Source organism: Lissotriton helveticus, chromosome 2_1, assembly GCF_964261635.1.
Source record: "Lissotriton helveticus chromosome 2_1, aLisHel1.1, whole genome shotgun sequence".
In the NCBI taxonomy this organism is placed as follows: Eukaryota; Metazoa; Chordata; class Amphibia; order Caudata; family Salamandridae; genus Lissotriton; species Lissotriton helveticus.
The window spans coordinates 1,230,762,974-1,230,835,062 of record NC_136059.1 but is presented as its reverse complement, the minus strand read 5'-3'; positions in this window follow the sequence as shown (position 1 = coordinate 1,230,835,062).

Here is a 72,089-nt window from a genome sequence, read left to right as displayed (position 1 = left end):
TGTTCCCATAATGCACTGGGCCAGGGACAGACTAATTTGCATATAGCCAGGTTCCGAGCTGGGATGGGGCAGTGAACTAAATAACGGTGATGGATCAAGCCCTGATCTTTGGACTGGGTAAGAGTGGTCTGCTTAATTCAGACACTCTGTTCATCACCACCCCCTTTTCTGAATCGTTTTTGTCCACAATAGGTGTGGCAGGGTATACTCAGACATGAGTCCCTTGCTCACTGCTCCATCAGGATTCAAGCAAGCCGGGCCGACGACGGCTGAAATGCCAGAAACTGGTCCCCGGAAGCTTGTCTCCTTTCTGGTGAAGAATTGGCTTGGTAGTTTGGTCTGCCCTGTTCCCATGATGCACTGGGCCAGGGACAGACTAATTTGCATATAGCCAGGTTCTGAGCTGGGATGGGGCAGTGAGCTAAATAACGGTGATGGATCAAGCCCTGATCTTTTAACTGGGTAAGAGTGGTCTGCTTAATTCAGACACTCTGTTCATCACCACCCCCTTTTCTGAAACATCACCTAGGAAATCATCTAATTCCACTTCACCTGTTCTCTGTGTAGTGTACAAAGCAGTGTAGTGTGCCTTAAATGTGTCCAGGATGCCATCCGTCTCTTGTCGGAGCGTTCCTTGCTGTGTTTCTATCTCCGAAACAGTGTTAGTGAGTCTCGGGCATCGGGTGATCTCTGCCAACGCTCTCCCTGGACGCTCCCCTTCTCCATACCTACTCGCCACCCAGTGTCGCCCTCTAAATTTGCCTTCCCTTGCAGCTTCTTCCTCATATGCTGATAATTTAAGCCTAAACTCCTTCTGCGCCACCCCAATCTCTCCCTCTACCATTCTGTCTTCTAGATGCTTCATATCCTGTTCCAGACTTTTTAGTGTATTTTGAATATCTCTCAGAACCCCGAAGCTCTTGGATATGCAGTATCCACGTATTGTGACCTTGAAGGCCTCCCAGATATTCTCTACACTATTCACTGATCCCTTATTCCTTATGAAGAAATCTTTTATTTCCTCCTCCAATTCCGTCCTAAACACTAGGTCAAGCAAGGTGTTCGGCTGCAGCCTCCACGGCGGTCTCGGCTTATCATACCCAGGCATGGTGATCGTAATACTCACTGGGCAATGATCGGAATATGTTCTCGGGAGATGCGCAGCATGCCAAAGACCCGTGCCTAATCCTCTAGACAATAAACAATAGTCTAATCTGGCCGTCGTCCCCATGTGTGAGATATAGTGCGTCCCTTCCTTCTTCCCCGGGTGTAGTCCCCGCCATCCATCCACCAGGTTCCCATCTTCCATTATACCAGTTATCATCTCCCGTGACTTGTTGTGATATAGCATTGTACCATTCGTCCTATCTAGTGCAGGGACCAGTGCCACGTTAAAGTCACCCCCCCCCCCCATATGACATGCATAGAGCCAATATTTACTATTTGTCCCCATAGGTTGGCAAAAAAAATCAGGGGTATCCGTATTTGGAGCGTAACAATTTGCGAATGTTACCATGTCCCTGCCCATCCTTCCCCATAATATAACATAGCGCCCCTGAGGGTCCAATATGGTGCCCAGCAGCGCAAATGGGATCTGTTTTTTGATTAAGATGGCAGTCCCCCTTGCATATGAGGAGTAAGAAGAGAATATTCGGACAGACGCCGATTTAGCGGCAAATGTGTTATGGGACTGTGGCTGTATATGTGTCTCCTGCAGCATTTTCACCTGAGCCTGCTGTCAGTTCAAATACACCAATACCTGCCTACATTTGCGGGCATCATTTAAACCCCTGATGTTCCAGGACAAAATCCTCAGATCTGAATAGTCACCCTCCCCCGTCATACTGTCTGCAGCCTCCATATCGATATTCCAGCCTCTTAGTAGGATACATCTCACATTGAATCCGCACATACAATATCTTCACTACATAAGAACCTATATTGGCATCAACATTACAACCCCCTATCCCCCATCCTTCCCCCACCCACTGAAGCATCCCAAACATGCCAGCAACCCTCTTCCCACCCCCCAACAGTAATGAAACACAACTAAGTGGGGGCACACCCATGTGGGGAAACCCTTCAGGTGGCTCACGTGTTCCTCGCCCCTTTACAGGAGACTGATGGCATCTCTGCCGGCACCTTGTATGTAGCGAGGGTGTCCGGCTTGTCTCTGCCATAGTGTCCTGCTCCGCAACAGTTCAATTAGTTATCCACAACAGGCACGGAGCAATACAAAAATAGATTTCATCAGTTTCCTCGGTTCCATAGCCTTTCTCTCGTAGTACAGCAATCCAGCATTTTGAGACACCAGGGTCATGTCATTCTACATCCGAGAGATGTGCTTCACAATTATCATCTTGCTCCGTAGCTGCCTCCTTCCGCCTTTTCAGTTGCCTGAGGAAATCTTCCACTTGCTGCGGCTTCGTGTAGATCGTTTGCTTTCCTTGATATGTAATCCACAAGCGCGCTGGGTACAATAGGGCATAGTCCACTTGCGCTTGTCTCAATTTTTGTTTCACCGCATTAAACTTACGTCTTTCTTCCTGCACAAGCGGTGTGAATTCTGGATAAATAGTAAAGGCCACACCATCATAATGTAGTTGACGTTTCTCCCTGGCCACTCGCAATACCACATCCCTATCCCTATAGTTAAGGAGACGTGGTATGATGGGCCTAGGTGTGCTACCAGGCGGAGACCTCAGGCCAAGGGATCGGTGCGCCCTTTCAACAACAAATTGTGGGGATAATACATCCTTGCCAAGCACCGCTTCCAACATCTTCTCTAAATACCCCTCCAACCTGCCAGTATTTTTACTCTCTGGCACACCCAAAATACGTATGTTATTTCTTCGGCTGCGGGCTTCTATGTCCTCATTTTTTGCATTAATTATTTTCATCAATTTGTCCACTTGAGACATTGCGGTTTTTAACTGTGTAGTGACATCCTCCGTATCCGAAATCATTTGCTCCGCTTCTTTCAGACGCACATCATGTCATTCCAGCTTGTGAGCAATGGCGTCCATGCCTGTCGTGATGGTATCCATTTTGTCCGCCATTCTCGCAAACCCCTGGCGCATCTCAGAGAGGAGTGTGCGCATGTCACCGGACATGTCAGCATCTATCTCGGTGGAAGTTTCCCCTGCAGTATGCTCCGATTCCGCAGGGGGCGTGCGCCCAGTCTTCTTGGTTTCAAATGTGAGGTGCGGCTGACGCGCATCAGTCCGTCCCATCTTGCACAAGTCAGCCGCACTACCCTTTCGTATAGTCTTTGTATGCCAAACCACTCGACACAGTACGCCCAGCAGCCACCTTCCTTTACAGTATGCCTTAAGCCGGACACAGCATACAACTACCAGTGCTATTATTCACTGCACCAGGTTAGGCACCTCGTGAGCACAGGGTTGAAGTGCCTCTTATAAATCCCACAGACAGTTATTAACTATCGCCCTCAGTGTCCCGACATCTTTCCTTGGATGCAGTGGTGTTACAGACAGGGCGCTCCCTTCAGTATCTCAGAATCACCAGCCAACAGTTAATCATATAGAGATATCCGGCCTCAGGTCCTCACCTGGGATGTACCAGCTCCTGGTGCTATAGCCCTGTACAGTTGTCCCCCAACCGTGCTCCTAGAAGTACGACACCGTAGGCTATGCACACTACATACAGGCCGTCTCTAGTAACTCAAACAGTAGTGCAGTGAGTGCCGCGCTTCAAGGTCAAAGCTCCGTCCAACACCACCTTGCACTGCGCTCTCCCAGATCTAATTTTCCACCATCATGTATTGTGGCCCTCTATTAGGTCTCCATCTCTCCGCCGCTACTCCGAATGTCTTCCTACTACAGCCAGCTATCCATTGACAGTGCACTACAGGCCTCTCCTGCCAGCCTTCAGCAAACTGCCATTTTGTGCCCAGCCACGCTATGCAGGAACAAGTTCCTCTTCATCTGCTCAGAGGATGCCACAATGGACAGGGCCTCCTTCCGATCCACCGCCCACACCTCCGCCAGCCAGCCCGCAAGCAAAGCACTCACTGTGTCCGTCCTGACAGCTCCGATCAGCCGCCTGATCCGCGGTGCGGCCTAATCACCTCGTGGCCGCCGCGGCACTCACGTTGGTGCCCAGCCCCAGACGCCACTCCAGGATACTCCCTGGGTCACACCGCTCTACCTATGGCAGTGGCCGGAAATCGAAAGCCGCCGCACTGCAGCCCGCACTAGCCACACCTTCAGCACCTCCGCCTCTTCTGGAATCCGCCGCGGTTATTTTAAAAGCACTGCCATGCAGGAACACAGGATCAATGTAGGATAAAGGTGCCGGACGACGGGAGCCTCACAGAAGTGCGGCCATTCCGTGCGTGCGTCACCTAGCGCCCCCGTCTCTCAGTTTACCTTTTAAATATTTTTACTCTGAGATACATTTTATTCTTTGCTGACTTGCTTGTTCTTTTTTTATTCTGTGGCCTTTAGGGTCACTGGCTTCCTTGCTGGGCCTCCTTCGGGTGTCCTCTTAGCAGCATCCTCTAGTAGTTATTGGCATCTTCAGGTGCCTTGTTTGTCATTAGTTCTGGCTACTGTGGGGTTTTTGAGCGGGCCCAACCTCTGGCCCTCTCTGTTCTGAGTTACCAGGCTCGCTCTTCCTTGGCAGGGCTACTTGGCCTTGTTCCTCTCCTGCTTTCCTGTATGACCCTTCTTTGGATGAGTCTGCTGTCTGTCCCTTCCTTGGTTGGTCTGGGTAATGATACTTCTACTCTTATGTGATGAGGTGGGTTCGGGAGTGTCCTACCAGATCTTCAGCAGTTGTTTCCTTGCACCAAGCCTTATCTGTTTGTTCCAGCTGCTTGTTTTGGTGGTACACTTCTCCGGACTTTCCGGGTGCTGCCTGTGTCCTTTGATCCTCTTTCTCCCTCTGGAGATATCTCCTTTGATGACAGGGTGAGTGACTCCTGAGAATGAGATGCTCTTTGGTGCATATTTTGCCATATTGTCTTCTGGTTCCTTGGGCTGGTCTATTGGGTTCTGAACTGGGTCTAAATAGTCACCTCTCGGTCTACGGCTGTGATTTACCTGTGGTGCTGCTGTCCCTGGCTGCTGCTACCTTGCCTCCTCTATGAATTTGCTGCTCGACCCTTGTTGATTTCCAGCATTGGAGAGATGTTCTGGTCCCAGATCTTGCTTGGTTCTAGCTCACTCTACATCCCACTTCATGTTGGTTGGGGAGAAGTTGTATTCAGCCCTGACCTAGTAGTCCTCTAGATTCCCCTCACGGGATTACGACTGTGATAAAAAAAAGACCACACAAGGGGTTAATTCTAGCTAGTTATGGACACACTGAAGTGAATCCAGAAGGAAAAAAGCATTTGAAATGTTTTGTAGGTTTTAGAAGATGTGTTCATTAGCTGCTTGTAGCATTTTATTATGCAACTTGTTAAAAACGTTTTAAACATTTTGGGGAACATGGACCACAGTAAAGTGATATGTTTCTTCAACTTTGAGCATAAGTGAATTTGTTGATAATCTATTGTCTTTTTGTTTACAGTATGGAAAGAAATGTTAAAATGATTTAATACTACTGATTGCCAACGAATAACTTTCATTTTTTGATTATATATTTATAGGTCTCAATTCGTTTTGTTTTCGATATTTTTCATATACGTTAAAAAAGTGTATTTGTGTACAATAGTTGTTGAACCATAAAATTAAAAATATTTTTGGGATTTAATTGAAAAATCACTAAAAAATCTCTCAATAGTATGCATCAGGTATTTTTCATGGTCTTTTTCAATACTTCCTCATTGAAATTAAATGCCCCATTTTGGTGCTGCGTGTTCTTTTCTTCATCAGCAGTAATGAATATAGATGAGGAATATCTCGACAGAACATGCACAAACAACAACAATGAAAAGAATAAATCTTCAGCTTTACAACTGAACCCAGCTCACTATTCAAACAGCTCGCCCACGTCTGCTCCCTTTTCCCGTTAACAGAAATATAACAGCTTTTCAAGGTCCTCTGCAGACAGACAGTAGTTTCTTCCTTCGCTGCTGCGCGCGTGAACTTTCTTAGGATTTCAGGTAGCTTAATGAATGCTCGGAGGAGACTGTCGCCGGCCATCAAAAGAGTCCCTGCGCCTCACTGAACATTCCTCTTCGACAAGAAGAGAGATCAAGCCGCGTGACTTGATTCAACATTGTAAGGCTGACGTTTTACCGCGTGTCGACGGCTTATATGAACTCAGAAATTATGCAGATTCTTAACATAAGAATAAAACAAAACGAGAGAAAAACGTTTTCCACCATTATACTTTTTAAAATGCAGACATCGTTAATCGTGCGTTTATATGACAGAGGATTTTATCACTGAATAAATTCACATTTCGCTTAAATTATGTTTATTTTTTACCGTTTGAAGAAATCATTAAAGTCAATGCAGGAAGACAGGGGAATAAGACCATTTAATGTAAATCGGTTCCCACTGCATTTCTTTTCAGCATTTTAATGACGTATGGAACAGAGGGAAGGAAATACATATCCTTGGTCGTCGAAAAAAGACACAACCGCAAAACAACCATAGCAGATGCTTCTGAAAAACTTTCTCTTGGAATTATGGCAACACAGAATCCCTAGACGTGCAGTTCCACTGTGCACATGCCAATTTTCACGTTCCAAATGTTACAAAAACACGCACCAATGGCGAAATTCATTTCAATGCAATTCTGAGAATGAATGCGCTTCTACAGGGGAGCCATCTTTGACATTTTCCATGGATACGGAGCTATAGAGCAAAACATTTGGCCTCTATGACATCATCAGAATTGATGTCAAAGGATGTGATGCCATCAGCAATCGCGCAAGAATTCACTGTCCACAACTTCTTAGTAAGCAAGAAAGGCCACTTTATTAAGACAGGTGTTAAACCAAAACATCTTTCAACATATTTCATTTATTTATTTATTTATTAAACCCAAATCTTTCAGCTCAGTGAGCAACCTTAATAAGAAGTAAACCCCCACCAAGTAAAACCTCACAATCCAAAGGCAACTAACTCCTGTACTACCCCCTCCTGTCCTTTACCTGCCCTTTGAGAATGGACCAACCCGCTCCAGGCTGCCCACCCCCTACTAAAAACCCGCCTACAAAAAGGAAAAAATTACGACCTGTCTTAGCGTGGCAAACCTACAAAAACAAAATCAGTACCTAAAGCACTGATAAGGAAAAAGGCCTAAAGTGAAAAAGAGGGAAGGGTGGGTGGGTCAAAACAAACGCTGCCGCCCGCCTTCCGCCGGTACGCCCTTCCGAATCCCTGCGCTAGCCCTATAGGTAGCGTCTGTCCCTCACTAATCATTCCACCTGTGGCCACCTCGTCTGCGCGAACCTGCCCAGGGAGAGACCGGCTCGCGCACGGCTCTCCCTGGGTCCCCCTTCGCGCAATAATTCACTGTCCACAACTTCTTAGTAAGCAAGAAAGGCCACTTTATTAAGGTGTTAAACCAAAACATCTTTCAACATATTTCGTTTATTTATTTATTTATTAAACCCAAATCTTTCAGCTCAGTGAGCAACCTTAATAAGAAGTAAACCCCCACCAAGTAAAACCTCACAATCCAAAGGCAACTAACTCCTGTACTACCCCCTCCTGTCCTTTACCTGCCCTTTGAGGATGGACCAACCCGCTCCAGGCTGCCCACCCCCCACTAAAAACCCGCCATCCAGGAAAACCTTTAGAGTTTTCCTGCCCCACCTTGAAAGCAAATTAAACATAACTCTGAGAACACCGCAACTGAACATCCAAAAAATGTTGGCAAGCAAAGCACGTAATTCTAATAAATAAAAGGACTGATCCAACTGGGAAAGGTGAAACCCCATCCTCACAAAACAAAAGACGCTCAGAAACTTGTAAATGAGGATGCGCCAAACTGAAAATAACATGCCCTTACAAAACAGTTGCATAGATTGGTTCAGTTTCCTCCACGCTCTGTCCATAGCTGTGCGATTCAGAGCTTCATTCCAGCGTAGACGTGGCACAAATTCCGTCCAGATCACCATGGTGCTCGCCCAGGCGTCCTTGATGACTTCCAGATCCATCTTCATCATTCTTATCAAAGTCAGACCAGATAGAGAAACCAGATCATTTTCACCCAGGTGAAGCACTAGCAAGACTGTTGGACCCCCCCTCCCTCAGAGAGTGAAGACAAAAATGAAACAATCCCCCCAACACATTCCCCCTTTACCACGCCAATACACTTCAGGCGGTAACTGCTGAGACCAAGAGAACTCCCACAAATTATGGCATTCTACAGAGACTGCAGCCCATTTCAAGAAGGAGTGACCAACAATCCAAACCCTCCCGTAACCCTGACCATCCAATGCAAAGGACCTAGGGGAAAGAACACATTAACAAAAAGAAGATGCACTACTTTCCAACATAGCGTGGCATCTCGACCTCCATCACCCAAGTCTGCATATCTGAGACCAATCCCACCCCAATCTGGCAGCCTCAGTCGCCGCCCCAATCCCAAAAGAATAGGTGCCAAAGTGTAAAGGATCCTGCCCCAACCTCAAAAGTACCCACTTTAAAATGACTAATAACTGGGCAACAGAAATTGGGTGCCATCCGCATGGCAAAAATGACTACCGGCCTAAAAGCAGAAGAATCCATGAAAACCTCCTATTCCTTAAGCGGGCAACAAGAACTAAACCACTCCTCCCCAGGAAAACCCACGTACTCCTACCCAACTGAATCCGTGTTAGAGACTCGTGGCCAAAGGTGCAATCTATCCCCTTCCACAAAAACCTCAGTACCAGACATGCCAGACCTGTGTTGCAGACCCAAGGGTTCCGAAGCCCAAATGACCCCAAAAATAACCATACAAAACACAACCTAAAGTTGATGCACTCAAAATCATCTTAACAGCAAGAAGGCAACTGTGACAACAGTTGCAGAAGTAAATCAAAAGTGACAGGCTGTCGCAGCCTCTTTGAACCAGCCTGAAGCCCACCAAAACCTATCAAAACCTTTTTGACCAAAACACCCCACACTGGATCCCTTCCCACCTGAGCTGCCCAGAAAAAGAGATCCCGGCCAGTGTAGTGTAAAACAAAAACTCAACAAAAACTGCTCCTCAGCCAAACCCCCCCCCCCCCTTGGAAAAAGGAACTCGTCACCAATTTCAAAAATTCCTGCCATGCTTGGAAGTAACTCCACCGAGTAAAAGTAGCCACTGAATTCTCGACCAACTTGGTGACCCTCAAACCCCCCATGCCCATACGTACTGTGGGATCTGTGTCTGCTCGAGATCTGTCCAAGGAGCCAGTCTGCGGAATTCCGTCCACAGAAATTGAGATAAAGCGTCTGCTATACAATTAGAGGTCCCCGGAATATGTCTTGCTTTGAAAACAATAGTCAGCTGCAGGCACCTCACCGGAAAGCACACAACAGCTTCAGCACCCGCAAATCCCTTGCTCTTTGCCTGTTAACCAATTCCACAACTGCCAAATTATCAACCTGGAATAACAGTCCTGTTCTTGAATTCCTTGGCCCCAGAGGTACAGGGCCACCAGCAAATGGAACAACTCCAAAAATGCAATATTGCGACCCTGACGCTGCAGTGAACAGGCCAGCTTGCAGCACACCAGCGCCCCACCCACAAGATGCCAAATCCCAGAGCACCAGACGCATCCGTGTAGATTCGTACCTGCCAAATGGCGTCCTCATCCGCAATAAGTCGGAAATCACCAACTGCCTTTGAGGGACCACGCCCAGAGGTGAAGCAATCAAACCAAGCAACGATCAGGGCACAAGAGGACCAACAAAATCCTACCTGCAGCAAGTTTGGCTTCCAATTTATTCCCACAACCTGGGAGCTCTCTTTCGTGGACTGTAAGTTATCTGACCACCTACCCTGCCGGGTCCCCTGTAACCAATCGAGAAACCCACCTTGCAACCCCATAACAAGTGCTTTGCTGCATCAGAGTCCGGATAATCCTGCAACCACTATTCCAAGGCCGTCACCTTAAAAGGAGTAGGAGCCCCTTGGGACAAACCGAAAGGACTGGCCTCTGCCCCCTTGTCCCCTCCCTTGACCTCCAAAACGCTGTCCCAGGAAGCAGTGTGAGAGAGGGTACCTGCCCCCACATTGTGAACACTCAATGTTTATACTTACTTAGCACTGTCGGGTGACACAACAACAACTTCATGATTCCAAATCCTGGATTTTGTTTTTACTGACAATTGAGAACCCAGAGGCATACCAATACCTGAATAAGGCAATTTCTTATTTATGCTTGTGTCCTCTTCCTCCTGGGCCTTGTGTTGATCAGAGTCCCCTGTCCGCCCATTTGAAACGGCGGCATCGTCCCCTCGAGACTTATCATTCACCTCCGCTTGCCGCACAGGCAGCGGTGTAATAGCAACTTGCTCCCCAACATTCCCATCCCCAATACCAATAGATCTAGTACACTGAACTGGGAGACTCTCCCCTTGTCGAAACACCGCAGGGTCCCCTTGTTGCGGCTTGCTCGTCGAAGAGAAAAATGAAACACGATCTTTTGCTTGGTCCGCACTTGACTCCTGCAAAAGACTAAGCGAACCAGAGTGCTCCAAAACTCCCCTCCGAGTCATGACTGTCACAAGTGGAACTTCCACTTCTCGTAATGCACCCTCCTCCAGAAACATCCAGAAGCAGTTCAACTGCATGCCCAGCATAAACCCCACTGCCACTGGGCCATTTTCCATCAATTCCACCATCTTAAAAGTGCCATAAAATATCGTCATTGCGCACAGCGCCTCACACCCCAGAAGAGAAATCCGCTCCAGATCCCCCTCCTGTGCCCCCCCCCCCCACCCCCAGACTGAACCGATTCCTGTATAGGGCAATTTATTTATTTATTTATTTTTTTTGCATGTTCTCGTCCCCTTCGTCTTAAACCATAGGTGTAGTAGCGTCCCCTGTCCGCCCATTCTGAACGGCGGTGGCGTCCCCTCAAGACTTAGCATTCACATCAGCTTGCCGCACTGGCAGCGTTTTAAGAGCAACTTGCTTACCAACATCCCCATCCCCAATATCAATAGATCGAGTACGCTTAACGGGGAGACTCTCCCCCTGTTACCACACAGACCACCAAACCGCCTTACCTGTAGGCAACCGCGCCAATTGCCGTTGAAACACCGCAGGGTCCCCTTGACGCGGCTTGGTCGATGATGGAACTCGTACGTTTGCTTGGTCCGCACATGACTCCTGCAAAATACGAACAACATGGGATTGCCCCAACCCCCCCCTTTTGAACCTGTGTGGCAACATCTCCAACAACCCCATCTTGTAAGTCTCCCTCCTCCAGGTCATCATCATCAATATCCATTTGTAAACTATCACCATGACCAATGTACTCTCCACTGCCACCAGGCATCACACAGTCCCCAACTCCCCCATCAGAAAATTCTCATTGGAGGTCATCACTGCGCACTGCGCCCCGCACCTTAGAAGAGGAATCCGCTACAGATCCCCCTCCCGCACCCCCCCACTCAGAACCACCGTCGGGGCAGTCCTTAAACCCCTCTTGATAGTTGCAGTCCGCCTCGCCAGAGCTGGTGTCTTACGCCTAGGGCCGCTCAAACCGTACCGCGCCGCCCCAGAAGCGCCGAACTCCCCAGCTGCGCCCTGAGGAGCCACAGCCGATTCCCCACCATCACCCAACCAAACCCAGTGCCCTTCACCCAGCTACCGGAACCGTCGACCAGGTACCGCAAGGGGCGCCCCCATGGCTCAGGCAAAGACACAGAGTGGTGCGCAACGGGGAAAACTATGACGACTATATTATCCCCTTCACCACCTAAGAACTGTGGTAGCCCAGGCGAAAGCAGGGAGAAAACAGCAACCTCATCCTGCAGTGCAAAATCAACCACCCCCATATTCAAATCATGGGGGGGGGGGCGGGGGGGCACCTATTTGACATCATGACCCCCCATTGAAAGGGGCAATGGAATTTGGGCAAAACCTCATCGTGCCCCACCACATCCTCACTGGGTACTCCCACAGCAGGGGGAAACCTCATGAACAGCCTGCGGGGCAGGAGAAAGCAAGAAACGCTGCCCATTCAATACTATAAAATGCTGCAAGTCAGGCCCGGGGGCACCCAGCAGCGCAGCAGGGGTAGAAACAGAGGCAAACCTGACACTGGGCTCCGGGGGGGGGGGGGGGGGCCTAAAGTAATTCACGCCCTCTCTAATATCTGAAGGAAGTCCTCCCATCACTGAAAACTATTCTCCATGACTATGGAAGTGCCTGCCCAGAGTGTTCTTGTGGACGAAGTGTATGCCATTTATGTAGTATTACCCTTCCACCTGTGTTTGGTTCTCTTTTGTAACATGCACACGCCACTTTTCTCTTGTAACACCTTGTGCTACCTCTCACATTTCGGTAACTTTTGATACTTGCGCAAGTGCCACCATTGCCTACGTAACGTTTGTTCTCGTGCCTCTGTGTCTAGCATATTACTTCTAAATGTATTTTGTTTTCTCCTGTAACCTGCACACATGTCACTCTTTCCTACTGTATTGCACAGTTTGCTACCTCATGTATATTGTTTGCTCGCAAGAGTCACTTTTACTTTATGTAACCTATCGTCTGCTTTTGTAATTTGTTCATTTGTAATTGTCTGTTCCTATTGGGAAGCGCTCAGACGCCTTCGGGTAAAGTCTGCGTTATATAAACGCATAGATAAAAAATATGAATAAAGGCTCCGCCTCCCGTCTGCCTCTAACCCCCACAGAATGCCTTACCGAAGAAGCAGGGAATGGCACCACCCCTCCTCCTGCTGGCCCTCCAACCGGAATGCCCAGGCCTCTCACCGGGCACCCCAGGGAAGCACAAAGCCCCCCGGGGAGCAAGACATACCTGCGGGAGGACGCCCGGCAAGGCGGCAGGAGCCAACAGCTGCTCCGTGGGTCCCGAGTCACCGGCCGTCACCGCCTCAGGCATGGCCGCCGCACCGTCTCCTTCACTGTCTGCCTGCAGGGAAAGGCAGGCAGACACGGCCTTGGTACTCCTCTGGCCGCCTTACGAACGGGCCGTGCCGGCTCCACTCAGGCCGCACCAGAGACACCGGGCAACAACAGGGCCTCTCGCCCAGCCTGACAGAGGACCCAGACAGCCCGCCGCACCTCCTCCGATTCCTCCATAACAACGAGCCAGGAATTAAATAAACGTGCAACTACACAGCGTGAAATGCCCCACCGCAAAACAAACGCTGCCGCCCGCCTCCCGCCGGTACGCCCTTCCAAATCCCTGCGCTAGCCCTATATGTTTTCTCTGTCCCTCACTAATCATTCCACCTGTGGCCACCTCGTCTGCGCGAACCTGCCCAGGGAGAGACCGGCTCGCGCACGGCTCTCCCTGGGTCCCCCCTTAGACGGTATTGAGTAAGCCACTGGACAGATAGAGAAGAAGCTTTAAAGTCTTAAGGCTTTAAACAAAGGGGCATATGTTCAAGAAAATACCGGAGAGCGGCGTTACTCTGGGATGCGCCGTATTTATAAAAATATGGCCTACCCCTGTGTTTCCCCCAGCGCTGGCACAAAAAAATCTACATTGCGCCACTTCAAGGGATTTACTAATCAATATATTTGCATTAATTGGTATATTCAATTTTGGCAAGCTGTATCACATAGCTCGTAATTCAATTTCTTTAAGAACAATTCAAATTGTTTACATATGAACAGATCTTTCAAACAAGATTTAAGACATGGGTATATGTATTCAAAACACGATTTTATGTTGATCAAAAATTCTAAATTGTAGAGGGTACAGAATCATAAAACGCACAATGCAACCGGAAGTTACAGTCATATGAGATTAAATATCCTTCTTAGTTGCAATTATAAACACCTTTTCACAAATGATTTTCAGGCAATCTGAACAATTTAAACAGAAATCATTGCCCTAAATACAATAAAACAAGGAATAAGTACAGCTGTCGACGTTTCAGTCTAATGATGTCTATGTCTTCTAGACCATCTTCAGGACTTTGGACATATAGATGAATAACCCCTATATAAACACAGAAAGAACCAGCAATTACAGTGTAATCTTTATCATTTTATGAATTCTTAAGTAAGAATAACACCTGTGTAGCAAAGTTAGGAAAAAATGTGTCTGTCTTAGAAGATATAAAATTGAATAAAACAGTTATAAGGATAGACCCATATCATCAAAGGATCAAAACACCTCACCCAAAGCAAAAGGGAGCAGAAGTAAAAAAGTGAATTATTTGTACTTACTTCAGAATTAATAAAGGTAATGAGGTAATGATTGGTGTTTGTAATCACGGAGTGCATGCTCTCATAGCAAAATGCTAAGGTGCACTTCATCCCTGCACCCCGAGCCAGGCACCTCAAGGTGTCTGGCACCAGGTGCAGGGATCTACATGGCAACCTTGCACCCATGGGGGCCCTGCGGGGGGGCCCAAAGCTGTTTCCCACTGCCTTTTTGTGCTGAAAATGTACTGCACAAAAAGGCAGTGGGAAACTGCCATCGTAATCCCTCGACTGGAAAGAGCCGGCCGGGAGATTACTGTGGGCCTTCCGAATGGCAGATTGGCTCCCCGAGCCCGTCGTAAGCCATTCGGAAGATTGATTTGGATTCCCTTCCGACCGAGCCCATCGAAATGGCTCAGTCGGAAGGGAATCCGAATCGGTGATTACGATGCGGGCAGGAGAGCTCCAACCGTTCTGCCCGCATCGTAATCTGGCCATAAGTGATGGGTCAAAAGGGTCCATATTTACAAGGTGGCATGAAGCCACAAAACGTAGCTTAATGCCACTTTGTAAATATGGAGAAGGGCATATCGTCATCAGAACTTGCTAAAAGTGACGTTCTGGTAGCGATATGCCCTTGTACAAATGCCCCAAAGATTCCTCAACAGTAGTATATAAAAACATGACATGGTGAAGGTGTATGTTTCTATCATTAACTCTTTATGTTACAGAAATACCCTTGTGTTAGAAATGGGATTTCTGGTTGGCTCTGGCATGCCCCTAAGCCATGCAGAAACCACCCCTCTAGTCAGGGCAAGGGAGTTACACACTGAAGATAACCCCTGCTCACCCCCTTGGTAGCATGGCAGAGCAGTCAGGGTTATCCCAGAGGCAATGAGTAAAGCAAAAGGTGCACACAGCTGCCAGCAGCGAGAGGCAGGGAGATTGTCCCTTCGGGCCCGCAGCCTGCCCTAGGCGATGATCCACTTTACCTGGGGGTGTGCGACCCCACTCTCTTCTCCTGCCGCAACGGATTGGCCTCCCTCCAGAACCTTGTCACAACGGGGAAGGCGCGCTCGGGACAGTAGCTCAGCTCCTGCGGGGCTTCCGGCCCGGGCCACCAACATTCAGAACAAACTCCTTCCACGAAGCTTTCCACACTACGCTGGTGCTACCTCACGTTGCCTTCGAGGGTCCGATCACTTGGCCCTCCTCTCCAGCGATGTTAGGACTACTTCGCTCCCTGATGCTCACCGCTCCCTGGTACTCCTCACCAGCACCTCTGGTGGCACCTTTGACACGCACCTCCAGCGCATCTGAGACTCACTCCATCTTCCGGTGCACTCAGTCTTCAGGCACTCTGCACTAATGCCCGGATCGTACCACTACACGCACACTGCACGTCCGATTCTCACCTCTCCTCCTGGTGCACACGAGGTACCAGGCGCTCTCCATTAACGCTCTGACTGACTTACCACATGCTGACCCGCGTGTCGGAGACGCACTCCTTCTTAGTGCCCACAATGTCCCGGCACTCTTCACTAGTGCCTGGACTGCACTGCGACACGCACCCCCCTGCGCGTCCTGAGTCTCGGCTCTCTTGCCATTACACAGTCCCACCACCGCGCCATTTTAGACTTCCTTGAAACTTTTATATTCCTGTGTTTCCGAACAGGGAGCCAGCTCACCTCGGGCCCTTGGGGTACAGGACGCAGCACACAGCAAAGTCTTGCTCAGGAAGAAGAGGAGACACGACCCGCTGCAGCCACCCTTCAGTCTCTCCTCTGTCAAGAGCTACAAACCGCCCACAAGCCCCAGATCACAAAGCAAGAGTCAAGTGTCTCCTGCAGCCTATTCAGCAACTCTTCCAGAGGCAGAGGTTTTCTTCCCGATTCCGGACAGGTCAAAGCCGCCAGAGACTCGACCAGTCCACATTGTCTTCAAAGCGCACCCAGCACTTCTCTGAAAGATACCGAGGCCGTTCTCGACGACATCATCAACATAACCAAAGTCTTGGGGTCAAGGTTCTTCCAGTTATACCCCTCATTATCTTTGAAGTTTCCTTGTGCTCAGGGGTCACCGACCCCTCCTTAAATCAGTCTTGCGTATCTCCCCTCCAGTGTCACCGTCCTCTCTTTGATACTGGGGGCCTGGATCTTTAATCACTCAAAGGGAGGTGGGTCTATTGTTTTATGGCTCTGAATCCGGCCTCTTCACCTCGCAAAGCCTCTCCTTCTCCCCGCTTCAGGCTCAGGGCAGCCTGGCGCCGTCTCCACCCCTCCCCTGGGGCATGATCTCTCTCAGCCTTTCTCACCTCACCCAGGTCCAGGCAGGCAATTCACATTCCACTGAGACACACAAAAAGGTCTAAAGCACAAACTCAGCCATTTTCTCAAACAGCAGTTTCTTGACACACAGCGACAAAACCATCTACCCAAAAAGATGCGTTATGATGCTCTGAGTTCAGACATACCAAACTTCACTGTTCCATTTCCAATTCTTGGGAAACTAGGCTAACAATACTACACCCAGCCTCCTCCATTCTGTCCTAGGGGCAGGATGGCCTTTCACCAGGGAAAATTAAATGGAGTATGTTCCACTGTTAGGGCCTAGCACCCACACTGGCTCAGGTCCTGCCTTTTATCTACACTGCACCCTGCCTAGGGGTTACCCAAGAAGTCCTAGAGGGGTGCCCCTTGTTTATGCAAAAGGGAAAGTACGGCCTGACTAGTGGTAGCACTTGTCAGGACAACATACCAATTTAGCATAATGCACACAGGCCCTACACTAAAGACCTGTGTTCCCTCTCTGCTCATTTCTTCAGTACTAGCTCTGGCATACACAGTGCACATCACTTAAGGATCTTGCTAGTAAGGCAAACATACCAATCTGAGACAACCAAACACCACTGCAATTTATGCGGGTAACATCTGTACTTGCACACTGATTAAAAGTGGCAAGCACCTACAGCATCTTCACAGCTCTCTTTCAGGAAAACGGTCTAGGGGAAAAGCTAAATGTGAACTTTATCCAACAAGGCCAAATCCAACAGTATCTAATAATGTATTCATATTGCATTGATCCCGGTACACGCCCAAAACTGGATGTCAATCCTTTCTTCTCCTTGCTTTCTTTTTTTCATATTGTGTTTTTTCGAATTTTTTGTTTCCTACCCCATTCACACTTCTTCATTGCTGGCATCTCCTTACTCACCTCCATGAAGACTAAAACAGGTCAGTACCCCTGGGGCTACGGATGTGGATTTTAACACTTGACTAACGTTATTGAGATCTGTTTCTTTCCTTCACATATGTTAATGTTGATGCCATGCATGCCCCTAGGGCTTGAAATACATTGTGAAACATGCAAGATCATCCAACGTGCACTTATATTAGGAGCTATATGATATGAATCTTTTGGAACATGTTCACTATTATAACCAATGGAGTGATAGATGAATATCATAGCTCCAGTAAACACAATTGTGTCACACAATATTAACTGAATGTGTACTTGAAGTCAGATGGGGTGAAAAAATGAAGCAATTTGTTATTGTTTTTTCTTTGGCAAAGTCCTTGAGAATTGTTCATATTAATAGTTATCCAAATGAATTTTAGGATTGCAAAAAAATGAATGTGTGAATTCAACTGAGCAATTTGATTGTGTGAGAACAGCTAATAGTTGTATATATATATATACCACCCTAGAAGCAACCAGTTGCCACCAAAAAACATTGCTGAACAGTATACCTTATGGTGAATTTCAAAGGATCCGCCGAATATGCAGTGAACAAGAACAATGGCAAAGGAACAGCAAACATACAATGGAAAGATTTGGGAAGAGAAAATATCCCATAAAAGCAGTAAGAAAAAGTTTGGAAAGAGCAAACAAAAAAACACGTGAAGAATGCTTAAAACGGAAAAATACAAATGAAGAATCAGAACATGGTAAAATCAGAATGATTATGGACTTCTCCCAAGAAAGCATCCAAATTAGGAAGATCTTAAGAAAAAATTGGAAATTACTGCAATTGGATTGCACTGTCAAAGAGATCATGGGCAACCACCCAATTATAACATACAGACGTGCAAAAAACTTGAAAGACCACATGATACACAGTCATTTTCAAAAAAAGAGACAGGATGACTGGTTAAAAACCAAGGGATTTGTAAAATGCCATGGATGCAAAATGTGTCAAATTGCTAAACCAATGAAAGAAATAACGTTAGCAAATAAAAAGAAATGGCAAATCAGACAATGTATCACTTGCAAGACACCCTTTACAGTCTATATAGTGGAATGTCCATGCCCCTTGTTGTATGTGGGAAGTACCACAGTGGAACTAAAAAACAGAATCCTGCAACACATGAGGGCAACGATACACAAAGACCGGTCGAATGCCATATCCAAACAAATGGAACAATTCCATCAGGGTGATTGGCAAAAGATGAAATTTTATGGCATCCAAACAATCCCAAAAGGAGATCGTGGGGGCGATCGTGAAAGAAAATTGAGGCAAACAGAATAAAGATTCATACTTAACCTGAGAACGCTTCATCCTTATGCTATGAACCAGTCGGAAGAATTATATGTCCTCTTGCAAAGATTATCAGAGACATTGGAGAACTGAAATATTCACATCAGTGGAACTGATGTTCGGCAAATAAAGACACAAGCAAGTACAAGGAAACAATTTATTAAATACAATTGATATAGCCTATTGGAAGGCAGTAAACAATTATCAAACATAATGCTGATCGAATCAGTAACATTGAAAGATATAAATTTGCAGAAATTAAGAAAAACAAACCACACTTTTGTCTCAAGAAACTACAAGGACCAGAATCCTTTGAATAGATACATGTGACAGGAAATGATGACGAAGAAGAAAACATTTAAAATTATGATGGGTGGAGCAACCCGTTGATCGTGAGCAAGGTGGAGAGACACCGGAACGCGTAGATCAAATGCACTGTTAGCCCCTGTAATTTTAAATAAAAGCAGATTTGTGATCTGAAATTGGGTGTGCGACCCATTTGTTCCCCTTGGTGGGGGATAGTTGGCGAATGTAAAGCGGCGTTGGTTCTGCCGCAGAATAACGCATCTACACGAGCGCTGCACATCCCGGAAAGTTTGAACCGATTTGGAGGATATATATATATATATATTCACTGAAAAAAACATAGGTTTCAGGCCTTATATAGTTAGGAATTAGCATTAAAAAAAACTTGCAAATTCACTGAAAAAACCATAGGTTTTAGGCCTTATATAGTTAGGAACTAGCATATAAAAAACCTTTGAAATTCACTGAAAAAACCATAGGTTTCAGGCCTTATATAGTTAGGAATTAGCATTTAAAAAACCTTTGAAATTCACTCAAAAAACTATACGTTTTAGGGGTGTTATAGTTAGCTGGACATTTCACTCATACAAAACCATTGTAATTGCTCCTATATAGTTAGTTGTACTAACTATATTTCGCGCACCCGCAATCCACTGCTGATGATGTCACATATTACATCATTCATGACATGGTCAGTGACATCACTGATATATATTTATAATATATATATATATATTCAACCATTACACATTTTTTGCATGCATTGTATTGACAGCCATACAGCACTTCAAGTTGATTATAAAAGTTGGGAGAAGAAAGGGTGGGGAGTCTGTCTTCAATGACAATGATTGGTTGATATATTGTTTTGAGGACTATTTGGGCATGCTGGTTTGACAAAGACATTGCTGCTCGCCGAAGCACGTTACTTTAAAAAAACACAGGTGTTTACTGTGTCCCTGGAGTTGTGGCACATCTTTTTCATAATAGAGAAAGGAACCCTTGTTTTTTAATACATTAAAGGGTCCCAAGAAGCATTGCTAGCACCGTTGTCGCTGGAGGCAAGCGGCTGTGTTGGAAGATCTAGAAAGTTTTATATAGATATATATACGTTTTAAATCTCTCTCTCTCTCTGTCTCACTCTCTGTATATAAGGTTCGCGTAACTGGGGGCGAAGCAGGTGCCCATCGCGGTTCCACAGATTTGATGGTCAATGCTGGTATACAAGCTTGAGATGTCAAGCGTTATCATCATCATGTCCGACTCCCACTTCAATGTCTCAAATTTCAGTGAAAAATCCTTAGTGTCTTTAATGTATGATTTCAGTTAATATACAAAGTTAGAAAGAAAGAAGTCCACGAATCTGGACATGTTTTCTGTCAGGCTTCCTATTGATGAAACGATAGGACGGCCTGGTGGACAGGTCGCATGTTTGTGCAGTTTAGGCAAGTGGTAAAACGTCGATACTCTGGGGTATTTACATTCCAAATATGCATATTCCTCTTTGTTCAGCATCCCCCTGCAATACCACTTGACAATGATTGGTTGATATGTTGTTTTGAGGACTATTTGGGCACGTTGGTTTGACAAAGACATTGCTGCTCGCCGAAGCACATTACTTTAAAAAAAACACAGGTGTTTACTGTGTCCCTGGAGTGGTGGCACATCTTTTTCATAATAGAGAAAGGAACCCTTGTTTTTTAATACATTAACGGGTCCCAAGAAGCATTGCTGGCACCGTTGTCGCTGGAGGCAAGCAGCTGTGTTGGAAGATCTCGAAAGTTTTATATAGATATATATACGTTTTAAATCTCTCTCTCTGTCTCACTCTATATATATATATATATATATATATATATTCATGCTCCAGGTGTCCCTTTCTTGGAAATGCACTCGCAGAGGTTGGTGTCACAATCCTTTATTAGGAACAAACATCTCCCAACGCTGTAGGGATTACAGCATGTCGAAAAGCCTTACGCGTTTCAAAGCAGATTGCTTCTTCCTCAGAGGCTCGACTGATGTAAAGGGACACACCCACATTTTTAACACATCCCACGCCCATCTCGGGGCAAAGCATTCTGGGTCCTGTAGTGTGTCCTGAAAAATAACACCCACAATTAGGCACATCAATGTTCACTTGCTGCCCTTTACAGTCCTTTATAAGAGCCCGCAGATGGGCCCCAGCGTGGCGATGCTCATGCGATACCAACCAAGTCCCACATCACAGGTCATATTAAGTCAGCCCGTGGCCCACAGTTCTTATGGTGGTGCATTCCCCGCAGCAAGGACTGCCGCGTATTAAATTCATGCTCCAGGTGTCCCTTTCTTGGAAATGCACTCGCAGAGGTTGGTGTCACAATCCTTTATTAGGAACAAACATCTCCCAACGCTGTAGGGATTACAGCATGTCGAAAAGCCTTACGCGTTTCAAAGCAGATTGCTTCTTCCTCAGAGGCTCGACTGATGTAAAGGGACACACCCACATTTTTAACACATCCCACGCCCATCTCGGGGCAAAGCATTCTGGGTCCTGTAGTGTGTCCTGAAAAATAACACCCACAATTAGGCACATCAATGTTCACTTGCTGCCCTTTACAGTCCTTTATAAGAGCCCGCAGATGGGCCCCAGCGTGGCGATGCTCATGCGATACCAACCAAGTCCCACATCACAGGTCATATTAAGTCAGCCCGTGGCCCACAGTTCTTATGGTGGTGCATTCCCCGCAGCAAGGACTGCCGCGTATTAAATTCATGCTCCAGGTGTCCCTTTCTTGGAAATGCACTCGCAGAGGTTGGTGTAACAAACCTTTATTAGGAACAAACATCTCCCAACGCTGTAGGGATTACAGCATGTCGAAAAGCCTTACGCGTTTCAAAGCAGATTGCTTCTTCCTCAGAGGCTCGACTGATGTAAAGGGACACACCCACATTTTTAACACATCCCACGCCCATCTCGGGGCAAAGCATTCTGGGTCCTGTAGTGTGTCCTGAAAAATAACACCCACAATTAGGCACATCAATGTTCACTTGCTGCCCTTTACAGTCCTTTATAAGAGCCCGCAGATGGGCCCCAGCGTGGCGATGCTCATGCGATACCAACCAAGTCCCACATCACAGGTCATATTAAGTCAGCCCGTGGCCCACAGTTCTTATGGTGGTGCATTCCCCGCAGCAAGGACTGCCGCGTATTAAATTCATGCTCCAGGTGTCCCTTTCTTGGAAATGCACTCGCAGAGGTTGGTGTCACAATCCTTTATTAGGAACAAACATCTCCCAACGCTGTAGGGATTACAGCATGTCGAAAAGCCTTACGCATTTCAAAGCAGATTGCTTCTTCCTCAGAGGCTCGACTGATGTAAAGGGACACACCCACATTTTTAACACATCCCACGCCCATCTCGGGGCAAAGCATTCTGGGTCCTGTAGTGTGTCCTGAAAAATGACACCCACAATTAGGCACATCAATGTTCACTTGCTGCCCTTTACAGTCCTTTATAAGAGCCCGCAGATGGGCCCCAGCGTGGCGATGCTCATGCGATACCAACCAAGTCCCACATCACAGGTCATATTAAGTCAGCCCGTGGCCCACAGTTCTTATGGTGGTGCATTCCCCGCAGCAAGGACTGCCGCGTATTAAATTCATGCTCCAGGTGTCCCTTTCTTGGAAATGCACTCGCAGAGGTTGGTGTCACAATCCTTTATTAGGAACAAACATCTCCCAACGCTGTAGGGATTACAGCATGTCGAAAAGCCTTACGCGTTTCAAAGCAGATTGCTTCTTCCTCAGAGGCTCGACTGATGTAAAGGGACACACCCACATTTTTAACACATCCCACGCCCATCTCGGGGCAAAGCATTCTGGGTCCTGTAGTGTGTCCTGAAAAATAACACCCACAATTAGGCACATCAATGTTCACTTGCTGCCCTTTACAGTCCTTTATAAGAGCCCGCAGATGGGACCCAGCGTGGCGATGCTCATGCGATACCAACCAAGTCCCACATCACAGGTCATATTAAGTCAGCCCGTGGCCCACAGTTCTTATGGTGGTGCATTCCCCGCAGCAAGGACTGCCGCGTATTAAATTCATGCTCGCATGAGCTCGCATGAGCATCGCCACGCTGGGGCCCATCTGCCGGCTCTTATAAAGGACTGTAAAGGGCAGCAAGTGAACATTGATGTGCCTAATTGTGGGTGTTATTTTTCAGGACACACTACAGGACCCAGAATGCTTTGCCCCGAGATGGGCGTGGGATGTGTTAAAAATGTGGGTGTGTCCCTTTACATCAGTCGAGCCTCTGAGGAAGAAGCAATCTGCTTTGAAACGCGTAAGGCTTTTCGACATGCTGTAATCCCTACAGCGTTGGGAGATGTTTGTTCCTAATAAAGGATTGTGACACCAACCTCTGCGAGTGCATTTCCAAGAAAGGGACACCTGGAGCATGAATTTAATACGCGGCAGTCCTTGCTGCGGGGAATGCACCACCATAAGAACTGTGGGCCACGGGCTGACTTAATATGACCTGTGATGTGGGACTTGGTTGGTATCGCATGAGCATCGCCACGCTGGGGCCCATCTGCGGGCTCTTATAAAGGACTGTAAAGGGCAGCAAGTGAACATTGATGTGCCTAATTGTGGGTGTTATTTTTCAGGACACACTACAGGACCCAGAATGCTTTGCCCCGAGATGGGCGTGGGATGTGTTAAAAATGTGGGTGTGTCCCTTTACATCAGTCGAGCCTCTGAGGAAGAAGCAATCTGCTTTGAAACGCGTAAGGCTTTTCGACATGCTGTAATCCCTACAGCGTTGGGAGATGTTTGTTCCTAATAAAGGATTGTGACACCAACCTCTGCGAGTGCATTTCCAAGAAAGGGACACCTGGAGCATGAATTTAATACGCGGCAGTCCTTGCTGCGGGGAATGCACCACCATAAGAACTGTGGGCCACGGGCTGACTTAATATGACCTGTGATGTGGGACTTGGTTGGTATCGCATGAGCATCGCCACGCTGGGGCCCATCTGCGGGCTCTTATAAAGGACTGTAAAGGGCAGCAAGTGAACATTGATGTGCCTAATTGTGGGTGTTATTTTTCAGGACACACTACAGGACCCAGAATGCTTTGCCCCGAGATGGGCGTGGGATGTGTTAAAAATGTGGGTGTGTCCCTTTACATCAGTCGAGCCTCTGAGGAAGAAGCAATCTGCTTTGAAACGCGTAAGGCTTTTCGACATGCTGTAATCCCTACAGCGTTGGGAGATGTTTGTTCCTAATAAAGGATTGTGACACCAACCTCTGCGAGTGCATTTCCAAGAAAGGGACACCTGGAGCATGAATTTAATACGCGGCAGTCCTTGCTGCGGGGAATGCACCACCATAAGAACTGTGGGCCACGGGCTGACTTAATATGACCTGTGATGTGGGACTTGGTTGGTATCGCATGAGCATCGCCACGCTGGGGCCCATCTGCGGGCTCTTATAAAGGACTGTAAAGGGCAGCAAGTGAACATTGATGTGCCTAATTGTGGGTGTTATTTTTAAGGACACACTACAGGACCCAGAATGCTTTTCCCCGAGATGGGCGTGGGATGTGTTAAAAATGTGGGTGTGTCCCTTTACATCAGTCGAGCCTCTGAGGAAGAAGCAATCTGCTTTGAAACGCGTAAGGCTTTTCGACATGCTGTAATCCCTACAGCGTTGGGAGATGTTTGTTCCTAATAAAGGATTGTGACACCAACCTCTGCGAGTGCATTTCCAAGAAAGGGACACCTGGAGCATGAATTTAATACGCGGCAGTCCTTGCTGCGGGGAATGCACCACCATAAGAACTGTGGGCCACGGGCTGACTTAATATGACCTGTGATGTGGGACTTGGTTGGTATCGCATGAGCATCGCCACGCTGGGGCCCATCTGCGGGCTCTTATAAAGGACTGTAAAGGGCAGCAAGTGAACATTGATGTGCCTAATTGTGGGTGTTATTTTTCAGGACACACTACAGGACCCAGAATGCTTTGCCCCGAGATGGGCGTGGGATGTGTTAAAAATGTGGGTGTGTCCCTTTACATCAGTCGAGCCTCTGAGGAAGAAGCAATCTGCTTTGAAACACGTAAGGCTTTTCGACATGCTGTAATCCCTACAGCGTTGGGAGATGTTTGTTCCTAATAAAGGATTGTGACACCAACCTCTGCGAGTGCATTTCCAAGAAAGGGACACCTGGAGCATGAATTTAATACGCGGCAGTCCTTGCTGCGGGGAATGCCACACCATAAGAACTGTGGGCCACGGGCTGACTTAATATGACCTGTGATGTGGGACTTGGTTGGTATCGCATGAGCATCGCCACGCTGGGGCCCATCTGCGGGCTCTTATAAAGGACTGTAAAGGGCAGCAAGTGAACATTGATGTGCCTAATTGTGGGTGTTATTTTTCAGGACACACTACAGGACCCAGAATGCTTTGCCCCGAGATGGGCGTGGGATGTGTTAAAAATGTGGGTGTGTCCCTTTACATCAGTCGAGCCTCTGAGGAAGAAGCAATCTGCTTTGAAACGCGTAAGGCTTTTCGACATGCTGTAATCCCTACAGCGTTGGGAGATGTTTGTTCCTAATAAAGGATTGTGACACCAACCTCTGCGAGTGCATTTCCAAGAAAGGGACACCTGGAGCATGAATTTAATACGCGGCAGTCCTTGCTGCGGGGAATGCACCACCATAAGAACTGTGGGCCACGGGCTGACTTAATATGACCTGTGATGTGGGACTTGGTTGGTATCGCATGAGCATCGCCACGCTGGGGCCCATCTGCGGGCTCTTTAAAGGCCTGTAAAGGGCAGCAAGTGAACATTGATGTGCCTAATTGTGGGTGTTATTTTTCAGGACACACTACAGGACCCAGAATGCTTTGCCCCGAGATGGGCGTGGGATGTGTTAAAAATGTGGGTGTGTCCCTTTACATCAGTCGAGCCTCTGAGGAAGAAGCAATCTGCTTTGAAACGCGTAAGGCTTTTCGACATGCTGTAATCCCTACAGCGTTGGGAGATGTTTGTTCCTAATAAAGGATTGTGACACCAACCTCTGCGAGTGCATTTCCAAGAAAGGGACACCTGGAGCATGAATTTAATACGCGGCAGTCCTTGCTGCGGGGAATGCACCACCATAAGAACTGTGGGCCACGGGCTGACTTAATATGACCTGTGATGTGGGACTTGGTTGGTATCGCATGAGCATCGCCACGCTGGGGCCCATCTGCGGGCTCTTATAAAGGACTGTAAAGGGCAGCAAGTGAACATTGATGTGCCTAATTGTGGGTGTTATTTTTCAGGACACACTACAGGACCCAGAATGCTTTGCCCCGAGATGGGCGTGGGATGTGTTAAAAATGTGGGTGTGTCCCTTTACATCAGTCGAGCCTCTGAGGAAGAAGCAATCTGCTTTGAAACGCGTAAGGCTTTTCGACATGCTGTAATCCCTACAGCGTTGGGAGATGTTTGTACCTAATAAAGGATTGTGACACCAACCTCTGCAAGTGCATTTCCAAGAAAGGGACACCTGGAGCATGAATATATATATATATATTGAGCTCCGATGTCCGCCATTACTCTCTTCACTCTCGACTGGGTGCTGTATGCACGGTGACAGACTCCGCGCGGAATCAACCTCCCAAAGCTCACTCGCATCCAAACAATGCAAAAAGCACTCGCATGAACGTGGCAACCCTTTGATTTTATTTGGGTTACAAACTACATCACAAAGAAGTGTTTCGACTTGCCGCCTTTCTCAATAGTGGTCGGCGCCGGATTGAGGCAGGTATTTAAAGTGTACATCACACACCTTGACCAAAAACATAAAAAAAAGACACCCAGCTTGCCTTCGCAAAGGTGTCGGCCATTATTAATCAGGCAAAATATTCAGCAGTAAAGTAAAAAGTCAATCCACAGCATACATCTACTGTTGTAAATATTGACATGAATATGCAATGTGCAAATAGATTAAAACATAACGCCCGGGATGGGCTTTAGTAACTCCTAAGTTACAAATACACATTAATGATAGCTCGCCCTGGATGGGCTATTAGCAAGAGCAGTATCTCTGCACGTGTGTGTTAATCCTCTCAGATACCAATAACTGTGCACAATCGACTAAGAGAGCAGATACAGACATTAATATAGTAACTTTAATATATTATTCATTATTCAAATGGGGGCATTACAGATGTACGGCCATTTCCTCACCACTGTTCAGGCCACCTGGCCTTTTAGTCTGATTTTCAATGATGTGCTGTGACTCTAATCTGCGTAACCGTAAGAGTCTATTCCCTCCTCTGACATCAGGGGGCACTTGATCCATTCAGAAAAAACGTAAAAGATCTCTGTTACTATCATGGAATTTCTCAAAATGCCTGGCCACTGGATATGTGGAATCTCTGTTCTGTATGGCCCTGAAATGTTCCAAAATTCTTATTTTGGTGGGGTGGATTGTGCTTCCTATGTAACGCATGCCACACGGACATACCAAACAATATACCATGTGGCTTGTGTTACAATTCATCAGGCTTTTGATCTTCATCGGTTTTTTAATGCCTGGTATCTGATATTGTAACACTTTGTGACTATACTTGCAGGCCCTACACTTAAGACATGGGTAGAACCCTGCTAACCTACCAAATGGGGACAGTCTGCTCTCCTTCTCACAATGGCTCTGTACCAGACTACTGCGTAGGGATCTAGCTCTTCTGAAAGTGATAAGTGGCGCCATGGTAAATCCTTACCTATTATCGTATCTGATTTCAAAATATGCCAATTACTGGTAAAGATCCGCCTGACATTCATAGCATCACTTGAGTAGTTGGTTATCATCCTCAAGATGTCACCCTTACACTTTTTGTCTTTATTTTTCTTCATGTTTTTCTTGTTGTTCGGTTCACCTAACACTATCAAATCTTCCCTTTGAATCCTATCTACTTTGGATTTTGCCTCTTCAAGGATGACCCTACTATATCCTCTCGCCTCAAACCTTCTCATGCATTCTTTCGCGGCAACCTGAAAATCACACGCCCTTGTGCAGTTTCTCTTAATCCTCAAAAGTTCACCATATGGTATGCTACCAGCGGTTGTTGCTGGATGGCAGCTTTTCACGTGTAAAATGGGATTCCCTGCGGTTGGTTTTCTGTGCAATGAAGTGCACAGTCTACCCTCCGCAGGGAAAACCTTCAGGTCCAGGAAATTCACCAATCTCGAGCTAATTTCCCCTGAGAATTTGAGGTTCAAATTGTTATTATTGAAGATCTGTATGTATGCCCTGGCTGATTCTTCCGTGCCTCTATAGACAATAAATAAATCGTCTATGTACCTTGTCCAACTAACGACCTTATCGGTCCAATCCGTGTTCACATCCGCCCAGGCCACCTGCTCCTCCCACCAGCCAATGAAAAGGTTCGCGTAACTGGAGGCGAAGCAGGTGCCCATCGCGGTTCCACGGATTTGCCTGAAGAATTGTTCCTGAAAAAGGAAAATGTTATTGCTCAGACAGAATTGGACAAACTCCAGTAGCACTACATTGTGTTCGGCCTGATTAATAGGGTTAGTGTCAAGAAACCATTTCACTGCTTCCATCCCCTGTATATGGTCAATGCTGGTATACAAGCTTGAGATGTCAAGCGTTATCATCATCATGTCCGACTCCCACTTCAATGTCTCAATTTTCAGCAAAAAATCCTTAGTGTCTTTAATGTATGATTTCAGTTAATATACAAAGTTAGAAAGAAAGAAGTCCACAAACCTGGACATGTTTTCTGTCAGGCTTCCTACTGATGAAACAATAGGACGGCCTGGTGGACAGGTCGCATGTTTGTGCAGTTTAGGCAAGTGGTAAAACGTCGATACTCTGGGGTATTAACATTCCAAATATGCATATTCCTCTTTGTTCAGCACCCCCCTGTAATACCACTTGACAATGATTGGTTGATATGTTGTTTTGAGGACCATTTGGGCACGTTGGTTTGACAAAGACATTGCTGCTCGCCGAAGCACGTTACTTTAAAAAAAAAAAAACACAGGTGTTTACTGTGTCCCTGGAGTGGTGGCACATCTTTTTCATAATAGAGAAAGGAACCCTTGTTTTTTAATACATTAATGGGTCCCAAGAAGCATTGCTGGCACCGTTGTCGCTGGAGGCAAGCGGCTGTGTTCGAAATTCTAAAAAGTTTTATATAGATATATATACGTTTTAAATCTCTCTCTCTCTCTCTGTCTCACTCTCTGTATATATATCTATATATATATCTATATATATCTATATATATCTATATCTATATATATATATATATATATATATATATATATATATATATATATATATATATATATATATATATATATAGATATATATATATATACTAGCTTACCCTTCGCGCTTTGCTGCGATCTCCGAAGAAAGGAAATTCAAGGAAACTCGTTAAGATAACATTCAATTTACATTGTGTCATTTTTATTAAAACTTATTCATTTTAATATGGAAAACATTTCAAAGTGTCGTTATAATTCTATTTATTTATTCGAGTGCTTGTGGATACACGATTTTTTGTTTTTCCGTCTGGTGCGTACATCAGTATTTTGAAAGATTATAAGGGCACTGGGGGGCCGATCTTTAAAAAAAAATTATGCTAGAAACCTTTGCGGGAGTGTACTCAACAACGTCCCAAAGTTTCCTGGCGATCGGATGAATGCTGTTTTAATTCTATTTATTTATTTGAGTGCTTGTGGATACACGATTTTTTGTTTTTCCGTCTTGTGCGTACATCAGTATTTGAAAGATTATGAGGGCCCTGGGGGTCCGATATTTAAAAAAATTTTATGCCAGAAACCTTCGCGGGAGTGTACTCAACAACTTCCCAAAGTTTTCTGGCGATCGGATGAATGCTGTTTTAATTCTATTTATTTATTTCAGTGCTTGTGGATACACTATTTTTTGTTTTTCTGTCTTGTGCTTACATCAGTATTCGAAAGATTATGAGGGCCCTGGGGGGGCCGATATTTAAAAAACAATTTATGCCAGAAACCTTTGCGGGAGTGTACTCAACAACTTCCCAAAGTTTCATGGCGATCGCATCAATGGTGTTTTAATTCTAATTATTTATTCGAGTGCTTGTGGATACATGATTTGTTGTTTTTCCGTCTGGTGCGTACATCAGTATTAGAAAGATTATGAGGGCCCTGGGGGGTGATATTTAAAAAAGATTTCTGTTAGAAACCTTTGCGGGAGTGTACTCAGCAACTTCCCACGGTTTCATGGCGATCGGATGAATGGTGTGGTAATGCATAAAGGACAAACAGACAGACAGACATACATACATTCGTTTTTATATATATATAGATATATGTACTCACACACACACACATATATATACGGTCTGCTTTATCTGCTCTGCCATACGGGGTGTGGTGTGGTGCTGAGATATATTCCAATAAATAAAGATTTTTCACAGTCCTGAGTGTGCAAGATCGTGATGCTGAAAGATATATATGCAAATATAGTGGCTGTCAACACTGTGCTTTTATTGTTAGGACCTAGTTACCATAGGAAGAGTGATTTTGATTTGCTAATAACTTTGGACATGTTTGATAAATCTTCACAAAACTTTCCAAAAAAAAGTTCATCCACCTCAGCTCCTTACTGGAAAGTTTCGGGAAGAGCCGTCAAACGGGGGCTGAGAAAAAAAAGGGCAACAAAATGCAATATCCCCAAAATTGGCAGAAAGCTAGATCGTGGTCCAGAAAGAGTGTTTTTTGTGATTTGGTGTAAATCCGATCAGTAGTTTTTGAGAAATTAAGGTTAAAAACATTGTACATCTGGACAGTTGGTTTCGCTGAAAGCTCGCAAGAGTCCTGTGATCACACAACTTTAAATAATAGAGCAGTCGGATTGGCCATGGGGTCTTTTGTCACTTCAGCAACCTCGCTTCTAGTGCCGCTGCCATTTCAGGACATGGGGACTAAATCCCTGTGTCCCAAAATGTTTTTAAAGGAAGGGTATAAATGTACAGGGTAGGAGTACCCTGACACCCTGGACCTTGTGGGGGCGGAGTTGGCTGACTGCAGGGGTTTGATGTAGCGCCTGATCGCAGCCCACACCCAGCTACCAACCCCTGCTGTGCACAATCAAAGGCCATGCACGGCGAGGGGCTGGCATCACTTATAGTAATGAAATATTGATTTAGGGTAAAAAAAACTCTGAAAATTCACTGACTGAAAACAAAGTGTAAAGTGACATAATAGCTATGGTATTAAAAAGCCTTCATAACTTCACTAAAGGAAAAACAATGGTAAAAGTCACGCTATAGTTAGATGAAAATTTCAGTCTAAATGTAATGTTTTAAAAAAAAAAAAATTGTGAAATTCAACAGTTATAGTTATTTCAAGTAACTATAACTCATGCCTCGGCATGCACTACATATGACCTCACATATTTCAACTCATGACATTTTCTGTCACATCATTGATAAAATGACAGATAATAACTGAACTGAAATCAATGCAACAACAGTGTGCATGGTGGGGACCAGTGGTGGCCCTCGCCTATCTTAAGAGGTATGGCGGCCGAGGGAGGACGGCAAGAGTTTGGGAGTTAAAATAATATAAAAGAAAACAAATAAAAGACTTACCTGCCACTCCGCTCCAGTCCTGCTGACGCCTGCCTCGCTGCTCCTCTTGTTGCTGTCGGGCCAGAACAGGATGGGCCCACATGGCACAGGCTCCACACCAAATCCAGACGCTGCTCTCACATGAAAGCAGCACCAGGATTGGTCTGAGCGGCCTCTTTTGCTGCTCAGAATGTGCATTGGAGCTGTGTAACACAGCCGAGTGGGAGAAACATAAGTGGGCATGTGTGTATGGCCAGCCTAGGATGGCCGGCTTAGCACACATAAGCACTTATGAGTGCCCTCTACTCCTCCTCCCTGACATGCCCGGCCCTATAGTTATTGCGGGGCTCAGATAGACAGCATAAATAAATTGACAATAACTGAGTTATTGTCATTTGATTTATCATCTACTGGCACGGGCTGCGGGGCGATGCTCCTCTCCCATTATGGAGGAGCTGCCCCTGGGCGGGGACAAGAATTATAGTTACTTGAACTATATATATATGTGTGTGTGTGTGTGTGTGCATATATATATATCAAACTTGATAGTGATGCACTTGTTCATTTCCTTGTAGTGAAAACAAGAAAGCACAAACTCCTCTTCAATTGTGCGATTTTCTTTATTGTTAACAGTCATGCCGCGTTTCGGCCATTGCCGGCCTTGATCATGACATATATATATATATATATATATATATATATATATATATATATATATTTCACCAAAGTTATCCTATACGTAGGGCGCTCTTTTCACAACTGGTGCGCGTGACAGGGCTGGACAGGCCTTGTACAAATTATTTCACCACTTTTGAAATTAACACACAGCACTTTCCAAGTTTGGCAGAATAACGATTTATTCAACCTTTAGCTGAGCCATGTTCCCTTCACCAACGCGTTTCACCCTTCTGGGTTTGATCACGGTACACGGACATTAGTCCCTTGACTGTTTCTACATTTTATACCTGATCACCAATGTGCACATTATGGTGCATTATGGGTCAGGCAGTACTTTGACAAATAAACCCAATCGTGAATCAACAAAAAAAAGGATTTTTTTTGTCTTTTTAACCAAAGTGATACATAAAATATAAAATTGTTTCTCCATTTGTCATTTTTGTGCCATAAGCTGTTACAAATGGCGTATTAGGGTGTCATATTGCAATTATCCTTGGCTCACTGTGATTTCAATTGTCTACTTTTCGCAGTTTTTATAAAAAATGTCATGAATTGTCCCTCGCTGTGCTTTGTAGTAGTCTCAGTGACTATACATATTTTCTGCTTCCCATGTCATTGCATTAATTTAGTACTTGTTTTGGTTAGTTGTTGTAACTGATGCGTTTCATATGGGACCCTTTTTATATATATAAACTGCTCTTAATTTTCATAAATTCTTAGGCTAAGTGCCTAGTAGAGCCATCTCATTGCAGAGTCATTGCTGTCTTTCATTCCCAATCGCCTCCTCTTCCCTTGTTATTTGGTTGTGTTCAGTCTTTAGTTATGGTAGTAGATAGATTTACGATTTCTTTCCTTGTTATCCTTCCTTCAGAGATATACATACATCTCTTCATCCCCGTTCAATCCTGTTGGGAATTTGGTTCTGAATCTAATGATAAGCTTTGATTCCAATCTTCGCAATTTTGAGGTTCGGTTTCCTCCTCTCTCGCTGACAGGTATCATTGCCAGTCCAAAGTAACTCATATCCAACCAAGTTCTTCCTGTGTGAGTTAACATGTGTTTCGTCATAGCATATGTCAGGTCTTTGTTTTGTATCGCTCTTGTATGTTCAAGGATTCTCTTTTTCAATAGACAGATTGTACTGCCAATGTAGCGCTTTCCACAATGGCATTCCAAACAATACACCACATGTTTGGTGTTGCATGTGATGGTGTCTTCTATGTTAAATACTTTTCCTTGAGGGTCTTGAATGGTCCTTGTGTTCCTGCCAATTTTACAAGCCTTACAATGGCTACATTTTGTTAATCCTTTATGAAGTTCTTGGAACCAAGTCACAGGGCGTTTATTTACAAAATGAATGTTAACCAATTTGTCTGATAATGAAGGTGCTTTCCTATATGAAATTTGCGGCCAGTTCCCCAGTTCTTTCCCTATGTCCGGGTCTTTTGTAAGGATATTCCAATATTTTTTCAGAGATTTTTGAATTTTGGGGCTTTCTTTACTGAAAGTCATCACCATTCTTATCGGTTCCTTGGTTTGGCTTTCCTTTCTTTTGTCTTTCTTCCTTATCAGGGTATCAGATCTCATCATAGATCTTGCTTTCATTTCACCTCTTTTGACGTCATTGTATTGGTACCCAATTTTGAGAAATCGTTTTTTGGTTTCATTGAACTTGAGGTTCATTTCTTTCACATTGGAACAATTCCTTTTCATTCTGATAAATTCTACGTAGGGAATGTTTTTCTTGGCACTTTCTGGATGGAAACTCTTACCATGCAACACACTGTTAGTGGCTGTACTCTTTCTATACACAGTGATTTCAATTTTGTTGGATTCCACATACACTTTGGTGTCTAAGAATACAATTTATTTTGCACTTATGCTACGTGTGAATTTCAATACAATGTTGTTGTCATTCAGTATGTTCAGATAGATGAAGAATTCTTCCTCAGTTCCATTCCATAGGAGGATAGATCGAAAGTAAAGCGTAGCCAAAGAGCTACTTTGGCTACGTGATGTTCGTTTTCTTCTCGCCAAGCTATGGTCTTCTCCCACCACCCCATCACTAGATTCGCATAGCTTGGAGAGAAGGAAACTCCCATGGCAGTCCCACATCGCTGGGAGAAAATCTCCTAATTGAACAGAAAGATGTTGTTTCTCAAGCACATTTCAATCATGTCTAGGACCATTACACAATGTTTTAGTTGTTCCACTAGCTTCTGTTTGAGGAAATATGTTATTGCCTGAAGTCCTATGTCATGATTAATCAAAGTATACAACGATACCTCATCGATCGTTACTAGCATGTAGTCTTTCTGCCATTGAGTATCCATTAGAATTCTCAAAAATTCCCCAGTGTCTTTTATGTAGGACGTTAGGGTGGGTACCATGGATGCCAAGATGTTATCAACGTAGATGGAAAAATTTTGATACAGAGATTCACAGCTGGAAATGATGGGTCTTCCAGGGGGTTTGTTTAGAGTTCTGTGCACCTTCGGAAGAAAGCATATCGTTGGCATCACAGGTGCATCATTCTTCAAAAATTGAACTTCTTGTTCCGTCAATAGGCCTTCATCCTTCCATATTTTCAGTTTGTCATTGAGATCTTGAATTAAGCTGTTTATTGGGTTGTTCTTCAATCTCTCATAGTTATTCTCATCATTGAGTTGCCGTATGGCTTTGGCAATATATGCTGTTTTCTCCTGAATAATAATGTTTCCCCCTTTGTCAGCGAGTTTGATCTCTATTCTTGTATTTTTCATAAGAGAATCCAACGCCCGCCTTTCTTGTTTACTAAGATTCTCTTTCATATGGCCTTGTTTGACATTATTGATTTTCTCCAAGTCAGCTGAGACCAAATCATAGAAAGTATCCAGTCGATTGTCAGGATATAATATAGGGCAACATTTGAATTTGTCCTTAAACTTGGTAGCCGGATGTAAGTTTGTTCTAATTCCCATTTCTCGTAAAATTCGGGAATCTGATATATTCTCCTCCTCTGTTTTGTTTGCCAAACCATAAGCTGTTCTTAAGCTATCAATCTCATTGATTGTGATTACTGGTGAGATGTCATTCTGGGTGTTACTTTCCTCATTTTGTGTAGTATTTCTTTCATGTTTGCTGAAAAATGTTGCTAGTTTTAATTTGCGAACATACTTGTATAAGTCAATTTTAGTCTCCACCAGATCAAAATGTCTCTCCGGACAAAATGTAAGTCCTTTATTCAGCAGACTTTCTTCTGCTCTCGTTAAGACATGGTTTGACACATTTATAATCAAGTATGGTTCATTTTCATCATCTTTTCCTAGTTCTTCATTATTTGATTGCGCAATGGGTAACTTCTTTTTTCTGCGGTCGCTTCGTCTGGTTTTTCTTCCCTTCTTTTTGGTTGTCTTTGTTCTCTGCCCCTCCCTCAGTTCGTGCCCCTTCCTTTTCCCCTTCCTCTTGGTATCTGTTGGTCCAAATATACCAATTGCATCTCTTCTAAAAAAGAGGGACGCTGGCCAGTGATTTGTTGTCCTTCACCCTCACTAAAGTCAGTATCAGATTCACTCGCAGTGACATTTGGCGACACCACTGATTGTTTTTACCTGTTTTCGTTTGTAGCTTCAGGTTCTCGAAGCGTTTCGCAAAGGTGAGTATAATGCCACTCTCATAATCGTATTCATCTCTACGAAATTTCCGTATCACGAGTGATGTCACTGACCATGTCATGAGTGATGTAATATGTGACGTCATCAGCAGTGCATTGCGAGCTGAACTAACTATAACGGGGGAATTTCAATGGTTTTGTACCAGGGAAATGTCCAACTAACTATAACGCCCCTGAAACCTATGTTTTTCTGTGTAAATTTCTATGGTTTTTTAAATGTTATTTCCTAACTATAACGTGCCTGAAACCTATGTTTTTTTAGTGAAGTTCAATGGTTTTTTAAATGCTAATTTGTGTGCCTGAAACCTATGTTTTTTTCAGTTAATTTCTATGGTGTTTTAAATGCTAATTTCTAACTATGCTTACAGAGGTAGGAAATGTGAAGAAAAAAGAAAAAGAAATGCAGAAAGAAGCAACAGTAGTCCTCAAAGACGAAGAAAAGGGCAGGAAGAAGGAAGACATGCAGAAAGAACAAACAGAGGAGCAGAAAGAGGCCTTGTTGCAAAATCATCCTGTACCCTCAACTTTTTCAGATAGGTACTGGTGGTGACTGACTCTGACTAACCAGTCCTAGAGCCAGTGCCAAGCTAAAATACACTTAGAATATAGTTATAACACCTACATACACTGAGAGGAACACTGCGTTGGGGTACCCCTGTTATTAGCATGACCTCCTCTGTAAGCTCCTAGTATATAACAGGGCAGGGGGATTAAAACTACCTCTTAAAACGGGCCACAGGGCGCGTTCACACACTGGTGAAGGGAGGGGGGCTGACCTGACATGTGCCAACATGCCCTGTGGCCGTTTTAATTTGGTGGATAAAGTCCCCTTGAATCCTGAGTGTCCCTTGGGTACAACTAGCCCACCAGGTATATCCAGTTAGCGCCACTGAGCTGTGTTGCAGAGAGGTGTAAAAATGGGCACGGCCTGGCCCACCTCTCTGCAATAAAGCACAGTGGGGCTTACTGGAAGCACCTGGTGGACTAGTTGGCCCCCATGGGCCCTCAGTATTGAAGGGGAATTATTACCCCAACTTAAAATGCGTCACAGTGTTTGCACACATCACATCAGGCCCCGTCCCCTTCCTTGACCACTGTGTAAACACGCCCTGTGGTCATTTTAAGTTGGGAGATTAAGTCCCCTTGAATCCTGAGGGTCCCTAGGGGCAAATTAGCCCACTAGGTACCTCCAGTGTGCTCCAGAGAGCTGCGTTGCAGAGAGATGTTCAGAGGCCACACCCCTTTTTACAACACTCTGCAACGCAGCTCCATGGCGCTTACTGGAGGTACCTGGTGGGCTAGTTGGCCCCCAGGGACCCTCAGGATTGAAGAGGTATTAATTCCTCAACTTAAAACATGCCACAGGGCGTGTTTGCACACATGTCACCTCAGGCCCCGCCCCCTCCCTTCACCACTGTGCAAACGCGGCCGTGGCACGTTTTAAGTTGGGGGATTAACTCCCCTTGGATCCTGAGGTTCCCTGGGGTGCAACTAGCCACCAGCTACCTCCATTAAGCTCCACAGAGCTGCGTTGCAGAGAGGTGTAAAAAGGGCAGTGACCTCAGAACACCTCTCTGCAATGCAGTCCCCGGGCTAGTTGGCCCCAAGGGACCCCCAGTATTCAAGGGGAATTTGTTTCCCATCTGCAAGGAGGGGGGGTGGCCTCCGGCGTGATGCCGGTCTTTTATTTATTTATTTTTTTAAGAAGGGGGCTGTGTGGCCCACCTCTTTTTCTAATTTATTGGCCCTGGGGACCCCATCCCCCAGGGCCTGCTCCCTATTTTTTTTCTTAATTAAAATTTTTGAAGGGGGCCGTGCGGCCCCCCTCCCGAGGCCTTAATTGGCCCCAGGAACCCTATCCTCCAGGGCATGGCCTTTTTTTTATTTGATTTTTTTGGGGAGGCTGCGTTGCCCCCTCCTCAGGCCACTTATGGCCCCGGGGACTGCAATCCCCAGGGCCGGCCTTTGTTTTTTATTTATATTTTTATTAAAGAAAATTTGGGGGGGGGGGCATGTGGCCCCCTTCCCGAGCCTCTAGTAGCCCCGGGGCTGGCCCTCTGCGTTGGGGACCATGGGAGGGTCCCCCCACGGTCCTGACGGCTCCCTGTGTCCCTCTGGAGCCAGCATTGCTTTTCCACATGGGGAGCTGCTAAGATGCAGCTCCCCGTGTGGAAAAGCAATTTGGTTTGCATTTTGAAAGAGAGAGTAGGTTTTCCTGCTCTCGCTTTCAAAATCCAAAACAAGTTTCCTATGGCAGGGCGGGAGCCATGAGGCTCCCGCCCTGCCATAGCAAACTACAGTGTCCCGGGTGTGGGCACCCTGGGACACTGCAGGAGCGGGCCCTGGGGGGTGGCGGTCCCCAGGGCCATCAAGGGCTACAGGAGGGGGCAGCACGGCCCCCCTCCCAATATTTCAAAAGCCCCGAGAAGGTGGTGGGCCCAGGGGGTGGGGGGTCCATCACGGAATGTTAATAATATTCATAATATTCAGAGCCCCGGGGAGGTGGCGGTCCCCGGGGCATGTGGGGGAGCTCGAGGATACCCACACAGGTTTTTTTTAATTTTAATTTGCAAAAAACACAAGCCCCGGGGGGGTGGCGGTTCCTGGGGCTGGGGGGGGCTGTGAGCTCCCCCACATCATTTTATAAATCCCGGGGGTGGTGGGCCCCGGGGCTGGGGGGGCCCTCTGGGCCCCCCATTACATAACAATATTGCCCCCGGGACTTGGCCCCTCAGGGGCTAAATAGCAATGAAGCTCAGGATCCCACGCATCGGATTTTTTTCTTGGCAGGATCCGCGCACCCTGTGCGGATTTTGCCGATTTAAAAAAAAAAAGAAATTGGTTCACAATTGTGGATCACTGGTATAAAGACACTTCACAAAAAAGGTACTTGCAACTCTCAAGAGGCTGAAGGCAGAAGCTAGATCAATGCTGCAGAAGCTAGTCTGGAATAGCCAACGCACACATTTGAATATTAGTGGGAAAGTCTTTCATTTTCACCCTTTTAAGGATGTTGAAAGGAGTATCATGTAGAGGTGAATGTCTTTTAATATCCTCAATTAAAGCCATAAACTGTTCTATCAAAAGCTGGTTTCTGTGGCATTTACTTGCAAACAACTGTGACCGCCAGGATTGAGCACAGAACTCTAGCAATGGGGTATGGTGCAATATTTTCAAGTCACCTTTCAATGAACAAGGAAACAGAAAAAGTAGCAAATAATATTGAATATTTATTGCAAAATATACAAAGCATTCACAGTTCTATCCAGCTTTAAACGTTTACAGCGCACTTGAAGATGGGCCATGGATTCAAATTTTAATAAATAATAGCTTCAAGGACTTAATTTAGAAAAGTACAAAAGCGAAGTAAGAAAAATATATGTACAGGGTGTTGCAAGGAGCACAAACAAATATAAAAAATAGGCATGGGGTCCCAGGCCCCGATTAAAATATACAAGTCACAAATTCAAGTCTTTGGCGTGCTTTGATTTCGACAAAATAAATAAGCAGGAATTGTTTGATCGGGCAGCAGTTTTTGTTTTCCTATGCACTTCATATGGATCCCCGTCGTCCCACTTGTAAACAGGTCCAAAGTGTGCAGCTGGGATACTTGTACCCAGGCCTGAAATGAACGCAGCGCTCGTTCCTGTCAGAGTCTGAGCGAGTGTCTTGGCCGTTGTGCTTCTTACAACGCATTGGGGTCTATGTCTTTTAAAAGAGAGTGCCATATAACTATTGCATGTATTATAGCACATTGAAGTTCTTCGCGAGCACAGATGGGACCCGGGGCGGTCTTCTGGCAGATGAAGACACGGGATAAGCTGTTTTAGCCTTGAGTGCAGCGCGTGTGCTTTGGGGGTGTGGTCTGTGGTGTTAGGTGAGAGGTGTGGATGGTTTGTTCCTGCCCTAGGTCCAGTCTAAAGCTGGAGTAGAAGTGGTTGTGGCATGAAAGGATGCAGACCGTTGAGCTGTCATTTCCCTTCGGCCCGCATCTGCCCCATCCCAAGGTGGGCAAAAGTCTGTTTTTTCTCGCTCTTGATCCAGCGCTCCTATTGAAAAACTGTCTCAATAACGCTACCTATCACCACAATACTCACCATTAATCATGAAACACAAATAAGGCCCATAACACCAATGAGACAATTTTTGAGCGTCTGAATCATGTGGCCTGATTAATAAAACTACTCTTATACTATTTACACTATTATATACATCTGCAGTTTAACTATCCTCACCATGGTTTTTCAAAACATTTATCATTTATAATCAACCCACTAATGGCGATTGAATCAACTGATGGTAACTAGATCATGAATAAACAAGACCAGCTTGTCATTTCAAATCTATTTTTATTAACTTTATTCATAAAGTAGATTAGCAAAAAGGTTTAAAGTCTTTATTACATAAGCAACTTGAAAGCAGCATTTTTATTATGGAGTTAAATCAATGAACTGCCATTAAGAAGCAAGTTCAGCATTATGAGTTATTAGCAAATAACAGTTTCCATTCCCTGAAACCCTATTTCCCTGTCTAATTCTCACTTCACCTAGAAAGGAAAAATCATTTAAAGTCTGCTATTCCTACGTGCACCAAAGTCCAACAGCACGACACATCAATCTGGATTCAGAAGGCAAGAGCGAGCAGCAGCAGCAGCCCCCTCCTGTCCATGAGGTCAGGTTTTATACCTTTCTAACTAGCTAAATTGACTACATTTTGCATACTTCTCAAAATCCTGCTTCGCCATTGGCTGAGCCTTGTCAGTCCACCATTAGATCATCCGTTTCTGACCAAGTCCAGGCTTCATCATAAGCCCTATTGTTCATAAATTTCTCCATCCTTCTAGCTTCCTCGAGATTGTAACTTTTCTTCGAGTTCACAACATTACTTCCTAATCTTGGCAATGTCGCTTGACTTCCTGTCCTTGGGCCTGTCTCTCCAAGAGCACATTCAGGACAGTTAATAGACTGCATTCTTTGTTTATAAAATCAACGTGGCAAAGGTTTCCACTACTGCTCAAATGTAAGGCTCCACTCTGGACAAGTTTTCACGACCACAGCCATTTCTCTGCATGCCTTAGGCCTCTCTCGGAAACTATTATTTAAACAAACACAAGACATCAATTAATTAAAGAACTGAAACCCATTCTGTTACCCACCCCCTTTGCTAAATAAAACCCGTTAATTTATGTTACCTAGCTGAAGCACACAAAGCAGCATTTATATCATTGATCACAGAAAAGACATTACATAAGCACACAAATAAGCACATGCCATTAGTTAAACAGCCGCATTTAATACTGACAAAGACAATGGACAAGATTAGTTTATTATTTTCTCTTCGCATTTGCAACATAGAGCACATTGATTAGTCCCGCGTGTTTTCTGAAAGATGCATTTTAAAACTAAGTTGATTAATAATTCACCACATGTTTTTAGTACAATTACATTGGTTATTGGAAGTTTAACTTTGCAAGACTGAACAAAATATTGCTCAACACCTTGCTCCATCAACTCCCTCATCTGGTGATTTCAAAATCACCAAACTATACCCAAAATTTTAAGAGAACATTTTCAACCCTTGAACATGTTTTGGACTTTCTTAGTATTAGTATTTCTAAAGACTTGATTCAGCTGTTTGTCTGCTACTCTCATATTGGGTTCTATGAAACTCTTCTAATTTTATTTCTTTTTCTATTTCTTTTCTGAGTTTGTAAATTCTCTTCTTTTCCCTTATATGTTTCTTTCTCCTGTGTAACATGCAACTAATTTTTAAAAAGAGTATCACTATGATTATGAATATTAAAGGATAAAGTATTTTGCCTAGAATTGAACTACTAATCTCTTGAAACCATTTCCCAATTGCTGCAAATCTTTTGCCCAAATGTTCTGAAAAACTTTCATCTTCTAAAGGTTCTATCTCAGTATGTAATTCTGTTATATTCTTGATCTACATCTCTATATTCTGACTCTTATCTGGAATGTATGTGCAGCAATGCTGGACATGTAAAATTCCACAGACTCCTCCCTCTCTTGTAAACAGTATGTCTAGTGCAAGACGGTTCTGCATTACCATAGATCTCATGGCAATGAGCTCTGTATTCACTAATTGAAATCCACTAGCAGTATCAGTAGACAATCTATCAACAATTGTAGACATTTTTCTAATATTGTTTGCATTCAGGGTTATTCCTACCATAGGAATTAGTGCACCAAATATGTCACCCATGATTTCTGAAAAGCTTTCTCTTCTGAATCTACTCAGATGATTACTAATTTCAAAAGAGCCTTTTACACTTCTATCTACATGAAAATTTTTAGGAAAGACTAAACCAACATAGCAGGTCCCATACCAGTGGTCTGGGAGACTAAAATAAGCTTTGTTCCAACAAACAAAATAAACTCCAGGGAAAATTGGATCTTTACCTCATTTAAATCTCCATCACCCTAAGATACGATAAGTATCTTCACATTGACTAGCACCTACAAAATAATTGTCAAACTGAGTAGTATCTCTTCTTATACAGAGTTTCCCACTAACAGGTTTATATATATGAATAGCAACATTCTCATTTCTACCATTAAGCTTTTCATCTTCAATTTGCCAAAACTTAGATTTTGTTTGTTTCAGCATTTCATTTCCTTTATAAATTGACCTTCTCTCCTCGACCATATTCAGAAATAATTTCTACTCAGTTCTCAATTTACATGTTAAATTATTTCTAAAAGCATACTCATAAGTAAGTTCATTAGTTACTATGAAAAATTCCCTCATCTGTTTAGCATGTTTCAATTTATTCAGACTGTTATCAACTTTTAAATTTGCAAAAATGTCATCGAAATTTGAGTAATAGTACTCTAAACGACCCGTTTGATAAAACAAACTAGTTATTACACTACAAGTAATGCCATAAGTAAGTGGAAGCATATTATAGGTAATTCCTTCAGACACAGAAGTAGGTAATTTTACACAAATGTTGCAATATTTTACATCCATTACCTTAACATATTCAGATAAAAGTCTTGAGAAGGTATTTCTAGAAAAGTCTCCTACAGATCTATCTTGGTGTATTTCTGGTTTATGCTCAATCATTTTATTAGTCTTGCCATGATTATCATGATTAACCACAGCTTTACTGGTCATATTAGTTTTATACACTTCTTTATCTATTCCAAAAGGAAAAATGACAGCTAAAACTAACCAAACCAGGATTAACAAAATCACACATATTGAAGACATTTTGCAACATCTTCTAAGTATAGAACATTTTGAATTACTATTAGTAGAAGAAGGCATCTTTACTTATAAACAAGAGCCTTTAAAAATTTTTTTTAAAAATTACAAAAATACACCCCTCTCTCTTTTTTTTAATTTTTTTAAACAAATTATCTTAATCTCTAACAGCTTTTCTTCGACCTTATGTCTTACATCAATACATTTTTCCAGCTAACACAATTTCTTCGACCTTGTGTCACCTAACACATTTTCTTCAACCTTGTGTCTGAACAAAATCAATCATTGTCATCATCACTGGTATCACCTAAAACTATTCTACTGCTATCCACCTCAACTACTGGTGGGATGATTATGTAAGTCCACTCAGGGGACTTATATCTCTGATTTGGTTTTACTACCCTTTTTGCTCTACTGTTTATCACTTCAATTTTCTTTCCTGCTTGATTTTTCTTATCTCCCTTTTGACTTGAGACCTCATTGACTTGCTCTTTTGCTATTTTGAATTTTAGGCCTCCGTTTTCATTTGGCCAATTATCTCCTTTTCTTGATAGTTTCTGTTTCGGTTCAGTTTGATTACACTCTGCTCTCCAAGCTCTTTTCCTTGACCTTTTCACTCTGGATTCATCATCACTTTCATCTGTCTCACTTTCTGTGATATCAACTCTAGATTCAGGTACTTCTTTACTCGGCAGTTTCACTCTGTTAGGAACATCATCCTTATAGCTGGTACTTGGAATTTCGTCTTCTTCTTCTTCTTCAATTACCTCCAATCCACCAGTTTCAGAATCTTCGTTCCTTCTTCCAGAGCTTCCAATCTGCTTTTCAATACTCTCATGATCTTGAGTTACTTCTTGCTCAGACTCTTTTTCTGCTTCTTGCTCTAGCAGATCTTCATCATTTTCAGAGTCTTGTATCACAATTTCTTCATTTTCTCCATTCAATGCCTCATTCGCAATTGAATTTTCCAGATATCGACCTTCCTGTCGACCTTCAAGATCTGGATTTTCTTCAGCTTCTTCTTCAGAATCTGAATCATCTGTTGTATCACCTTTTTCAGGATTTTCAGGAGTTGGGACTCGTATGGTATGACTAGCATGAATCTATCTCTTCAATCCTCTACACTTTACTGCATTTTTTGTAACAAGTATCACATGTCTTGCCTTTTGCCATCTGGGTACTAGGCAGTTTCTTCTTCTGTGAACTTTTGTCCTCACCCAGTCTCCAGGTAACAGATCATGAGCTTGTTCCTTTTCCTTTGTGATTACCTCAGTTCCCACCTAATGGAACACAGAAGTCACCACATCAGGTAGATTTTTACAGTAATCCATTATGATGCTATCATTAATGGCCAACAGTTTATCAGCTGGAACAAATGCTTGCCTTATGACTCTGCCCATTAATATTTCATGAGGGCTCAACCCTGTTTTTCTATCTGGAATACTTCTCAAAGACATCAAAACAAGTGGAAGTGCGTCTGTCCACTTCATTCCTGTTGCTAAACACATCTTAGCTATTCAGTTTTTTATTGTCCCATTCACTTGCTCAACAACACCTGATGCTTCTGGCCTGTAAGCACAGTGTAACTTTTGCTTTATATCTAAACCTTCACAAACCAATTGTAGCAATCTGTTTTCAAAATGTGTACCACGATCAGTCTCGACCGTCACAGGAAATCCATACCTAGGTATGATTTCTCTCAAAAGCAATTTTGCCACAGTAATTAAGTCATTGCGGCGTGTTGGAAAAGCTTCCACCCATCTTGAAAACAAACAAACTATCACCAAGACATATCTTAACTTGTTATGGGGTGGAATGTCAATGAAATCCATCTGTAATCTGGTAAAAGGACCACCCTCCCGTCCTATGGTTCCCATGCTCACAAAAGTTTTTCTGTTTGGATTGATCTGTTGGCATGTTAAACACCTCTGACAAAGGGATTCTGAAATTACTCTGAATTTTGGATTGTACCATGTTTGTCTGAATAATCTGATCATAGAGTCTCTGCCAATATGTCCTGAACCATGATACATGCGTGCCATGTCAGAAATCATGCTGTCTGGCATTACTACTCTGTCATCTTTGTAAACCCAACCCTCATCTTCATCTCTATGTCTGCAACCTGCTTTTAACCATATGTTTTTCTCTTCATCATCTGCCTCATCTTGCATCTGTTTTACTCCTTGCCAAGTCTCAACTACAGATGTTAGCATAAATGAGTTCAAAACATGTTCATTATCTTTTTCCCGATTGATTGACACATTATTTTTCGCACAGAATTTAGCAACCTCACCAGCATAGGAATTTTCTTTTGTTATGAAATCCTCCCCCTTTTTATGTGCTGTGCATTTTACACTGGCAATCTTTTCTGGTAGCTGAATTCCATCAATCAGCCTTTTGATCAATTGTGCGGTTCTGATTGGTGATCCCGCAGAAGTCAAATAACCCCTTTGAGACCAGAGCTGGACATAGTCATGGACTACACCATAACCATACTGACTATCAGTCACTACAGTTATTTTTTTCTGTTTTCCCAATTCACATGCACGAATCAAAGCAACTAATTCTGCTACTTGAGCTGAACTTCATTTGAGACAAGGGCTTCAATCACCTCTGCAACTGTGCACACAGAATATGCTGCACCTAGAACACCTTCATCTGTTCTTAAGCATGAACCATCAACAAATAAAAAAAAATCTGATTCTTCTAATGGGACATCTTTTATGTCCCGTCTGGGTTTTGTGCAATATTCTAATACATCCAGACATTCATGATCAACCTCATTTCTGATTTCTGTTTCTGCACCATCCGGTAATAATGTAGAAGTATTTAAATTTACACATCTCGCAATCGAGACGTTGTCTGAACCAAGAATAATCTTTTCATATTTTGTTATATACTGTTTGTCAAATGTTGTGTTCTGCTTCTTGTAAGAAGAATATCATCTGAGTGTGGTACGTATACTTTTACAGGAAATCCCATTATTATTACTTCACTTTGCTCCACACTTACACTGATTGCAGCTACTGCTTTCAAGCAACCTGGTAATGCTTTTGCAACAGGGTCAAGAACTGCTGAGAAATATGCTATCGGCTTTCTCAGTATTCCATGTCTCTGAATCAAAACTGATAATGCACATCCTTCTCTTTCACTGCAATACAGCTCAAACTCTTTTTCATAGTCTGGCATTCCCAATGCTGGTGCTTCACACAAACCTTTTTTTAACTGTTCAAAAGCCTCTAATTCAGGTTCTGTTAAGGTAATCGGGTCTTTTATGTCTGCTTTTGTCAGTCTCTGCAATGGCTTTGCAATTACTGAAAATCCGCTTATCCATTGACGACAATAACCTACCATTCCTAGAAACATTCTGACCTGTCTCTGTGTATTTGGAGGTTGCATTGCCTGAATAATTTTTATTCTCTCAGTTGTCACACTTCTGACTCCTTTTGCAATTCTGTGACCAAGATATTTCACTTCTTGTTTGCAAAACTGTAATTTTGCAGGAGACACTTTATGCCCCTCATCTGCCAAATGATTCAAAAGAGTAATGGTATCTGTTACACAATTATCTCTTGTTTTTGTAGCTACAAGGAGATCATCAATATACTTCACTAACATAGATTTTCCAGGCAAATTTAGATCTTCCAAAGACTTCTTTAGCAACTGATTAAAAATAGATGGACTCTCTGCATACCCTTGAGGGATACGTCACCATGCTAATATGCGCTCTTTGAACCGGAACGCAAAAATTTGTTGGCTTTCTGGATGCAATGGAACAGTAAAGAACGCGTTACATAAATCAATAACTGTATACCATTCTGCATCATGCGGAATCTGATATAAAATTACCGCTGGGTTTGGTACAACTGGGCAACATGGAACAACTATTTGATTAACCTTTCTCAGGTCTTGAACAATCCTGAAAGTTCCGTTTGGCTTTTTGATTCCCATAATCGGTGAATTACATGGACTGCTCTCAATTTCTTTTAGAACACCCTGTTTTATGAATTTGTCAATTACAGGTGTGACACCTTCAATCACTTCTGCTTTCATTTTATACTAAGGAATGTTTGGAAAATCTGTTCCTTGTTTTACTGTTATTTTTACTGGATCTACATTGTTCATCAAGCCCATTTCATCACCAGTAAGATCCCAAATTTTAGCATTGACTGTCTCTTTTAATTCATCAGGTAGATTATTTTTATCAAATGCAGGAAAAAATGTACTCCCTTCTGCTTCAACCAATAACATTGTTAACTTGTAAAGCCCATCTTCCTCTTGAGTTTGGAGCTCAATACCATCCGATGAGCAATATATTTTACAGTTCATCTTGCAAAGGATGTCTCTCCCTAACAAGTTTACAGGACTGCTGTCACAAACTACAAATCTATGCTTGTCCTTACATTTTCCAATTTCAACTTTAACTGGTTCTGTTAAGTCTGTTTTAATTTGTTGATTAGCTACACCTATTACTTGGATTGTGTCCCCAGAGAGAGGCAGGTTTTCTATTTCCACTGATCTAACAGTAGAACAGGGTAGCACCTGTGTCCACTAGAAAAGTGATTTCTACATCATTCACTTTACCATTTACAAATGGATCGGACTGATCTACCTCAAGAGTGGCTCCAAGCACGCACTCTTCCTCCTCTCTCAGGCACCGTCAGAAGTAATACTCAGATTCACTCCCTCCATCTTCTTTCAACTAAAACTGTTGAGAAACATTCAATACATTCACTCTTGGCGGTCTGTTTACCTGTTCACCTCCGCTGAATCCTGTTTCTGTACTGTACCTCTGCACATTTATACAATTTGGAAGTGGCGGTTGTGGAATCTGACTTTGGTGATTCACTACCTGTCGCTGTAGCTGTTGCTGCTGATTTATCTCATTCTGCATCTGTGGATTTAATGATGCATTTTTAAAATTTCTGGGCGGATTTTTACATTCGCGCTTCCAGTGTCCAATTTCGCCACAATTAAAACATGGGAGTTTCTGCTTTAACTCTTCAATATTTCCCATTAATCTTGGTTTATTATAATAACCTTTAAATTACCTTTAAATTTACCTTGATTCTGAATAATGTTTCCTATTGTTGCTATTTGTTGTTCAGCTACTTTCACTTGTGCCCACATAGCTTTTTCTTTTAGCTTCTTTTGTTTAGCATCTAATTCATCACTACAGTATTTTGCTTTCCTCAAAATATCATCAACTGTAAGCGATTGCCAACCAACTATTCCATTTCTTATCATTTCACCAATTTCAGGTCTTAAGCCATAAACAAACCTGTATATGAAGTGGCTCATATCCTTCTCACTCAATTTTTCATAAACACTGTATTGTTTAAATACCAGCAGTAATCTTTCATAAAATGAATGTACTGATTCTTTTGGTTCTTGGTTTGTTCTATCTATTTTAACCCAATCTACCTCTTTTGGTGGAATCTTATTTTTCAACCACACAATTACCTTATCGTACAGATTCATACATCTGACGAAGGAGCACCTGTTACTCTATCTCGAGCAGGTTCTTCTTTAGGCCAATCTATAGAAATTTTACATTCTGTCCATAAATCTGATGGGACAACAATGTCAAAGAATCCATCTAGATCAACCCACAGAACTTTAGAGACTTTCACAAACCTGTCTACCTGTCGATACCATTCCACAGGTTTTTCTCTCAGCCGAGGAAAATCATTTGAACAGTAAAATGTCTTGTCTTGACCATGGGACATGCACATACCCTCCTCCCGGTATTTCTCTCATTGGAAATTCATTTGCTATTTCACCTCTTTCTCTTCTGTCTTCCTCTCTTTTCTTTGTCCACTTTACTCTCCATTTACTTAATTCACCCAGTTTTTTAATAAACACAATTAATTCTTTTATATGGATGATTCTTCCTGTGGTATTCATATTTTCAATGTCTTTTTCAGAGAAATCCACTCTATAAGGTTTCTGCAAATTTTTCTGTCTACTTAAATCTACTTCTAATTCAGTAGCCATATCCTCTAACTGATCATATTTAGTTTTCGTTTTCCATGTTATGCTTTTACAAATAAATAATAATTCATCATCCTGATATGCCTTCAAACTGTCAGTTCCAATTGTACCAATAATTAATTCCTCCAAATCTGCTTTCAACTTTGCAACATCAAGTAATTTAATTTCTGGAGTTCGTGGAGTCTGTGTTAAATCTATTTTATTTATGCTCTTTTCTGGAGTTCCAGAATCAGATTTTGCACCTGACGGAGTTTTACATGGCGAACCTTGATTAAAAGTTAAATCAGGCATCATTGTTGTCTCTTGGTGAATCTCAGATAAATCTGAATACAATTTTTCAGCCACTTTCTGAATTTCTGCATTTAATGGAATAGTCAAAGCTGAATGTCTAATTTCACTTTGGTCAAATACTGGAACAACAGGTCCAATCGTTACTGGAACTGTTACTGCTTCCATGCTTTTAGTTAACTGTTGTATTAATTCTTCTTTTGAACGGAAATATTCTGAAGTATTTGGTAAATCCTCACATCTTTCTGTTCTCATTACATTTCTTGGAATTTCATTTCTCTGAACTGAGGTTTCAAAATTATTTCTAGGAGTTTCAATAAAATTTCTATTTTCTCCTGATATACTAGAATTAGATCTTATCTCTACCCTTTCAGGTGTTTTCCATAATTTTGATTTGATATAGGAGATGTCTCATCAATAATTTCTCTTGGAGGAGGAGGAGCACTTGGGGAAACTCTTGGTGTGACTGGGATTCTTGGGGAAGACCATGAACAAACTGGTTGGTAAGGTGGCGATTTGGTTTTGTACTAAAAATCTCTTCTAAAACTGCATCCTCTTGATCACTTTCCTTCACCAATATTATTTAACTTTTGAGCACACTTTTGACCAGTTGCCTCGCCAAGTAATCTTGCTGGGTACAAACCATCACACATGTCTGCACGTCTCCATCGACGCATTCTATCCTCATGTGTTTGCCTGTTAATATCTAATCTAGTACCTCTTGGTACGCCTCTATTTTCTCGTTCTAATTCAAACATCTCATCCTCCCATTCAGCTAAAGCCTCAAATTGTGTAGGTCTTGGCCTTGGTACAAGACTTGTCATCCTTTCTCTTAGGTTTTTCAAAACCTTAATATTAAATGATCCATCTTCCGGCCATGCTAATACACCATCATTTTTAGTATATTCCATCCAATTTTCAATCCAAAGACAAGTATGGTAACCATATTCACCAGACATATAAGCTGCAGGTGTTTTGAACTTATGAAGTGATCGTCCACCTCGCGTTTTATTTTCTTGTCAGGTTTAATTTTCTTTTTCAATTTTTGAAACCATGAAAGCTTCTTTTTCTCCTTTTTGTAATAATAATCCATGTTTATCAACAATTCCGCTTACTTTGGAATAGATCGCAACTACTTCCTTACTGTTACGGAAAACCAACCAATCCGTGCGCGAAACTCACCAACAAGCCAATCAGGTTAAGCTACGTCACTATTCTGGTCAACCAATAGAATTACTGCTTTCAGGAAGAGCCAATCAGCTGTGAGTCTGTCTAGTCACATGAGCCAATCAGTGCGCGAATACTGTGACGTATGTCAGCCAATCACAGCTCGTGCCTAGTGACGTACACTACCGCTGCAGCTTCACCGTCTCTTACTCCGTAAACTAACCCCTCCTTTACAAAATATTTTCACAGCGCCATATTTTACAAATCTTTTCAATTGAATTCAGTTAGTAACTCCACAAAAACAAACCATTTGCCTGTTTCGCTAAAATAAAGTGATAGTTTTCCCAGTCATTCAGGTATCCTTTTGCGTGAAATAGACGACGCTATTTTCACAGAATATTTAGATTCGTCGATAAAGTAAGGCTACTCTACCCTTCTATCAGGTAATAACAAACTCGTTTCTCTCTGAATGCACATATAGTGACAATTCAAAGTTTGACTCGCTCATATATTACAAATTCATTTACGCACATTCAAACGGAAAAATCCCTAACCATTCATACATGAATCTTTTAGTAGGACTTTAACCCACTAGGAGAAACCTACACTCGCCAGTAAGATAGACAACGCTTCCTTACCCTTCACTCAAGCTTGGATAAATTCTACTACTCTTTTCACAGTGAGTTTTAAAACAGGACAAGTGTCCCTATACCCGAAAGCTACAATTTCATAGACAATCCTCACTATACATTTTACCTTACACACCTATGGTCCCTAAACTTGTGCTGTACGTCCACAACACTAGTGATATATGACAATACCACTACTTTGAAACAGAACAAATGCACTGTGCAACTTCACCTGTCACACTACTCATGCCGGCACAACTAGGAAATTTCACACTGCTGGAAAAAACCTTTCGACTACGTGTAACAACTTTAACAAACTTAACATGTATTAGACATGAATCCTATGTAACTACCATGTAGCATGTCAGTTACCATAGTAACGGTAACTCTGCTACCAAGTAATTGATCCAGCGCTCCTATTGAAAAACTGTCTCAATAACACTACCTATCACCACAATACTCACCATTAATCATGAAACACAAATAAGGTCCATAACACCAATGAGACAATTTTTGAGCGTCTGAATCATGTGGCCTGATTAATAAAACTACTCTTATACTATTTACACTATTATATACATCTGCAGTTTAACTATTCTCACCATGGTTTTTCAAAACATTTATCATTCATAATCAAGCCACTAATGGTGATTGAATCAACTGATGGTAAGTAGATCATGAATAAACAAGACCAGCTTGTCATTTCAAATCTATTTTTATTAACTTTATTCATAAAGTAGATTAGCAAAAAGGTTTAAAGTCTTTATTGCAATAAGCAACTTGAAAGCAGCATTTTTATTATGGAGTTAAATCAATGAACTGACATTAAGAAGTAAGTTCAGCATTATGTGTTATTAGCAAATAACAGTTTCCATTCCCTAAACCCTATTTCCCTGTCTAATTCCCACTTCACCTAGAAAGGAAAAATCATTTAAAGTCCGCTATCCTTATGTGCTCCAAAGTCCAACAGCACGACACATCAATCTGGATTCAGAAGGCAAGAGCGAGCAGCAGCAGCAGCCCCCTCCTGTCCATGAGGTCAGGTTTTATACCTTTCTAACTAGCTAAATTGACTACATTTTGCATACTTTCTCAAAATCCTGCTTCGCCATTAGCTGAGCCTTGTCAGTCCACCATTAGATCATCCGTTTCTGACCAAGTCCAGACTTCATCATAAGCCCTATTGTTCATAAATTTCTCCATCCTTCTAACTTCCTCGAGATTGTAACTTTTCTTCGAGTTCAGAACATTACTTCCTAATCTTGGCAATGTCGCTTGACTTCCTGTCCTTGGGCCTGTCTCTCCAAGAGCACGTTCAGTACAGTTAATAGACTGCATTCTTTGTTCATAATATCAACGTGGCAAAGGTTTCCACTTCTGCTCAAATGTAAGGCTCCACTCTGGACAAGTTTTCACGACCACAGCCATTTCTCTGCAGGCCTTTGGCCTCTCTCGGAAACTATTATTTAAACAAACACAAGACATCAATTAATTAAAGAACTGAAACCCATTCTGTTACCCACCCCCTTTGCTAAATAAAACCCGTTAATTTATGTTACCTAGCTGAAGCACACAAACCAGCATTTATATCGTAAATCACAGAAAAGACATAACATAAGCACACAAATAAGCACATGCCATTAGTTAAACAGCCGCATTTATTACTGACAAAGACAATAGACAAGATTAGTTTATTATTTTCTCTTCGCATTTGCAATATAGAGCACATTGATTAGTCCCGCGTGTTTTCTGAAAGATGCATTTTAAAACTAAGTTGATTAATAATTCACCACATGCTTTTAGTACAATTACATTGGTTATTGGAAGTTTAACTTTGCAAGTCTGAACAAAATATTGCTCAACACCTTGCTCCATCACTCTCTTTGTGAACCATCTAGATACGTCTGGTGGGCAGCCCGCCCTCCAGGAGGGCGGCTGCCCCCCTCTTTCCTTCAGGCAATCTAAGCGCCTGTCCTACCCATAGAGTGAAATGTCGAGGCCGCAAATGAAGTGGACACTCCTTTAGCTGCAACCCCACGCCCCCCCCCCCCTTGTCTTGGGGTGGACTGGCCTCTCCTGTACATGACCCTTCGCTCATACCCTCTCCCCTTGTGTACTCTTTCCCTCAGTAAGTGCCGTTCATCGTGAGTTCTCTCAGTTCCCTTTTGAGATAGACGACAATGTAAACAGAACTGTTACTCTTCCTGGCTAAAGCGCCAGAGACACTAGTCCCACCAGCGTGCACAACAAGGTGACAGTGAGGCCGATGAAGTGTATGGCTGCCCCTACCCTGTCATTCTGGGTTGGGGTGATATTTTAGCCCCGTCCTACAGTCTGGGTTTCAGTAGCCCCCCCAGCCCTCGCTCAGTAGCCATCAAGTTATCCTCCCGTTGCGTCCTTGACCTCTCTCATGGGCTGGTATCCCAAGTGTGCGGTGTCTTCCTTCCTGCCCCCCTTCATGAACCACAGTCCTCCATGTGCCCTCAGACGCCAACGGTCTACCATCCCTCGGTGCCCCCTTAACCTCTCTTGGACTGTTATCCAGGCTTGCAGTCAGTATCTGACCTCTAACCTGTTCCCAGGCTGACATTTACCCTGCGGGCCGCACCGACGGATCTCCCAGTCTCTCGAGGCCTACATCATACATGTGAACTACAGCCTCCCTCTGCACTCGCCGCCACTGGTCTATCCTCCCCCGTGTCCATAACCTCTCATGGGATGTCATCCCTGAGTACCACAAGCTAAAGAAATTATCCCTGCTGTCCCTGTAGTTGAATGGAGTTCATACTCTCCCGCAGACAGCCCATGCACGCTGGTGTCCGGAGCAAGGCCCCGCCCTGCCCTTTTATAGCACAATAGCTGCCAGGGGGTGTGCCCGCTGCCCGTGGGAAGGACTCCCCGCCGAGGAGGGCTGTCCGGACAGCGCACCCCAGAGAGGTGCCAGGGACAACAATCCCCCTTTCTCATTCATGCACCCTGATCGGTGTCTGCCTTCAGGAGGGGGAGGCGTGGGGCTGGGTGTTAATAGAGTCTCCGCGGCCCCAGACTTGCTGCATGCATAATGGGGCAGTTAGTTGCCCCGGGCCCCCTCCGTCGATACATGTACCAAGCTCCACCTGCGCTGAAAGGAAACATGTACAGGCGATGCTTTTAATGACCCACCGTCGCAGGGGCCCTTACACATGCTGGACAAGCAAGCGCCTCGTTAGCAAGGAGAACGCCACAGAGCTATCAGCATCATCATTATTTTTCAGAATCGGCCTTGCCCATCGCTAGTATTGCCAACGGTAGTGATACCATATATATATATATATATATATATATATATATATATATACAAGAACATGAGTAATAACCGTAGTAAATTGCATGCCCCCCGGGACTTGGCTCACCTATGGGCTAAATAATAACGAAGCGCGGGAGGCCGCGCTTTGTTTTTTGTTTTTTTGTTTTTGGCCAAAATTCGCGCTGGGTGTGCAAATTTTGACTATTTTTTGTATTTAAAAATGCTTTTTTTGGCCTTGGGGGTCCTTGTGGGACCCCCTAAGCAGGCCTAGGGGGTCAGGGTGTTTCTACCCTGCCCCCTTTTTGTGTTTTACACCTTAGTGTTACTGATTTCTTGTGCCTCGGTTCTACCGAGGCACAAGATGGCTTCCAACACTTCTTGGTTTGGAGTGTTGGCAGCCAATTAGCATAAAGCTCGTGATCGGGAGGGTGGCGGACCCTGCACGGCCATAGATATATATGTGTTTTTACTTTTGATTTTCTCAGCAACTACTAAATGGATTTACACCATTTAACAAAAAGGCCTCTTTCTGAACCAAGGGCTACCTCTTTGCCAAATTTGGGGTAATTCCATTCAGCAGTTCGGGCTGTAGCCGTGTCTAAAGTTTCCTATGGAAAATTGCATAGTGTAAACACGTTTTGGGACCCCCTTTTTTCTCGGCCCCCGATTGCCGAATCACCCCAAAACTTTACGGATAGGAGCAGACCGGAGCGCACCACGAGTTTTGAAAATTTCAGGAAGATTCATCAACCGACGCCAAAATTATTGGAAATTGAATGTGGTGAATTTCCAATGGAAAATAGGTTATAACTATAACCACCTACTGGGGATCGCCAGTAGGTAATATATATATATATATATATATATATATATATATATATATATATATTTCCGCACTTGTATTCCTGCTATCGCGACAGGCTATCAATCCTCAGCCATCGACGAGTAAGAACACGGAAGACCCAGAGTGCAGGTGAGTTTTTATTTTCCAGTACACCACGCCAGGATAACGTTTCGGCCTGCACAGAGGCCTTGATCACATGAATATATATATATCGGAAGATAATCCCAACCACTTCCAGAAAGCCCCTGGCGAGGAAGGAGACTCAGGCCTCTGCAGCAGTTTTTTCAGGCAAGAAATACTTTATATAATCACCCCTCACGACGACGCATTTCGGGCTGTGCAGCCCTTGATCACATTCAGCTTGAACTGCGCCATTTTTTTCTTTATATGCATATAGTGAAAGTGCACACCTGGGTTGCATTAAAGTAACAGTCACAGGGTCAAACGGCAGTGTGAAAAGACTTAGAGAGCACGGTGTGCAAAGTACTTCTTCTATACCTGACACAAATACATGCTTATACGCTATTAATTAAATTTAGAATGTTTGTGTATTTCGCACATAACATTAGTTTTAACAAATATAGCAATTTTCGACAACTTTAGTTATTAAGATACAAAATTAAATTGTACATGAATGCACAAAAAATTCTCTCTGGATAAATCCATATTGTATCGGCGTTGTGTTTTGACATTTCACTCATGCACCGCCCATGTACATTGCAATTCTAACCGGATAAATCCAGGCAACCAAAGTACCCAATAAAAGTGCTTAGTGCAAAAAGGTCCTAAAATAGGAACTAACAAGACAGTGCAAAAAACTGTTGTGTGCAAAATAGCATAAAAGAAGTGCAGTGCAATATTAAATATATTAAGACCTTGATTAATATTATAAAATACAATATACATAGTTGATAGCAAGCACGTATTATAATTCATCATTAATAGGATACTCCGACCAGGGTAAAATATTCAAAATTGATAAAATTATTACAAAAATTGACATATTGCTAAAAAACCAGTACATTGTAAAAACAATAATCAAGGCGAGGTATAGAAAAGGTATCAGCTGACTGTTAGGAAATTCTTATAAATCTATATTGGTATCAGGAAATTACAAGACAACCAAATTGTAACCATTGTTATTGTCAACACAACAATCCATATTGTATCCTTACAGAAAGGTATGCATATCTTCTGTGTTGTTTAATCCCTGTGGCCACTTACTATCAAACTCTAATATGAATTTTGTTTCAAGTTGCCTGAGCTGGCGCTCTCTGTTGCCACCCCTCTTGGATTTCGGAATGGCACTAACAACATAATATGATAGACAATTGATGTCTTTACCATGGCAACTGGCAAAGTGTCTGGCCACAGGGTAAGCAGGATCGTTGTGTAGTATTGCCCTGATTTGCTGCAATATTCTAACGTGCACTGGCTGCTTAGTACTACCAATGTAGTTTAGCCCGCAAGTGCACGTCAAAACGTAAACTGTACATTCGGTTTTACAATTGTAGCTGCCTCTTATTGGAACAGGAGACGTTTCAAAGGGTGTGCAATAACTTGTCTTATTGCACCCAAATTTACAGGCTCGACAAGAGGTGCAGCGTCTAAAGCCATTGGCAGTATGTAACCAAAGTGGTGGTTTCCTACTTTCTGGAGAGTTTTTATCAAGTTCAGTGCCCATCGATTTACCTCTTCTAAAAGAAATTGATGGTACTTTGGGCAACCTTTCTTGTAACATCACATCAGTCAAAACAATTGGACAATGTTTAGTCATGATGGCTCTAATTCTTCTCTCTTGCCTAGAGAAAGTGGTGATCAATCTAGGACTATCAGAAACTTCCTTTCCTGGATCCTTACCAGTATGGAGCTTAGTGAACAGAGTACTTCTAGGACGCTCACTAGCTTTAGCAATGGCATTTTGAATAACTTTATTGCTGTATCCTCTGCTTTTGAGGGGCTTGCACATTTCCTCTTGGGATGTGAAAAATCTGCATGGTCACTACAAATGCGCTTCAATCTTAGAATTTCGGCATATGGGATGCTCGCTATGAGATGTTTAGGGTAGGAACTTTCAGCATGTAACGTTATGTTCCCAGCTGTCGGTTTACGAAATAGCTTTAACTGTCACCAACCCACTGGGGTTTCAACATTGCTTTTATTTTGTGCACACAGGGCAGGCCCACTTGGTGAATACTTTGGCGTACTACGAGAACCAGAAGGCCATGCGGCCACGCCCACTGGGGCCGGTAATTTTAAACACATGTGCGCTTGATATCCTGCTCTGGCGTTCACAGCATTTCAGCCACTGAAGAAATTAAGTTTGTTTCCTGAAACGCGTTTGGCTATCTACATGAGGCGCTGCCAGTCATGCTGTTACTCTGTTTGCAAGCTGCAGAAGAGAAATAAAAACAAACGATATTTATCTGCCTGTGGCGTCTCTCCTTGGGGCTACCTTCTGTTGTGGAATTTTTAGCGGCTTTGCCAGCCGTAGAGAGACGCCGACTGCTGTTCTTTGCGGGCCTGTGCTGATAACCAAGGAAGAGTCGGCACTGGGGAGGCAGTATGACGGCGCCATCCCTGTGCTGTCAGTATGTTCGTGTTTCTGCAGTTAAAAAGTGGGACAGATTTCACAGCATTAACTGTCACCAACCCACTGGGGTTTCAACATTGCTTTTATTTTGTGCACACAGGGCAGACCCACTTGGTGAATACTTCGGCGTACTACGAGAACCAGAAGGCCATGCGGCCACGCCCACTGGGGCTGGTACTTTTAAACACATGTGCGCTTCATATCCTGCTCTGGCGTTCAAAGCATTTCAGCCACTGAAGAAAGGAAGTTTGTTTCCTGAAACACGTTTGGCTATCTACACGAGGCGCTGCCAGTCATGCTGTTACTCTGTTTGCAAGCTGCAGAAGAGAAATAAAAACGAACGATATTTACCTGCCTGTGGCGTCTCTCCTTGGGGCTACCTTCTGTTGTGGAATATATATTATATAATATATAATATAATAGGAAAAGAAATGTAACTACAAAATGTTTTTATGAAAATCATAAACATTAAAAAAAAATCTAAAAATAATAAAAAAAAAAAACAATCAAAACTAAAGAAACTAACAAAAGTGTTGGACCTCAAAGGAGTCAGATTTAGTGTTCTAAATCCAATTAAATAAAGTGGGAAAAGTGTTGGACTTTGGAGGGCTGGATCAACTTTTCCCCCTCCAACATAGGCAAAAACAGGGAAAGTGTGAGACTGTGGAGGGTTAAAATGTACTATTCCCACTCCATTTTAAGCAATAGTAGGTAAAGTGTTAAACTTTGGAGTATTTAGATATACTATACCCACTCCATCATAAGCAAAACCAGGGAAAGTGTTGGACCTTGGAAGGATTAGATATACCATTCACATTGCTAATGATTTGCAGAAAAAAAAACATTTAAATACCTAAAACATAAAAATATTTAAATATTTTAAAAAAATAATATATGCATGGCGTAAAATAAAATAAACAAAGTCACTCTCTCACTACTTCTAAAAAAAACCCAACAAAAATCTTTAAAAGAAAGCAATAATAACTTGAAAATAGTAATAAAATAAAACATAAGATTAAATATAAATTAAATTAAAACAAATATTTTTTTTTAATAAAATTCACTCTTAAGGAACCGGGAGGCATTGGCGGAAGCTATATTTGTGAATTTGCCGGCGCTGAAAACTAGGAATGAGTCAACTAAGACAAATGAAAAAGCAACCGATTTAAAGAGTAAAATGAAACGCTTGGAGAAACTGTTAAGAACAGAGATTACCAAATGGTGGGAGAAACGGTCATTGGAGAAATACAGGGATGTGGGGCGAGTTCCGAGGGGATTGAGGGTCCTCATAGCACCATCTTTTGAAAACCCCAATCCCCTGCTTTTGAAAGAATGGGCCACCCTGAATTTAGACGCCTCCATGAACATGGTCTGTCTATTGATAAAGTATGCGGAAATCAACCGCAATGAGAATCTTAATGAAATAGAGGAATTAAATAAAGAGTTGGAAACTGAAGAGGACAAAGATGTCATCAGAAAACAGAGAGAGGAGATTGTTTCCTGGTGTTTTACCAGCCTGGCATCAATCAGCATTCGTAAGCAATATAAATTTGCGTGAGATAAGAACGATTATGAAACAGGAAGAATTTTTACGTTCGCGCACAAATTTGACAATGCGAAAAGACAAGCCCTGGTAGCTAAAAGTGTGGATCTTACTGCTGGAAAAAATCAAGGAACGGAAATGTCAGAAACGGAATTGAGCTCAGTAGCAAGCAGTTGTGACTCAGATGAAGGAGCAGGGGGTGGCTCCAACCCAGGAAAAGTACCCACCAAATATACACCCTCTGAGGAATAGGGTTTTCTCGTAGAGGACAGATTCAAGACACTGCGACCGCTGACTCGCCAACAGCGGAAACTAAACGAAGAGCAGCAAATAAAAAACGCAGTGCAAGGAGGAAACTCAGGAGGCAGAGGTTTTGTAAAGAGAGGCAGAGGGAAAGGGAAGAAGTGGTAACAGCAGCAAAAACCACGACCCCTGAAATTCGAGTGGATAATCAGAACCTGGGACCAATTGCAACCTCAATTGAAACAGAGGCAGCGGGTTCACAAGACAACACAGTTATCAATTTGTCTGACACTACCCTATCCAAAGCGGAAATGCAGCTCCTCTCACTGGGGTTGTCTTTCTGTCCAAAAAATTCTTTCAACTATGTGCAAACACGCATAGATGTGTTTAAGTTCATTCGCAAGCTCAAATTAAGGAAACATTTTAAATTAAATAATGCTCAGGCTCGGGCAGCTAACATTTCAAACAATGCCCAGCCATCAAGTGTGTTCCAAATTTCTGACACCAAGGCTCTTATAGTTGCGAATGAATTAGCGCGTGACGAAGATTTTGAACCAGGTACTACTCAGGAAAACTTATAAAATCTGGGTATTTCCATGAATCATCCCTGTGTGACTACATTTAAGCCTCCCTCCACCTTTTATCCAGTAATGCCGAAGGACAATATTGATGCTTTTTGTGATATAGTGGTGGAAGATTTGAAAGGACTACAATTTATCATCACGCGTAGATACAAAAGAATCAAATACGTGGAAAGACAATACCATAAATTGATGAAAAAATTAAGGAGTGATTCTAACCTAATAATCAATAAGGCTGACAAGGGGGGCAATACTGTCATCTGGCCCCGCAACCTCTACATGGATGAAGCAGAAAAACATTTGAGTGACACTAAGTGCTACAAAAAGGGCAGCTTCAATGACATTAAGTGCCTCAAAGATAAGACCCATAAGGAATTAAATCAATGGAGGCGATTGGTTCTACTGAGCAAGCAAGAGCATGCTTTTTTGAAAAATGATTTTCTGGTTACACCCTTTTTTTATTTGATCCCTAAAATCCGCAAACAAGTATCCCCTGTCCCTGGGGGACCTATCATCTCTGCCCAGGGGAGCCTGCTAGAATCTATTTCTAGATATGTGGACCAATTCCTGCATGAATTTGTGGAGGACCTGCCATCCTTCATCAAAGACACTGGCCATTTCTTTCCAAGATCAATGGTATTAAGTGGGAGAATGACTATGTACTTATTGCTTTAGACATTAATTCTCTCTACACCAGTATTTCTCACGTGGATTGCCTTAATGCAGTAAAGTACTATTTGAGTAAACGTAGTATCTCTTACAGTCAACATAGCACCATGTTATTGAGTATGCTAGAATTATGTCTAAATAACAATTACTTCCTATACAACAGGGAGGTTTACCAACAGCTAAGAGGAGTCGCAATGGGGGCATGCTTCTCTGCCACCTATGCATGTTTACATGTAGGGTGGTGGGAGGAGCATGTCCTCAAGGGAACACTCGCTGATCTTTTTCCTAATTTTGTGTTGCATTTTTGGCGCTTTATTGAAGACATTTGCATGATATGGAGGGGATCTGTGGAATCAGCAACTGAATTTGTCAATGAGATTAATGTCAACAATCTCAATTTACGTTTCACCTCCCAGATTAGCACTCATCTAATCCAATTTCTTGATGTGGAAATTTACATTGCTGAGGGTGGGCTGCATACCCGTTTGCATAGGAAATCTACAGCGGGCAATGCAATTTTGCACGCGAGTAGTTCCCATCCTAACCATCTGATTAGAAGCATCCCCTATGGGGAGTTTCTTAGGATGAGGAGGATTTGTAGCACGTTGACAGATCATGAGAGATGTCAGAATGAGGCTTTTGTAAGATTCTGTGCCCGAGGGTATGAAACCTCACTGTTGCAAGAGGCAAGAGACAGAGCTAATCAATTGGACAGAGATGATTATCTTGCCTCAATCAATGCAGACGTTACACCTAGCCCAGTGAATATGGAGGAAGAGGCAGTGAGTAAGAACATCAGTTTGATAACGACTTTTAATGGAGAAGAGAGGAAGGTGAGAGGTATATTGAAAAAGCATTGGCCGCTTTTGAAGACTGACATCAGTTTAGCTCCCCTTATACCGGATGAGCCATCGGTGGTTTTCAGAAGAGCACCGTCCATGAGGGACGTTTTGGTCAAATCCAGCCCTGAGGTAGTAATCAAACCTCATCGGATTTCAAATAAATGTGGCTTTTTCAAATGCATCTCTTGCAGAGCGTGCAAGTTTGGTGTGAACACCAGCGAGTACTACTCTGCATTTGATCCCAACCCTATTAAGATCAAGGAGCACTTCACCTGCCGTACTGATTTCGCGGTATATGTGCTCCAGTGTACCTGTGGGCTTAGGTACGTTGGTAGCACAAAATTACAGGTCTTCAACCGCATCCTACAACACCTACGAGCCGTGGTCAATTCTGATGTAAATTATCCTGTCGCCCGGCACTTTGAATTGATCCACAATAAAAATCTAAATGATCTGAAATATTTCATCATCGATGCGGTACCCAAAAACATCAGGGGGGGGTAACAGGGAGAAAGCCCTGAGACAGCTGGAAAGTAAATACATCTTACTTCTAGATTTTAGGATCCCCAATGGATTAAACACAGGGGAAGATCTTCATTGCTTCCTTTAGTCGGGTGGAATAACAGTAATATAGATACTTACCCTGTTCGTTTCCATCTTTCAGTTAATTGATCAGGCAGGGGTAGAGTAAGTCAGGGCATATTATGTCCAGATTGCCCGGTTAACTAAAGGAGTACACACATAGGGATCCTAGGAAACACCCTATCTGGTATCTCTACAGTTTGTGGGGCCCTTCTCCTGATTAGTCTCCCCTTTAACATTCCTTGCTTTCAGTTGGGTAAAGTGGGGTAAGGGTTAAGAATATGCCTTTATCCGTTGGTTTTTTCTTCTATGAAAATGGGCACTATGCCACAATGTGTTTGTCATCTCATAATTATATTGATCCTCACTAGTTTTCAGTAATGATGTATTATTTAGAATAACAACTTCTGTATGTGGGTGGCATGTAACTCTTCATAAATAGAGGTTCTATTGAACGTGCCATCACTAATGCACTCCCTTACATATATGAATTTAAATTCTTGATTTTAAGGTTGACTGAATTTGCACATTTGCACAACTGAGCACTTTATTATGTAAAGCACTTGCACTTTCCCTGATTGTTGAAAATTTTTGCAGCGTTTTGACTAGCATGTTTTTCATAAATTAAAAGAGAAATAACATACTTATTATTATTATTAAAGAGAATTTATATGCAGAGAGCGCAACTAAACCCGGAGGCATCAAGGCGCTGAGGATGGAAATCAGAGAGATCAAATATCAGCCCGGGAGGAATTAGAGATAGGCTTCTTGGAATAGCCAAGTCTTGAGTGCCTTGCGGAAATGTATGTGAGAAGAGATCCCCTTGAGGTCATTAGGGAGCGTGTTCCAGAGTCTGGGCGCAAGGAAGCGAAAAGACCTTCCACCCCATCTGGCCTTGGCGATACGGGGCACAGTGAGTAGGCATTTGCTGGATGAGCGCAGTGTTCTCCCAGGGACATAATGGGCCACAAGGGCACGAATTGCCTCCGGTCCAGATTGTTTCAGGGCACGATGAGTAAGGCATAAGGCCTTAAAATTGATCCTTGCCTGCATAGGAAGCCAGTGCAGGTCTTTTCTGATGGAAGTGCCCGAAGAACGTTTAGGGGCACCTACAACAAACCGGGCAGCCACATTCTGAACGGTCTGGAGGCGCTGGATAAGACCACTGCTAATGCCGAGATAAAGGGCATTGCAGTAGTCAAGTCTGGAGGCAATGACTGCTTTTGCTACCTGTTTGCGTGCCCCAGGGGAGAGATAATGAGTGATCTTTCTAAGAATCCTCAGGGCATTGCAACAGGTGGACACAGTCCTACTAACCTGCTTGTCCAGAGAAAGGGAGGTGTCCAAAATGATCCCAAGGTTGCGGGCAGAAAACGTCGGCACAGGACAAGCCCCAAGAACAGGCGGCCACCAATCCAAAGACCAAATCTCACTTTTGCCCCCAAAAACAAGGACCTCCGTTTTCTCGCCGTTCAATTTAAGGAAGTTCTTGACCATCCATCCGGCGACAGACTCCATGCAGTTTTTGAAATTATGCGCAGTGGAGCTCACAGATTGGGAGATGGAGGCCATAATCTGCGTGTCGTCGGCGTAGGAGAGAACTTCCAGCCCAAAGGATCTTATAAGCTTGGCGAGAGGAGCGACATAAATGTTAAAAAGCGTCGGGCTCAGTGAGGAGCCCTGGGGGACCCCACACTTCACGGCCTTAACAGATGACATGTGCTCGCCTAGCTTGACCCTTTGCTTCCGTTGGTCGAGGAAGGAGGCAAGAAGATTAAGTGCGGAACCCTTAACTCCCAGCTCACTGAGTCGGCTAACAAGAATGGAGGGTGACAGGTTGTCGAAAGCCGCCGTAAGGTCAAGTAACACCAGTAAGGTGGTTTGACCGGTGTCGACCTTAGAGCGAATACTATCGACCACCACTGTAAGTGCCGACTCAGTGCTATGGGTCCTCCGAAAGCCATGCTGAGAGGGATCAAGAGAGTTGGTACTGTCAAGGAACGCACTTAGATGGAGGTTGAGATGAGACTCCAGAAGTTTAGCAGGGGCAGGGAGAAGGGAGATGGGACGAAAGTTCTTTAATGTCCCAGGGTCCAGTGTAGGTTTTTTAAGTAAGGGCTTTACAATGGCCAGTTTCCAGGGGAAGGGATAAATCCCCTCTGAAATGGCGATGTTCATCACCTCCATCAAAGGGGGAAGGATAGTGTATCTGTAGTCTTTGAGGACCTTAAGGGGGCATGGGTCCAGAGGTGATCCGGACTTTAGCTTGTCCAGCAGGGAATTCAAATGGGTAAGGGTGATAGCGGGGAACTGGGAAAAAGAGTAGGAGGGGGTAGGAACAGAGGCATCCGGAGGGGTCAAAAAGGAGGCAGAAAAAGGACTGGAGTTACATGATTCCAGGTCTGTGTAAATATTAATGATCTTCTCATGAAAGAAAGTGGAGATCTGGTCACATAAAGCCTGTGAGGATGTTATAGGATCAGGCATCTGAATGAGGGAGAGATTATCCACAATCTTAAATAGATCACTGGGTGATTTGAGGGAGGACGTGAGTTTGGAATAATGAGCCTGTTTATCTCTAAGTACAGCCGCTTTATAGTCTCTGAGGAGAGCTCTGTGTTTTTCCCTCTCTATAGGGTCAAGATGTGTCCTCCAAAGCATTTCCTGCCTTCTACAGCCTTGTCTAAGACTCCTAAGAGATTCAGAGTACCAGGGAGCAGAGGGCCGTTTCCTAGCAGAATAGTGGAGGCTGGCCGGGGCGAGTGAGTTGACAGCCTCCGTCAGGGAATTGGAAAGGTCAAGAGCCATCGAGTGTACATCACCGGTGGAAGAACGCTTGTGCGTGGCCAGGAAAGGGGCAAGGGAGTTATTAGTAATCTCCCCAAAATTCCTTCTCAAGACCCACTTGGTGTGATGGTGCTGGAGGCCATTGAGAGAGGGGGGGGAAAAACGAAAAGGAACTGCAAAGTGGTCTGACCAAGACAGAGGGAAGGGGATACCGATAGAGAGTCGGGAGTCGTTACTAAAAATTCCATCTAGAGTGCGGCCAGCTAGATGAGTGGGCCCAGTCCGCAGCAGAGGTATGTCATAGGAGGATAGAGCATCCAACAAATGGGAAGTGTCCGGGGAAATATGTTTTTCCAAATGGAAATTAAAGTCTCCCAGAATGGTTAGGGAGGGCCCGTCAATATAGGGCTCTAGAATATTAAGGAGTTCAGAGCAGAACGCCGACCTAGGGCCAGGGGGTCTATAGACCAATATCCCGGTAAAGGAGATAGTGGGGGAGGGGGTAAGGGTAAAATGCATTGCCTGTAGGTGTTCGGATGGAGAGGACAGATGGACAGTCCTGCATTTTACAGAGCTGAGGTAAAGTATCCCCAGACCACCTCCCACACGGCCTACTCTGTCCATCCTAGCCAGCGAGTATCCTTCAGGAATAGCATTTATAAGATCGGGCTGAGAAGATTCTGAGGCCCAAGTTTCGGTAATGAAGGCCCAGGTGGGCTTTTCCTGTGAAATAAGGTCTCTGAAGGAGATGTTATTTTTGACCAAGGAGCGGGTATTCAGCAGAAGACCCGTGTAGACAGTGAGAGAGGGGGATGGCTTAGCAGGAAGAGGGCGATGAATAACATCATCCGGCAGGGTAGACGTAATGTGTTTGTTCATACAGCCACATACAGGGGTCTTGGCAAGAATTTCAGGAGTAAGGGAGTAATGACAGGGTAGCCTGGAGGGTTTTAAGGCTCGCAGGGCAGAAGGAAGATGGAAAAATTCACCTGCAACATAATGGCTGGCCCCTGGCGCCTCCTTGTCGCTGACGGGCGCAGACGGGCTGGACTCAGGCTCGACTCCGGCGCGAATGCGGCGCGACCGCTGATCGCGTCCGCTGCGCGGAGTCATGACCAGTTGTTTAAGTACTGGCGACTAGAGCGCCTCAAGCAGTAGTGTCCAACCAAAGATGGCCACTGCCAAAATGCGGCGCCCGGGAGCCTCGGCCCGTAAATCGGCCGATAGCCGCCCTGGGTGCTGGGCAGAAATATTGCAGTGATGCCACTGAAATAAAGTGCAAAAAACTGCAGAGTCCCTCACCACAGACAAACAAATGTTAAAAAATTAAAAGCGCCACGATAAGCTCCGTGGACGCTAAGGAGGAGGGAGGGAACGGACACAAAGGGCAGGGATCCAAATACAATAGAGGAAGGGCAGGTAAAATAGTAAAAACGCTATTTCACAAAGCCTCCTGGCATCCGCCTAGGAAGATAAACGAGCAGCAATCACACGGACGCTCTCGTAGGCTGCTTAAGTACTGGCGACTAGAGCGCCTCAAGCAGTAGTGTCCAACCAAAGATGGCCGCTGCCAAAATGCGGCGCCCGGGAGCCTCGGCCCGTAAATCGGCCGATAGCCGCCCTGGGTGCTGGGCAGAAATATTGCAGTGATGCCACTGAAATAAAGTGCAAAAAACTGCAGAGTCCCTCACCACAGACAAACAAATGTTAAAAAATTAAAAGCGCCACGATAAGCTCCGTGGACGCTAAGGAGGAGGGAGGGAACGGACACAAAGGGCAGGGATCCAAATACAATAGAGGAAGGGCAGGTAAAATAGTAAAAACGCTATTTCACAAAGCCTCCTGGCATCCGCCTAGGAAGATAAACGAGCAGCAATCACACGGACGCTCTCGTAGGCTGCTTAAGTACTGGCGACTAGAGCGCCTCAAGCAGTAGTGTCCAACCAAAGATGGCCACTGCCAAAATGCGACGCCCGGGAGCCTCGGCCCGTAAATCGGCCGATAGCCGCCCTGGGTGCTGGGCAGAAATATTGCAGTGATGCCACTGAAATAAAGTGCAAAAAACTGCAGAGTCCCTCACCACAGACAAACAAATGTTAAAAAATTAAAAGCGCCACGATAAGCTCCGTGGACGCTAAGGAGGAGGGAGGGAACGGACACAAAGGGCAGGGATCCAAATACAATAGAGGAAGGGCAGGTAAAATAGTAAAAACGCTATTTCACAAAGCCTCCTGGCATCCGCCTAGGAAGATAAACGAGCAGCAATCACACGGACGCTCTCGTAGGCTGCTTAAGTACTGGCGACTAGAGCGCCTCAAGCAGTAGTGTCCAACCAAAGATGGCCGCTGCCAAAATGCGGCGCCCGGGAGCCTCGGCCCGTAAATCGGCCGATAGCCGCCCTGGGTGCTGGGCAGAAATATTGCAGTGATGCCACTGAAATAAAGTGCAAAAAACTGCAGAGTCCCTCACCACAGACAAACAAATGTTATTTAAACTTATTGTTTAAGAGAAGGAGAAAGTAGGATGGAATAGCTGTATTATAATGGTTATTCCCGTGAGGTAAACAACTGTAAAATATTTTGTAAAGTTAATGTGTAAATATATCAAATTTACCTGTTCCTTCCGAAAATAGACCAATATTGTATGTTGTTTTAAAAGTATTTCCTTTATGTCTATGCATTGCTGACGTTTTTTCAATTGGGATACACACAGTATATAAATTGCACTTATTGGTTCCTATGGTCATGTGATCAAGGCTACCGTGACGTAGCCGAAACGCGTCATGCTGGTGACAGAGGAGCAATAAACCACCTTTGAAGAAAACTCGAGCGCTATTTTGTGGTCTGTACCTACGTTTGCAGAATCGGTGTCTAGAGCCGATTAGTAGGAGTGTGGAACGGATATATATATATATATATATATATCTTAAAAAATTAAAAGGAACAGAAATACATTAACAAAAATATATATAACACTGAAATAAAAAGTTATGTTAAAATAGGAAAAGAAATGTAACTACAAAATGTTTTTATGAAAATCATAAACGTTAAAAAAAATCTAAAAATAATAAAGAAAAAAAACAATCAAAACTAAAGAAACTAACAAAAGTGTTGGACCTCAAAGGAGTCAGATTTAGTGTTCTAAATCCAATTAAATAAAGTGGGAAAAGTGTTGGACTTTGGAGGGCTGGATCAACTTTTCCCCCTCCAACATAGGCAAAAACAGGGAAAGTGTGAGACTGTGGAGGGTTAAAATGTACTATTCCCACTCCATTTTAAGCAATAGTAGGTAAAGTGTTAAACTTTGGAGTGTTTAGATATACTATTCCCACTCCATCAAAAGCAAAACCAGGGAAAGTGTTGGACCTTGGAAGGATTAGATATACCATTCACATTGCTAATGATTTGCAGAAAAAAAAACATTTAAATACCTAAAACATAAAAATATTTAAATATTTAAAATAAAAATATATGCATGGCGTAAAATAAAATAAACAAATTCACTCTCTCACTACTTCTAAAAAAACACCAACAAAAAACTTTAAAAGAAAGCAATAATAACTTGAAAATAGTAATAAAATATAACATAAGATTAAATATAAATTAAATTAAAACAAATATTTTTTTTATAAAATTCACTCTAAAACTTTAGTTATTTATTACCCCTGGATTAACAAATAAATAAAATAGAACAGTTTACATAACAAATAATAAAAACAAATACATACACAATTAATTACCAAGTAAATATTTAATTATCATAAAATGTATTTTAAAACACTCAAGAAATTATAATTTAAGTAACTACCCACCATCCTCACCTGGAACCCCAACAAACTGCTATCAATAATAATTCAGTAATTAAACTAGAGCAAGTTAAATTACACACACAAAAAAATCACAAAATAACCTTAAATATTTTAAAATTATATTTTATCAATTCAATTATTTAAATACTTATTTACTTTCAGTGTTAGGCTGTTGTTTCCCCCCATCTCCACTGGTACTGTGAGTAGATTGTCTCTAGTTCCTCACACTGTGCCCTGCTTTCTATCGCAGAACCTTGCCATAATATGGATCTCCCCTTCTTCTTACCCCTTCTCGCTCCTGTAATAAGCTCATCTGTTTGATTGTGCCAAGATATAAAGGCAGGGGAAGTTCCAATCCAGCCCTCACCCACCCAGACACAGGCCCCAGGCACTGGTAATTGGTCTCTAGGATTACCTCCAATCTCCATCCCCCTTATTACCTAGCCCATTAACCCCTGCAGTCCCTGCGCTGCAGGGGAGCTGACCCTTCAGGGGGCCCCCTATCCTTCAGGTATGACCCATTTAACCCCAAGTCAATGAATCTCTATGAGATATAAGAGCCTTGGGGGGCCCTTGTCACATTCTGTAGGGGGGGCATCATTTTGTGCTTTGTCACTGCACCTGGGGATTCCAGGTAAAGGACTTTTAAGAACCTAGAAGGAGCAATAGGATAGAGACCGAAACTGTGCCCTTTTACCCACTATTATTTCCTTCCTTGTACAACCCCTAAGCTTTCCCCTCCTTTGTCATTTAACCTAAATTCATTCTTTCCACAGAATCACCGATTGTGCCTTCGTTCTTTTGTTTCTTTAGCACCATGAATACTGATGGCGTGCACTATCATCACTCCCAGGTGTGTCTCACAGCTTCCATACGATTGCTAAACATATAATGCACATTCCTACAGGTTTTTCCAATGCTGCTCCTGCATTAGCACCACACAACATATACCATGGCTGGTTGTATAATGCCCATGGCTTGTATTATGGCCATTTCTTTTGGTAGCTTGTTTGTTGCTCCTATGTTCACTTCTCTGATTGTTGTATATTGCTTGCAACTCTGGCACCTCACAGTGGACCCATCAGACCATTATTGGCACTTGAGTGGGAAGACTCAAAAGAGCATATACGATAGATGGCTATACTAGCCTCACTCCTTAGGATTGTTCCTTCCTACACCTAAGAATTTACAGTGGCTGAATTTATACTGGATGCACCTCAAACATTCTTCAATGTAGCCATCAGAAAATTATTGTACAATGCCCATTCCAATGAGTTTCTTCTCTGTGACAGCTGTTTAGATTTATCAGGGTGTATATTATCGCTAGCTGCATAATTACTTCTTCTTGCTGTACCAGAAGACACTCCGCATAGCATATACTACATAGAGGTGCATAATGTCCATTCCTTTGGATTAATCCCTCCCACACCTTGGCTGACTTTTCCGGTAAATATTATGTCTGGTTGTTTAATTGTCACTTCATTGTCACTCCTTGCCGCACTGGGGCAGCATCTGCATAGCATACACCATGCCTGGTGATATAATGACCATTCTGAGAGTTATTCCCCATTACACCAAGGTTAACACTAACACCTCAGTCATGCATTATGCGGGTCATTTAATGGTTGCTCCTCGGTTGTAATTCTCATTCCTATGGGATGCTACTATGTCAATATGGTGACTTGTCAGAAGCATAAATAAATCTGTATTTGTAAAGCACAAACTACTCACCCTTACAGGGCTCTCGGCGCCGCCATGGAAAATAAGTGAGCTATTGCCCAGAGTCACATGGTGTTGAGCTGAGCTGCCGGGCGGCAACCAGGGATTGAACCATGAACACTGTGCTCCGAAGTCAGCTGCCCTGGCCGCTGCACCACACCTCTCCTCCAAGCCTATAATGTACTTCATGCAAGATTGTACTTTCCAAGAGGAGCAGCCTTCATCTCTAGACACTTTCCTAAGCCCATATTCAATGTTGTTTAAACTGTATACACAGACCCCTCAAAAGATGGCTGTGCATCCTCTTCTATCATCTCTCTCTTTTATACTAACCCATCCCTAAACACAGTAAAACACTTGTGTGCAAAACAGTTTGAGCAGTCCTTCCCATACATGCACAATAATACTAAAATGTTTCCTGCATAAGCCACTTTGCGCTCACACACTTTTCTCAGTGTTAACACTGAAATGTGATGATTTTGCTGCTCTTCTTCATCAGCTGAAAGGAGTAGAAACCACTCTGGGTAATATTGAGTGGCCACATGTTTCTGCCTGCACCCGGGATTATTTGGAACAGAAACGCGTGATTCAATTCTAATGGGTGCAAATCCGCACACTGTAAAATTATCAGAGCTTTAGGGCAGGCAGGGGACACGGGCACAGCATACCTCCACGCACCACCTCCCACAGCTTGGGAGAAGCATGCAGTGCTGCCCCAGCAGTTCTGAGCCCGCTATGACCCTAATTCCTTCCTAAGACACTCATACAAGAGTCCGCTGTCCGTGCAGGTGGTACATTTGAGTGGAAATCTCCAAGGAATCAGAAAAAACAGTCCCGGAACTTTGGATCTCGTATAGCTGATTAAGCAGGTTATTCCCCATTCCTGGAATTGAAATTCAGAATGCCCAGAGCTAGGCAGGAGATGCTTGCTGTCCAGAATCATTGAGTCTGATATCAATATCTACTCCACCTAACTCAGGGCAAATGGTAATGAGGCTTAAATTGTCCTACTGTTCTCTTTTGCTCTTCAAATTCATACTTTGGCATACTTTAAAATCTCAATACAATCTGGTCCTCACACCTAACGTTAAAACACCACCCATAAAGACCACAAGGCAGACCCTCACTTCGCCCCCATACTACTCTCTTTAAGAGCAGCATGCAGCTGGTACACAAAGTTTAATGTGGTAATCTATACTAATATTATAAAGAGAGAGCCCAAACCTTTA